The 72089-nt window shown below is 42.8% G+C and overlaps 2 protein-coding genes across 4 annotated transcripts in view; one reads left to right on the top strand and one right to left on the bottom strand.

Annotated features, from left to right (window-relative positions):
* The first annotated feature begins 27865 nt into the window (after positions 1-27865).
* On the top strand, positions 27866-67882 carry slc39a10 (solute carrier family 39 member 10). Of its 3 annotated transcripts, none has more exons than XM_036139617.1 (10): positions 27866-28009; positions 51777-52814; positions 52931-53108; positions 58223-58398; positions 59436-59600; positions 60352-60460; positions 60537-60851; positions 62092-62172; positions 65419-65609; positions 65696-67882. In XM_036139617.1, exons 2-10 carry the CDS (start codon positions 51798-51800, stop codon positions 65846-65848), a joined length of 2385 nt encoding a protein of 794 aa, XP_035995510.1. In that variant the 5' UTR covers positions 27866-28009; positions 51777-51797; the 3' UTR covers positions 65849-67882. The 3 variants fall into 3 exon arrangements, with proteins under 3 accessions (XP_035995510.1, XP_035995512.1, XP_035995511.1); XM_036139619.1 differs by lacking the exon at positions 27866-28009 and adding an exon at positions 37860-38065; XM_036139618.1 differs by lacking the exon at positions 27866-28009 and adding an exon at positions 48519-48761.
* Positions 67883-70966: 3084 nt separating this feature from the next.
* Positions 70967-72089, bottom strand: part of LOC105937031 (dynein, axonemal, heavy chain 7) — a 98483-nt gene continuing 97360 nt past the window's right edge. The window contains 1 exon segment of the mRNA XM_036139622.1: positions 70967-71275. Within this exon segment, the coding sequence (XP_035995515.1) occupies positions 71069-71275 (207 nt within the window). The 3' untranslated portion in view covers positions 70967-71068.

The raw sequence follows: 72089 nt of genomic DNA, 5'->3' as shown, positions 1-72089 counted from the left end.
GAGAAAAAAAACATTCAAAATGTGCTGTTGACTGTTAATTAAATGTGAGGGAGAGTTTTATCTTTACAAAAGCAATTTTAAAATACATAAAAAAAAGCAAACTTGAATTAGTTTTAGGAAAGTTTTATTACATTTCAGAAGCGGGAATCTGTTTTTGAAGATACAATCGTTGCGTCATCATGACGCTGGATAGCCATCCAAAGCATAAAATGCATTCCCTGATCAGAAATATGATTAAACAGAATTCAGATTTTGATCAAACTGGATTTTGAGGCCAAACAGGTTGGATTCAGGACGGATTTCTGATTTTATTGCCTCCTTTTCATTCAAGATACGATCAGAGCTTGAAGGCATCTCTTCTGTCGAGGCTGTATTTCGCCTCACACCTCCCAGAGACAGTTATTTACTGAGTGCAGCCTCCGTCTGCTGCTTTATTATCATTTTTATTACCTCCAACTCCATTACGGTGATAGTGACGGTCACAGTCTCACCCGGAACAGAACGAGCCAAACACCCGGAGTCAGCCATGAGTCGCTGTCTGTTTAACCATGTGGTTTTTTTTTCTGCATGACTGAATTAGCCGCGTTTGAAACTGCACCCTGTGACTGTTTTTATAACTCCATGATACGACGCCACGCTCCATTTATCTGCCATCCAACAGCTCTAGAAGAACGAGCAGAGATGTGAAAAGCTGGTTTTACATGAAATCTCCGCACTCCGCAGAGCAGAAAGGAGCCACGTGTGTTTCACCGCTGTGTGTACTTTAAGGCGAGTGTTTTAAAATGCATGAGCAGATTTTTACAGCTTCATAGTAGCGCTTGATGTTTCTATGTCATCAACATTATGAATAGCCAGATTATAACCAAAAGTCATTAAAAAGAAAAGACCCAAAGGGCAACAGAGAGAATGATGCATGCAAACGTGCATACTAACAGGGATGATCAGCGGGATGCAGCTCAGGTGTGAATAATCAGCACACTAACTGTAGAAGCTCAAAATGATAAATATACAGAGAACTGCTTCTCAAAATATAGCCTAAAACACAGAATAAAAGGGAAAAAACAGACAGAAGCTGATATAAAACCCAGAGACAACAAAGAGATCTGCACACGTTTGCATCCTCTAACAGGAAAAAAAAAAAAACGATCAGATCACAGACTTTCTGATTAGCGAACATCCCAATGGAGGCTGATACAGACACCAAAGTTAAAGAAAAAAACTTTAGGGACTTAAATCTATAAATAAAGACTATTTTCCTGGAGCTCGCGCTCGCCGAGGACAGTCTGCTCTGTGCTGAAGGCAACAGGAGACCCAACGATGCCGGCAGGAAGAGAACGTTCAGAACCCAGAGAAACTTTTAGCTTTCATTAAGTGGAAAATAACAACGCAACGATGGACAGGAACGCCCGCACTAATACGATACAGATTACAGTAACACACACCTGTGTGGAGAACTCCTGATCCAGGCATTTTCTCAGAACTTCTGATTCCTGTAGTTTATCCTGGATTTATGTTGGCGCCGCCGTCACAATAAAACTGCAGCCATCTGAATGTGCACAGCTTGCTGAGCTGTATTAAATCTCTTACACGTTGTTATTGTTGAAGTATTGCTTCGCTCGTTGCAATGACGTTCGCAGTGAAAGAAGGACTGCATTCGTTTCCGTAACTTCTTGTCTGTCTGGGTCATGTGAGCCGCTCGGCACCGTAAGCATGTGAGTCCTCATACTTGATGCCGTCTCAGTCTCTGAAGCAGGAGAACTACATTCTTTCTGTGTTTTCTGCATGCTAATAATTACCTGGAACCTCATTAAAACCTGATGGGATGTGAATTATCAATGAATTACATAACAACAGAAAGGAGACATGCTAATGTTAGCCTAGCCTAGGGGTTACAAACCTTTACAACCCACAGAGCCATTTCTGCCCACAGTCCAGCGGTACAAATTTTGTTTAGAGCCACAAAAGTTACAAATCTTTTTGAAACAAGAGCTTGTTTGTATAGTATACTATAGGAAGTTTGTTTAAATTTTTTTTTAATTAAAGATCAACAGTGCTTTTATGTTTAGGTTTAATACATTTTCTTCAATTGAACATTTGATTTTTATAGCAAATGGCATCAAAATGTTGAAAAAGCAAGTCGTTTGCAACCTATTGACAAAAAAGATACTTCATTTATCTATAGTAAAATATTCTTTACACCTTTAGTTTCTTTCTCTCTGGAAATGTTATGCATATATTCCAGAACTAAATGCATCCTAAAGCAAGCAATTTTAAATTATCTTTACATTTAGAAACATTGACCAAAGTTTTTAGGAGCCAAAGCTGAAGGTATAAAGAGCCACAGGTTGCAGACCCCTGGTCTAGCCCCTCATCTCACTGCTCCACATGACAATGACTGACTACACCGTCTCTGTTTTTATCTTTGGAAGACTCGAAAGCCTGAGTGGCCATAAATTTCTTAAAACTAAATGAGGAAAAGACAGAGGTGGTGATTTTTGGTAGTTCCGGTGAAGACTCCCTGACTGATGTTGGCTCCTTGGCCCACTGCGTCTAACCTGACTCCGCCAGATGGATTTGCTCCGCATATCCATCTGGAAACCTTCCGTTGAAGTAATTTTGGGAAGGGGTGAAAATACTGGTTAGCTGATTGGCCTATGTTGGTGATAGACGGGCCAAATAAACCAATCAGATCAACAAAGCATATGACGTACTAACAGCGACGACGAAAACACAACCACAAGCTCTTGTCGAAACCAGTCGGGAGAAGAGCAAAAACATATTTTCCTCTAAGAAAAGCCTCCAGAGCAGTGTTTTGCTCTTCTTTCAGTGAAGAAATACTCTGTAATTCCGATAAAACTTGCTCGATAGCCACGCTAACGCTAGTTTCATCGGCTGAAGCCGCCATGTTCTTTAGACTGAACTGTCGCGCTTCTCGTTGCGTCACACCTCAACCCGCCTCAAAGCCAACGCTGATTGGACGTTCGTTTGGTGAACGGCTCCAAATTTTCTTTAACGTAAGGTAGCCAGACTGATCTGCGAGTGAAACCGTGAAACCTTGAAACCTCGCGAGATCAGGATGGTCTCACGAGGCTACACTGCGTCAGGCCTATTATTACAAATTTAGGTGTAAAGATAGACGCTGAACTTAAGATGGAAACCCACATTAGAGCTTTTTTCACTTGAGGCAGCTTGCGAAAGTAAAGTCTACTCTTTCTAATCCGCATTTTGAAACAGTACTCCATGCCTTTGTAACCACTGGGCTAGATTACCGTAATGCACTCTATAAGGGAGCCAGTGATTTGTGCATTTCCCAGCTTCAGACGGTACAAAATGCTGCTGCACATCTCTTAAATTGTAAGCATGTCTCCCCTGTTTTAGCCTCGCTACAGTGGCTGCCAGAACATTTTAGGGTTCATTTTAAAATCCTTTTATTTGCTTTAATTAATGGCATTGCCCTACCTTCCCTGTCTGAGCTGCCTTCCCTTTCTGATTAAAATCCCTTCTTAAGACCCATCTCTTTTCCTTTTGACACAATCCGAGATGTTGACTTTACTGCGTTATGCTCCATTTTGCTCATTGTTTTATGATTAATCGTTTTTTTATTGTATGATTGTGTATAGCACGTTGGTCCTGTGGGTGTTTAAAGTGCTTTATAAATAACTTTGGTATGGTAATGCTGTCAACAGGAGGAAGACTGGAGTTTATTTTTGGGGCTGCAAACCTTCAGACACAAACGGTGGAGCTGTCAGCCTCTCAGGTGATGTCTTCTCACATAATTAGACCAGATTTCTTAACGCACGCCGAAGCAGCAGATTAAGCCAGACGTCCAGAAACTCCTGTTGAAACAAAACGCCATTCTGTATGTCGCTGCTTTATTACAGTTATTGTTCTGTGAGATTAAGATTCAGTATCCAAACAAAACCTCCCGTATCGCTGCATATCGGTAGACATACGGACACTGATATGGACGGTCGTGTTCTCAGCCTCTTTTAAATAAACGCTATTTGCTTTGTGAATGAGATGCTGGGATGCGGCAGACGGAGCTATTAGCTCCCGTTATTGGGTTAGAAGCTGAATCCACAAAGAAGAAACGAACTGTCCGGGCTTCGCTCTGTTGTCTTTAAATCTACACAGTAAATATCAGAGCCCTCCGGTCATATGGATTTCATCACCTGCTGAAGTTCTTTCTGCTGGACTAGAAAATGGACGTATATTGTTTGAACTGTGTCTCCTCCACAGTCGGACACCTGAGTGAAAGTCTGGGCTACATGCTGCTGCTTAGAGACTGAAATAAGGCTGAAATAAAGGGTCATTCCACCAAACAGGCCTTTCTTGTTACTTTTTAAGAGATATTGGGAGAAACGTCTAAGCGGAAATCTCAGCTTCCTCATCAAATAAACCTTCCAACTCTTTACTGCCTGTTTCTATTTGACTCTGTCTCGGGTCTCAGACAGATCTGTGTTTGGACACCCTGTCTATACATTTCTAAATCACTGATGTTATTGTACGGTAAATCGTCGCGCTGAACCCATTTGGAAATGAAAGCGTCCCACATTGTTGGCCTGGTCTAATCTGCTTCCCTTATAATTTAATACTTTAAGAGATGGCAGGCGGTGATATATAGCAGAGGTGTCAAGGCAAAGTGCGTTCCACAAGCCCTGGGTGGCGATTTGTTGCCTAATGAAGCCATTAACCTCACACTACCAAATCTTATACAAGCAAAGTAATGGCTTCATTAGAGGGAGAAATTGCAGCCGTGTAACAGAATTTCAATGCATATGTGTCGGTGGTGCAAACGATCTCCGCGCCCAGAAGAACAGCTCCGGCACCGACGAACACAAATCTTAGTTGTCGTTAATGACGGGCCGTGCAGGAGCCTGTTCTGCAGCTGCAAACCGCGTTACGGAGCAGCTGCTTGGGAGGATGATCCGAACGCCGCTGATTCGTTTAGGGCCGCCGCTGTTTCTGGATGCCATAATTATTTTTGAAGTGACTTTACCCAGTAATGTGCGTTATCTGCGGAGAAAATTGCATCAGGGTATTGGCTCGCAACGCTCATTACAGATGCAGTTGTATGGGTGTTGTGTGTGTGTGTGTGGCCGCTAAAGAACAACCGATAAGCCCCGGCGGGGATCCATCTTCTCCGCTCTTCCTCTCATACGCACGGCCCATCGGTTTGATCATTACAATTAAGAGGTGTTAATTAGTAAGAGACAGACTTGCCCTTTGCATTCAGATGACAGCCAATCACAAAAAGCGCATTAGCAGCTATTGAGTTGCGGCGGGGTCACGGTTGCCACCCCCTCCTCCCCTCTGCCTCCGTGGCGCAGGTCAAGAGTTCCTGCAGTAAATTACAGACGGTGACTTCTGTTTGTCTCTCCCAGCTCGTTCCTTCGGCTCTCCAAGGTTCCCGGCTCGGTGTAATACATCATTCATTAAATTATGGAAAGCCATTAGGGGAGAGATTGGAAACTCGCAAATTCTTTGTGGCATTTCGCTTAGCATATAAAGCAGAACGCGCAGGCTTTTATGCCCAACTAAATATCGATGACGGTCCTTGTTATGCGTGATGGATGAGCTTCATAATTAGATGGTGGCACCGCTTTCGACTATTAATGAGGGTCGCGAATGGAGCCCTCCTCTTTGTCCTGCACATAGCTCATGTTTGGCAGTCAGGGCTGACCTGTGAACAACAGCCCGTCTGCAGCAGCATCGCCGGAGCCTCAGGTGGTGAAAACAACAGCGTTTCCAGGCACCTTCCAGTTCCAACGACCATCACATCTACGCTTCAGTCAGAGGCTTTTTCTTTCATTAGTGATATTTCTTAAAACAGTATCTTCAGAGATGGTGGTGGACGTTATGAAATAACAAACACTCTCAGGTAGAAACCGAAGGACGAGATGTGGGGAATAACCCCACCCTCCATCTCTGCAACGTGAAACCGGCAGAGAGACAAAGCTACTAAACCAACGGTGCAGCCATGTTGCATCAAACCAAACTGGAACTCATGTGAGACCTTGCTGGAGCTTTGAAAGCCATCAATTAAATTCAATTTTATTTATATAGCATCAATTCATAGCACATCTCATCTCAAGGCTCTTTCCAAAGTCAGATTCCATCAGATCCTCCAGGTTGGTGAGAAAGTTTCCTCTCTAAGGAAACCCAGCAGGTTGCATCAAGTCTCTCCAAGCAGCATTCACTCCTCCTGAAAGAGCGTAGAGCCACAGTGGACAGTCGTCTGCATTGTTGATGGCTTTGCAGCAATCCCTCATACTGAACATGCATGAAGCGACAGTGGAGAGGAAAACTCCCCTTTAACAGGGAGGAGAACCTCCAGCAGAACCAGAACCAGGCTCAGTGTGAACGCTCATCTGCCTCCACCCACTGGGGCTTAGAGAAGACAGAGCAGAGACACAGAAAGCACAGAAGCTCACATTGACCCAGGAGTACTTTCTATGTTAGATGGTAATAGTGGATGATCTGCCTCCCCTGGATGATGTCACAGCTAACAGAACGCCAGACCAGGTGTACCTTCTATGAAGAGAAAGATGACAGAGTAAAAAGTTAAAAGTTGAAATAACAACAAACAATGCAGAATGGAGAGCAGTAGGAGAACTCAGCAGAGTGAGAGAAATAGACCCTGATGTCCTCCAGCAGCCTAAGCCTGTAGCAGCAGATCTCTGATACATGATGGAGCTTGATTATTACGTGCGAAGGAGAATTTTAGATTCTATTCTTGCCAATGAAGGGAAGCTAAAACAGGAGAAATTTTGATCCCTCTTGTTGATTTTCATCAGAACTCCTGCTGCAGCATTTTGGATCAGCTGAAGGCTTCACACTGCATCTTGTGGACTTCCTGATAGTAGTTTGAAATGATGTAAGAGTCCTGTTTCTTTTACCAAAAATTGGATTGTGGTATTATCTGAGGCACCATGAAGGAGAAAGGAGCAAAGCAAATTATTATTTATGAAAAATGGCCCCTGGGTGAAACAGAAGGTGTGAGAGAACAGGCCCAGCAGGAGGAACCAGAGCTGGCTGAGTGCAACAGGTAGGTGACGGTGAGTGATCGGTTCCTTTTCTATTTAACTGGCTCTGATATTCTGCTGCTGTTTCTGTTCAGGACAGAGCTGCACAGCAGGACCAGCTTCGTCCTCACAGGGTCAGAGAGGAGAGATAAAACCCCAAATTCATGAATGGTTTTGGAAATCCCCAACATAATGTTTCATTTCTGTCCCCTGCTTTGAGTCTTTGTTATAAAAATGTAACCAAAGATGACCTTTTCTGAAGGTATTTTAAGGTCCGTATTTCAGCAGTTTGTGGTGATTCTTCCTATAGCTGTGTTGTTCTGCCAAAACATCTATTCTAGTATTGATCTGGGACATGTTTAAATGTGGAATTTATGTGGACTAGTGTGCAGAAATTCACCCTGGTTTCTGTAACATTAACTTCTAAGGAGCCAAATTGTCTTGAGAAGTTTTTTTTTTTTTTGTTGGTGGTGGTTTCCGCTCAGTCTCTTTTCCAGTATCTGAGCATCTTAACAGGAATCGTTTTTTTTACTGCAGTAATGTGCACCAGTTCCTCAGTAGCTACAAACGGTTTATTTAACACCCACAGCAAATTGCAGGCAGGGTTTCGCTGTTCATCACTAAATCCTACATTCAGCGGCTACTGCAGGCTCTAAATTATTCAACCCCCTGAACCGCATCTTCATTAGAGCGTTCATTTACCTCAGGTGTGGTCTGAAGCGCACCTGTGCACGCCTAATGCAATCAGTAGAGGGCATCATCGGCAGTGTCAGGTGTGCTTTATAGAACAGCTACCTGAAATACCCCGGTCTTCTTACAGGTGGTTTATTGAATGTTAGAAACAGGACAGAGTCGACAGAATTGTCCAAGATGTTCAGAAATGCTGCAAGAAGGTGGAGTCTGGCTGGGAATAATGTTTGGAGCGTATTAAAACAGCCTGAAAATGCTCTATTAAGCACTGAGGATTTGCTATTGAATAAATTTGAGACTACAGTTGCCATAAAAAGCATATTTTGCTGAACTTAGAGAAAGTACTTTTAATATTAGTTGTGTTGAGCAACTTAAACTGTTGTTTGTGCATTTTGCAAAAAAAAAAAAAAAGAAGGAGAAGAAAGAAACTCATTCCCAGTGAAGGTTGAATGATTACTAAAGTTGGCCGCATTATGGATTTTCTCTAAGCCATAAATCATTAAAGTGGGAACAAGTATATTAATCGCGTTGTTATTTTCAGAACTACTACTGTTGTTAGACTTGAGATTTTAGGTCACACACAAGGCTGGAGGGATGAAATATTTAAAAAGCTTTGCTCTTGCTGTTACTTGGTGTTCCATTACTTATTCATCGTGGCCTAAAATACTTTGACGATATGCGCGGAGGAGAAATAAATCCCCACTGGCCAAAACTGACAGTTTGGTGGGTTAGAGAAGGTTTCTTCTCCTGTTTTCACTCGACACCTTCTGGAACTAGTCAGTGTCCAAGTTCAGAAGGAGAAGTTTGCTCTGCCATCTGTGTCACGTTCTGCTGCTCGTTAAGGAAATACTGAATCAAAACAGAAAACAGCTTTAACAAAGATTGGTTGGGATTACGTTCAATCACAACTAAATAAGTCAGCAGGAGAAGGTGCTGGTTTTTACTTTTTAAAACTGCTGGATTCCTTGATTTTTCTCAGGTCGGTTGGCTCGTTAGTTTCATCTTAATAAAACATCTATAACTTTCATCTAAGACAAGAAACGCTGCTATTAAAGTACTAAATGCTGTTATTGATGCGATGGAAACAGTTGACCCCCTTGTTTTAATAAAACAATCAAGAAAAGTTCAGGTGGTTCTAATAGTGGTATTTAGATATATATTTAGATATACAACACTTCTAGGTTACTTTCTTGAACTTATATATTACTTTTTAAGACTAAGGAGTCGTTTCCTAAAACTTAGATGTTATATTCTTAAAATTAGAGGTTACTTTGTGAAACTTCAAGGTCATTATTGGAAACCTGGAGTTTACTTTCTGCAACTTACAGGTGAACATCCCAGAACGTATAAGTAAGTTTATCTGAATTTAAAATGTTTATTTCTTGAAATCAAGATTTTACAGGATTTAGAGGTTTCTTTTTTGAAAATTAAAGGTTCATTTCCAAAACCAAGTGGTTACTTGAGGACCTCAGAGGTTACACTCCCAAATTTAGCGATTGGATTTTGGAAACTAGAGGTTACTTTAAAAACTTAGAGGTTATTTCTTATTTCATTTAGTGGCTACTGTGGGAAACTTGGAGTTTACTTTGTGAAACATACAAGTTAGAGTCATTGACCTTAAAGTTTACTTTCTCTAAATTTGCACAGCACTTTACTTGATCGCCTTAAACTGCAGTCCTCTTGCAACTTTTAGTTTATAGGGCGGGGGTTCAACGATAAAACCCAGATGGTCAGGTGTGAATGCTGCAGAATCCCTTCATTAAAAGTGACCAATGAGGGAAATCCACCTGGATTGAGCACATCAGTAAAATTCAGCTATCTCAGCTTATTTACAGAAAGTTAAGAATGCTGTCCAGAAGACTAATATTTGTCAGTACAGAGTTTTAAATATATATATATATATATATATATATATATATATATATATATATATATATATATATATATATATATATATATATATATATATGGGCTGGACAATAATTCAATGATGATATATATCGATGATAGAAAAAAAGGGGCAATAAAAAGTTCAACAGAATAACAGTTTTCTTTTCTGATGCATTCTAACCATATAGATTAATATTACAGTCACTACATCCTTCCAACCAATCACAAACGCAGGCCCAGGAATGCTCCGTCACCAAGCTCCGCCCCCTCCAAAGAGTTCACAGAGTGTGTGTTTTTTTCTGTTTTAAAAACTTGCAGTTTTGGTAAAAAAAAGTTGGTTGAATAAAGAGTTGAGTTTTAATTCAGTGTTTGTGTGTCTGTATCTGAAAATAGGTCATTAAGCAACAGCATAAAAAGGCCAGGGCTGCACTTAAAATAAATATTTTAAATTTGTTGATAATTATCGACATCGAGCACTATTATTTCTGTTTTTTCAATATGCTTTTTTTTTCTATATCGTCCAGCCCTAATATATATATATATATATATATATATATATATATATATATATATATATATATATATATAATTGCAACTGTACATTCCAACAAAATGTGTCTTCTGCTCTGAATCCATGCCTAAGGGACCAGTGAGCAGAAATCTGGGGTAGTGGCATTCTGTGGGGATCAAACCGCTCTAACCACTAAGCCGCCACATCTATTCACCTTTTCAATAGTAATGTTAGTGATGCGCCATGTTTACTTCGCAATCTTTTTTTCCCCAAAGCCTTTCTGCTAAAGAGGATAACCTTTAAATGTCTGAAAGAACATTTGTGACTGCTCACAATAACCCAGGTGAGTTTATTCTGGTAATGACTGAAGGCCAAAAGCTGTGGGGCAAACCACAGTTTATTACATAAATGGTCATAAATGGTCACATGTGCATATTTAAACCCATCTATGACTTCCTTTTGTTTTATTAAATGTTTTTTTAATGAAACATTTAGTTTCCACAAAGAAACTTAAAGAAGACTTGGTTCTGTGTTGGCTTTCTGACTCCAGGCCGATAAAGAGAGCAGAAATAGCGGAAGAAGACAAAGACAGAACGGACTGTTTTAGAGTCAGCCACTTCAAACAATCACACAATTGAGGCATTCAAAAAGTTTCCTGTAAACAGAGACGTTTCGGTCATGTGTCTGCCAGGTCTGAGGAGACGTCCACTGACCCAGAGACAGCGCCGTGATAAATAACAAGCTTCTTATTCCTCCACAGGCCGCATTACCGCCGGCAGCGCAGCAGAACCAGAGCGTCCTGGAAAGGAGAACACTGAGTGGCTGCAAAAGGAAGACAGCGGCAGCTTAGAGAGACTGAAAGAAGAACTTTACCTCAGGGCTGTCCAGAGATGATTAACAGCCCTGATTCTGTGTGGCCCCTGACCCGTTAAGAAACCGATGAGGATGGAAGCGTCTTAAAATTTCACCAGCCAATCCAAATCTACAGATGGAAAATCTTAGGTACAACACAAAGTGTTTGTCTGTTACCAGCCGTGCTTTTTGCTTTTATTTTTTATGTAATAGTAAACAGAGCCACAAACATCCAGCGACCTTCACTTTAAAGCAGACTTCCACTCGCCTGTCCACCGAATTTGGCCTAAATGCAGCAAATATCCTTGAAGACCCGCATCAAGGCGCTGTGATTCAGCTACACAATTTTAAAAGATAGGAACTTATGTGTATTTCTTTCAATAAGGCATTTAAACAAAATCCTTTTTTTATTTTTTAGGACAATACTGAATTCCCTTCTTCTTCTTTCTTTTGATTGGCGGATTCCTAACAGCTTACAGGTGCATACCGCCACCTACTGTACAAGAGTGTGTAGCTTCAAAGTCTCCACCTACTGTATTCTATTTTTTTTATTTTGTGTTATTCAAACTGAGATCCCCTTTCTTCAACAGTCACATTATGCCATGATGATCCTGGTGTGACTGTGGATCTAGGTTGGAGGGCGTGGCACACCTGCAGCAGGTGGCACACCTGTATGCCATTATCGTCGTCTGCTGTGGTGTTTAAAAGCAGCAGCAGGACGGCCGTTCTTCACCTGACGATTCCATACAGTTGACTAATAAGCTACTTACCTGGATTACATTACACAAAACTACCGAGAAGAAGCTCCCGGCGCCCCACTGAGCATTTTTACCATCCAAATAAATACTTGGAACCAGCTCTGCTGAGTCTGTGGTGCTTTCTGCATGTGGGTCAGGAATATTCCACACATCATGTCACACTACTTTGTTCATTTCATTAAAATATTGCATGTTTCGTTTATTTTTTTGAGTAAAACAACACAAAGGATCCCAAACATTTACAAATACCTTTTTAATTAAAAGAAAATGAGATTTTTTTTCGGCTCTCAGGTAATTTTGTCCCACGTGGCAGAAGGTTTGGACCGCTCTGATCTCCTTGGTGTCGTCTGGAAAATGTGAATTATTCCTCCATAAACGGATCAGTGTTGCTCTGAATCCGTCTTAGTCTCAGTCCAGGCAGCCATGAATGGTAACGTGATTTATGAGCATCATTTTGTTGCACTTTATCTATAATTTATTGCCTTTATTTTCATTATCCGAACGAGGAAAGAAACACCTCTGTAAGACTCATTTTGCTGCTTTCCACTGAAGAGGAAAAGCTTTTTTCTTTACTTCTTTTTCACTTAATTCTGGTGCGTTTCAGATTTCGCCATCCACTTGGTAATTGCATGAGCCTCTCTTGACCTTTTCCAGGAGATAACTTCAAGTTATCTGCCTTCACTTTGAGTTTCAGACTTTATTATGTACTCAAACAGAGAGCCCTTTGCCTCTTATCTAAATGTCATCAAGCCTGAGGAAATACTGGGGAAAGTATTCCACTCTGGAGGAGTTTAAAACAAGTTTTGTGTCCTTTTCTTCAGTTTTGCTCTCTTTTCTTTGGGGATATTCGCTGTCTGCCTGAGGCATAAACCAACTGTGCTACAGCTAAAGGCCACCGTGAAAACTGCAGTCCAAACATTTGCTGGTTTGTTCTGCTTTGGGCCATTTTCCAAAGCCCTTTCCTTATTCCCACAACGATGGCCTTTAAAACGCTGCAATAATCTATGGTGCTGAAAAATAAATGGCACAAAACACAGCTGCTAAACTGGCCGTTTAAAGCTGGCTCCAGCATGCTGCCCAGCACAGGGAACTGCCTCACTTTGTCCTGCTAATTTCACTGTTTTAGCAATAAATAAACTGGTTCTGAAGCTCAAATTCAAGTCGAACCAGTGGTGCATCCTCTCAGATGAGGGCCGCAATTGAAATGTCTCTGCATGTCACTGAAATCTAACAAAGGAAACAGGATGATGAAATTATTCCTTAAACAAAGGTCTGGTTATCAGTGCTGTCAGAACGGTGTTTTATCAGCGATGACCATTTCCTCCTGGGCTAAGTTCTGCATCGTTCAGATGTTCTCCTCAACCCAGATACATGCTAAACATGCAGAACTTAAAGGCTTGGATTTCAGTTTGACTAAGGGCTGGATAATAATTCAACAACAATATATCAATGATGAAAAAGGGTCAATAAAAAGTTGAATAGAATAACAGTTTTCCTTCCTTTTGCAGTCAACCCATGTAGATTAATATTACAGTCATTACATCCTCAAAACCAATCACAACGCAGACCCAGGAACTAAGCTCCGCCCCCTTGAAAGAGTTCAGAGAGCATGTGTTCTTTTTTCTTTTTTTAAAAACTTGCAGTTTTGGAAATAAGTTGGTTAAATAAAGAGTTGAGTTTGAATTCAGTGTTTTCAATTCAATTCAATTCAATTTTATTTATATAGCGCCAAATCATGAAACATGTCATCTCAAGGCACTTTACAAAGTCAAGTTCAATCATATTATACAGATTTGGTCAGATTATACAGATTGGTCAAAAATGTCCTATATAAGGAAACCAGTTGATTGCATCAAAGTCACGACAAGCAGCATTCACTCCTGGGGAAGCGTAGAGCTACAGGGAGAGTCGTCTGCATTGTCCATGGCTTTGCTGCAATCCCTCATACTGAGCAAGCATGAAGCGACAGTGGGAAGAAAAACCACCCATTAACGGGAAAAAAAACCTCCGGCAGAACCGGGCTCAGTGTGAACGGTCATCTGCCTCGACCGACTGGGGGTTACAGAAGACAGAACAGAGACACAACAAGAGAAACAAAAAAGCACAGAAGCACACATTGATCTAGTAATCTGTTCTACATTAGATGGAAGTAGCGGGTGAGCCGTCTTCTCTGGATGATGTCACAGTTAACAGAACGCCAGACCAGGTGTACCTACTATGAAGAAAAAGAGAGAGAGCAAAAGTTAAAAGCTGAAATTACGACAGTCATTTCAATGTAATACAATGCAAAACTGGAGAACAGTAGACTGAAGAACAGTAGAACTCAGTAGAGTGAGAAAATTAGACCCTGATGTCCTCCAGCAGCCTAGGCCTATCACAGCACAACTATAGAGATAGCTCAGGGTATGTGCCACTCTAACTATAAGCTTTGTCAAAAAGGAAAGTTTTAACATTAGTCTTAAAAATAGATAGGGTGTCTGCCTCACGGACCAAAACTGGGAGTTGGTTCCACAGGAGAGGAGCCTGATAGCTAAAGGATCTGCCTCCCATTCTACTTTTAGAGACTCTAGGAACCACCAGCAGACCTGCAGTCTGAGAGCGAAGTGCTCTGTTAGGAACATACGGGGTAATCAGAGCTCTGATATATGATGGAGCTTGATTATTAAGGGCTTTATACGTTAGAAGGAGAATTTTAAATTCTATTCTTGGAAGCCAATGAAGGGAAGCTAAAATTGGAGAAATATGATCCCTCTTGTTGATTTTCATCAGAACTCTTGCTGCAGCATTTTGGATCAGCTGAAGGCTTTGAACTGCATTTTGTGGACTTCCTGATAGTAAAGAATTACAATAGTCCAGCCTTGAAGTAACAAATGCATGGACTAGTTTTTCAGCATCACTCCTGGACAGAATGTTTCTAATTTTGGCGATATTCCGGAGGTGAAAAAAGGAAACTCTGGAAACCTGTTTAATATGGGATTTAAATGACATGTCTTGGTCGAAAACAACACCAAGATTTTTAACTTTATTACCAGAGGCCAAGTTAATGCCATCCAGATTAAGGGATTGATTAAGAACTTTATTTTTTGAAGACTCTGGCCCAAAGATTACAACTTCTGTCTTGTCAGAATTTAAATGCAGGAAATTTAAAGTCATCCAGCTTTTGATGTCATCAAGACATGACTGCAGTCGAAGTAATTGATTGGATTCATCAGGATTTATGGATAAATATAGCTGAGTATCATCAGCATAACAGTGGAAATTAATCCCATGCTGTCTGATAATTTTGCCAATCGGAAGCATATATATAGTAAATAGAATTGGTCCAAGGACTGAACCCTGTGGTACTCCACAAGTGACCCTAGAGTTTGAGGAAGATTTATTATTAACATGAACAAACTGGAATCTGTCTGACAGATGAGATTTAAACCAGCCTAATTCTTTCCCCTTAATCCCTATAGTATGTTCACGTATTTCTAGGAGAATATTATGATCAACTGTATCAAATGCAGCACTGAGATCTAACAGGACAAGTATAGACACAAGTCCATTATCTGAGGCCATGAGAATATCATTAGTGACCTTCACCAGAGCTGTTTCAGTGCTATGATGAGCTCTGAAGCCTGACTGAAACTCCTCAAGTAGGTCATTACTTTGTAAATGTTCACATAGTTGATTAGCAACTACTTTCTCAAGAATTTTAGATAAGAAAAGAAGATTAGATATAGGTCTGTAATTTACTAACTCATCTTGATCAAGAGATGGTTTCTTAAGTAAAGGTTTAATAACAGCTACTTTAAAAGCCTGTGGTACATATCCATTTACCAAGGATAGATTAATCATGTCTAAAATAGGACCACTGATCAGAGGGAATACCTCCTTAAACAACTTGGTTGGGATTGGGTCTAACATACAGGTAGAAGGTTTAGATGAAGCTAAAATTTTAGATAGCTCAGAAAGCTCTACTGCTTTTAAACAGTTCAGACACTGCGCAGGTTCTAAGGATTCCTCCAATGCTGCCTCACTTACTGAGGATGAGGTAATCATGTTTGGGAGGATGCCAATTATTTTATTTTTAATGGAATCAATTTTATTTATGAAGAATCCCATAGAATCCCATAAAAATGTTTGTGTGTGTATCTAAAAATTGGTTGATAAGCAACAGCATAAAATGGCCAGGGCACTTAATATATATATATATATATATATATATATATATATATATATATATATATATATATATATATATATATATATATATATATATATATATATATATGTATATATATATTTATTTATTTATTTATTTATTTATTTTTTTTTTTATATCATCCAGCCCTAGTGTGACTCCAGTCATATTAAGGCCCAGCAGCCAGTCTAGCAGCAGGTTCTTGTGTTTGTCAGCCATGACATCCGACCAACCAGCAGCTTTTTAAGTTTTTTACCTCACTCTCTTTGTCTTCGCTTATACCTAAAATAATTTCCCCATGGGGAAATTAAAGTAAAACCTGAATAAAAGCAGAGCTTTAATTACGCTCCAGGTAAAAGGTTCATGATTTTAATAAATAAATCATACTGACTGGTTTCTATCCCTCCTTCCACCAACTCCACTCTCATCCTTCTTGATGTTCTCTATCATTGCTGATTATTCATCAGATCTGTTGAGATCATACATCGTTTATGTTTAGTATGGCTGCTGTTCTTCCTGAACACCAATCAGACATAGATGCCATATACTGACATGTACTGTAGGCTTCATACTTGTTTATGATATAGGTGTTGATTCATTAAGGAGACCCAATGACTGCCTGTGGGACATGGATGTTAAATGTCAGTATTAACAATACTGAAAAATTCAACAAGTATAAAAAAAAAACAGAAACTGAAGGAGGAACCTGTTTAATTTTCCTGTAAATTGCAACAAAACATAAAATCTCTGATGAGGAATAAATCAGTACACTGGCACATTTATTCCCACTTAACATGGCTAATATTACACACAGGCATCCTATATTAGTATCAGGAATTCTATATAATTTTATTTCTATAGCACCAATTGATGATACACGTTATCTCAAGGCTCTTTCTAAAGTCAGACTCCATCAGATCCTCCAGGTTGGTGAGAAAGTTTCCTCTCTAAGGAAACCCAGCAGGTTGCATCAAGTCTCTCCAAGCAGCATTCACTCCTCCTGAAAGAGCGTAGAGCCACAGTGGACAGTCGTCTGCATTGTTGATGGCTTTGCAGCAATCCCTCATACTGAGCATGCATGAAGCGACAGTGGAGAGGAAAACTTCACTTGGTCAAAAATAACACCAAGATTTTTTACTTTATTACCAGAGGCCAAGTTAATGCCATCCAGATTAAGTGATTACCGGTAATTAAAAAGTAATTGATTGGATTCATCAGGATTTATGGATTGTCATCAGCATAACAGTGGAAATTTACCAATTGGAAGAATCAAGTGTTTATTGTCATTATGTAACCTTAATGAAAGGTCCTCATTATTAAAACTTTGTTACTCAGCGTTTTAAACGAGGCTTGTCCCGTTTAAAGCTGTTTAAAGTGAAAAATTAGCCGTTTACGAAGAGACTTTAGCGATTTATGAGTGTGGTAACAGATTAAAAGATGAATATCCTGATTTGTCTTGGGGACATTTGTGTCAGGCCTCTTAACATCTACACACATTCCTTTGACCTCATATTTGCTGCTTCTGAGATCCAGGACTCCTGGAGTTTGGTGGCTGCGTTTGGGTTGAAAGGAAAGATGCATCTGTCTTGCTCTTCCCTGGCTGCCTCTGTGACATCTGAAGAATGAAACATGGTCGTCTTGTTGAATAATTGCGTCGATGCTTGTGGCTAAGTATGCTCGTGATCTCTCAAATTAAACTGATGGATGGTGACAGCGTGAGGAAGAAAAAAACAGATTCGGGTTGTCAGCATGTAGGCGCCGTACGGCCATCAGACGGCCACTTTCCAGAACAGATGTGACAGAAAACTCATAAAATTATGATAATGATTGGGTAGCGTAATAAAATCTGTATATGTGTGAAACTGTAGCTGAGCTGTAGGCCGTGGAATCGGAGAGAAAGGCGTGAGCGCTGTTTCACTTTTCTTTAGCAGAATAAAGGATGCAGATATCTGCGGCGTGTGAAATCAGAATGTCAGCTTTATTTTCTGTCATGGTTTGTAAAACACCATCTGTCCTTTCGCTGACAGGCGTGCAGCAGAGATATGAAAGGAGGGAAAAGTTTTTTCGGGTCTTAGATAAAGATTTTGTACCGTTTCTGCGAAGCACCTGAAGAAAAGAAGTAAGTGATTTGTGAAATGCGTCGAAAGAGCATGCACGGTGTAAAAAAAAAAAAGATCTTCTCATTTACCTTTTGTGTGCAAACACACTGAAACTAATGGAGGAAATCAGAAAGGAATTATAATAAAAGAATCACAGACAAAGACGGGAGTCCAGAAGACTGAATGCTGAATCTGAGGAGATCCTCATTAATTCTTCTCTCTGATCTCTGCTGACGAACAGGATGTCCAAAATCTGCTGCATCTACAGGAGACCTGCAGACACTTTAACCAGTCAGCTGTTAGAAAGGTCTTCAAGCATCAGGGTTGATGGAGGCTTTGTCATTCTTACATTATTTATCAGTAGATGCACTGAAATAAAAACTGATCCAAGGAATTTAAAGAACTCTTTATGCACCTCGTTACCAATCCAATGTCCCTCTGTTGGTCATTATTAAATCAGAGGAAATTGCAGACTTTCAAAAAGCAGAGAAATGTTTGTGATAATTTTTACAAATCTGATGTGATGAAATCTTGTTGGTCAAAGTCTTTCAGAAAGCATTTTTTAAATGATATTAATGTAACTCCTCAACACATATATAAAGATCAGACTAGGCTTAATACATATTAGAGTTGTGTTTTTTTAAGGTTAATTAGTAGCCCAGGTTCTGGTGTTTAAATAAATGTGCAACATTACTATATTTCTAATTACTCGTGCTTCGTTGCCCCTGGAGAAATTATAAAGCTGCAGCAGCTGACAGATCTTTGTTTTGTTAAATGTTTCTTTGATTGAGCTGCGAGTCAAAGATGCAGATAAGCTGGTTAGGTTGCGGTTAGGAAATAGTTTTAATTGAAGTCAGGCACCAAAGTTTAGGTGTAGGAAATGGCCGTATAATGCTCCTGCAGTGTGAGTGCGTTGGGGGTGCTTCTGGAAATGTTTCCTGAGCTGCAGGGCGTGGAGCGTTCACACCCGACAGCAGTGTCTCCTTCAGGCTGCAAAGAGGTCTCTTATCTGTGAAAAAACTCCCTCTGAGACTTTTCGGTGCGTCTCAAAGTCGGGCGTACACTGTACGATATTTTCAGCCGTTGTACTCAGACGCAGCTCAAACTGTACGATGAAACCCCCGGGTTTAAAAGTTTGACTCCATGTCACACGTACCGCCGCCAAGCTTCTCTCCACTCCTGTGTTTTCGTCTGAGAAGCAGAAGAAGAAGAAGAAGAATTCCCTTGTTTGCACATGCTCGGTGCACGAAGTTGGGGGAAATCGGCTCGTAGCTCTGCTTCAACAGCGGGAGGCGCATGTTTGATTTTCATCCAGCCGTACGATTCCTGATGGGGAGGTGGTCGTGAGAAACAAATCGCCCCTCGTTACCCCCTGGATGCTACACGATGCAGAATGCATCATCCAGATGCAGCAGAAACTCCGCCCGATCCAAAACATTCTCATACGACTGAAGAATCGGCCCAAAAGGGGTAGAAAATTATACAGTGTATGCCCGGCTTTAGGTCCAAGCCATATAAAAGGGTTACCTTCCGAAAAAAACAGCTCACTTCCTACGTTTTGAAAAACCTAACTGCTCCTAACTGAGGTATTGCTGCCAATAACTCCATGTTTCCTTTCTAAAGACGTGTCTAACCTCGTTTCTCTCCTGCACAGAGACATTTACTGTAATTAACACTTTCATACTATAGACCTGAAAGCTGACTCAGAGTTTATCTGCTTAGTTGCGTTTCTTTCCTATGAAGCCACTAAAGGAGCTACTACTGCTTTCAGCTCTCTACTGTTCCTTTTACATAGAAAGTACCCCTGGGTCAGTGCTTCTTTAGTGTTTCTGCTCCGTCTTCTGAAACCTCCAGTCAGTGGTGGCAGAGGTCCGTTCACACTGAGCCTGGTTCTGGTTCTGCTGGCTTCCTGTTAAAAAAGGGGAGTTTTCCTTTATGCTGGAGCTAAATGCATTTCCAGTGTGAGAAAATCAGAATAACAGCAACTGAATGCAGCTGAGAGTCCGTTGTGGCCACAGTCTGCTTCAGGAGCGAATGCTGCAAGTCAGTCACTTGATGCAATGTTCATTGTTTCCTGAGGTAGACACTTGTTCAATTTCTTTACCGATTTAAATAATAAACTAAACATCCCTGTATTCTTTGATGACAGAATCTATTGTGAAAGTTTGTGACTAACGTTTAAACTGTCTGTGTCACAATCTACCGTTGTGTTTGGATTGTGATTGTCGTTTATATATTTTGACCATTTCTTTGCTGTTATGTTTCTATGGACGCTTTCTTTAGTTAGTCCATCTTTAGTTGTTGCTGTTTTTGGGATTTCTGTTTATATATTATTGTTGCTGTCATTTGAAGTCATATATTTAAGGATTATGCTCCTTTTTTTATACATTTTCTTGGATTGCTTTCATGTGTTCCCCTGCAGTTTCTGTCTATTTTACTCCTCATTTAGCTCGTTGAATTGACGTTTTGTTTTAACTGTAAATGTGCCTTGAGACCATGTTTATTGTAAACTGTCGCTATAATAAACTGAACTGAGCTGAAACCAAATTAGATCAGGAAAACATCTAAGAGTTGCAGGAGGACCTCTGATTTGGATTAATCTGTGCCGATGAAGGCCGGCTGACTCAAACATGGCCAGATATAAGCTACTGACAAAACCTTAAACGTAATTCCCCTGTTTTTTTTTTAATAGCTCACCAGGAATTCAGAGGATACAGAAGAATAGGGAGCCTGTGAGAAAATGATTTGCAGCATGGTGATTACTGCATTACAGCAGAACATATTCTCTAACCCCTGCAAACTCTGTGCTGCCAGCACGATCTGGGCATTTTATCTTTTTAACAGACCATGTAGAGCATTCCGTACAATCCTATCAATTGCTACTCTTCCTCTGAGCTCTGTCGTTAAAAGCAAATTACGTTTCACTTTTAAAGGTGCTGCCACGTACACACAGGACGCTGAGAACCTTTGTAATAATTCTTCTCTGCAGGAAGCCTTTGAACACTTTAGATTTATTTTATTCTTTTCTCAGACCTCAGAAATAAGGGGGAAAAAATTGCTCTATAGCTGCTATCGATATGTGGAGCTCTTGCTGGATTTAAGAAAATGTCAAGTCTGGCAGGAATCAAAAGGACTCCTGTGTGCATGGCTTGACAGAATTAAGCTCTTTTATTGTGAACTCTGCATCGTGCACAGAGCTCTTTAGTTCTCAGCTTTTGTGGAGAAGTCTCAAAGAACCTCAGACGATGTTCTTTCTCTGTTCCTCTATCATCAGTTTGACATGAAAAAGTATTCAGTAGACAAAGAAGGTGATGATGACCAGCAAAACAAATTAAACCAGTGTTCTTCACTGACACCTTTCTACGTGTTATTAAATATGCAGTGTTATGAAAATGTATTACAGACAGATAAATCTACCAGCAGGGGCTCACCAAAAGTTATTTCCATTCAATCTGGAATCAGAATATTGGTTCTGGCTCAGGTCTTTGATCTCATACCCACATAACAGCTCAACGTGGAAAATTTATATGTTGGTAGTTTGCAAAAAAAAAAAAAAAAGTAAGACTTTTTTTTCTTGTTTACACTGAAATGTTTGAGGTCAAATAATTGTAATAAAAAAGATTCAATTCAAATCAATTCTGTTTTATTTATATAGCTCCAATTCATGAAACATGTCATCTCAAGGCACTTTCCAAAGTCAAATGCAATCAGATTATAAAAGATAGCAAAGATTGCCAGAATAGAATGAAAAAAACAACACTTTTAAACAATGATTCCAACCTTAAACCAACCTGTGCCTATGTAAAACATAAACATTTGCCCCCTGAGCCTATCGTGCCCCACTTGGCAGCTACAACACATAATGGGTGATGATTGTTTGCTGTGGTGGGATTTTGGCCTGATGCTTGACTCCAGTGGTTAAATGATGCACTTTGGACAGGTCACAAGTCTATTGGCTGGCAGCCATGATGCAGATACCAACGCTCAGAGAACACAGAGACGCCACAGAGCCAGGACCCAACCGGGATCTGAACGCAGGATCTTTGTGCTCAGGGGCAACAGCGCCAACAACTGCTCCACCGTGCAGCCTCCAGCACGTCTGCTGTTTGCCGTCGGATAACCACTGATTCCACGGTATGCTAAACAGCGGCAGAAATCTGAAATTCCTGCTCCGACTCTAATGAAATATTCATGCGACATTGAGATTCCTTGATGCTCTGACTTGCAGCTCCTCGGCGGTGACCTCGCATAAGTTTAAATGTAAAAACAGGAGAAATTAGAAGCAGAACCGTTGTGTCGGACACAAACGGGTTTTACGTGTGGGGCGATTAGTTTCTCCTGGAAAAGTATCAAAGTTGTCATCATTTAAGTTTCTGCAGCAGGACCTAGCTGCTTAAGGAAGCACTTAACAGGGCTGCAGGTTCTGGAGGATGCTGGACTCTCTTCCCCCTGCTGACATTGATCCAGAGTGTGTGAGCCGAGGTGGTGGTGTTGGGGGGGTAAATGGGAGATTGCTGGGCTGGTATGTGTGTGCACCACAGCTCTGATGGGTTACAACAGACCTGAGGGGAAAACAAGCACGTGCACTTTCCTTTTTTTTCTAAGCTGCACCCGATTAAAGGAAATGAAAAATCCATGAGTGCTCATTAGAGAGGTCTACAGGTGGCTAATGAGCTGATATTTAAAACTTCTCACAAGTTGGACCTGCCTCTCCCCCCCCCCCTTCCCTCCCCTTCCTCCCCTCTCCTCTGTCTGTCTTTGGCCGCCCTCCAACACACGGACGGCTCCTTGTGTTGTGGCAGAACTGCTGCGCGTCAGCAGAACCGTGCGCCAGGAACATGCACAAGTGCACACAAGTTCCAGATTACAAATCCCCGACGCTCATTTCCTCCGGCAGAAGGGCCCATTCAGGACGGATGAGGAAAGCCCGACTGGTGTAATACGGCCTCGTAATAAGGAAAGGGACGTCAAATAAAATAATTTCCTCTCATGTCTCTCTTGCATTTTCTGCGGACGCTTCCACTTGTCCTCATTAAAAATCAACGCCTCTGCAGCTACTGAGTGATTTTGAAAAAGGCAGTCGCCCAGAATCAACATCCCCTCCTTTATGCTAGTCAGAGCTCCGTTGGCTGAAGCTGCAGCAGGTAGACTGTCTGCAGAACCATATAACCACTTCAGTTGCAGCGTAGGAAATATTACCTCAGTAATCTCTGCAAGAGCCACTCTAGCAGGAAATGGCTCCCTGTATTGGGCCGTGTATATATGGCCGGGGCTGAGTCTGGCTCATAATTCAATGTGGTCATTGGCGCTATTCATCGTCGGTCTGCTGAGGCAGGGTACCGGCTAAATGACAGTAAAAGCCACAGTGGCACTTTCAGCATTGCTTTACGACCGGCAGAGACCCTGGGGCACCATGACTGGAGTGCAGAGCGAGAACATGGCTGCCAATCACTTGATATTAATCTCCCTCCGATCGAGGGAGACGGCCGACACGAGAGAAGAAACGTGGAGCGCAGAGAGGAGGAGCTGGGAAGGAGGCCCAGCTGGAGCAGGGCCCGACAGAAATTAGCTCCGTGTTTTTGTCTCATGGTGTCCACCAGACACGCACACGCACACAGTGAAGGTCACATATAATTCAGTCAGACATGAAGTTTCAGAACACATCATCTCGATGGATTCCTGGGATGAAATTACTGATTGCTCTGACACACTGTGTTAAATGTTCAGTGGCCCATTAAAAACATAATTACTAAAAATGTGAAAAAGAAACATGATGCACATTACATAACCATCGACATAACTATGAATATTCTTCTTTATTTATAAGATTTTTGTTACACATTGGGGCCTGTTTAAAACGTTAAAGCAGGTAAATATAAGCTTAGAGGCACATAAAGCGATTTATATCTACATTATCATACATTTACTTATGCAGTTCATATTGGATTGGTTTCACCATTTTAAATTTTAAACTGGAGGACTGTGAACAAGTCCTTTAGTGTCAGTAGGAAGCTCTATAGCAAGTTTTAACTTCACAGAGCCTGGAATCTGAGTTTATTAATGATCCATTTTCTGGACAAGTCTGAAAAACAGAAAAAAGAGTAAAGAAGGGTTTACATTTCCAGACAATATTACATTTATTTCAAAAATAAAAACCTAAAAGTCTACAGTCCATAAAATGCTTTACAGTAAATTGTACCCAATTCGTTTATCTATGAACAAAAACGTCTCAACTTGAATTTTTGTAAATATGTCTGAACAGTTCAGGCCCATGACAACTTATTTTATTCACGTTGTTTTAGATTTTTCCACCATTTTATTTTATCCCCCCCCCTTAATTCTTCGCTTTAGCATGTAAGTAACCACATCTATTTAAAATGAAGGACCAAAATATATGTTTAAAGGGGAGCCAACATCATTCTGCTCCATGAAAAAAAAAACAGCACCAATACGGTTTAAAATTCTCCTCTAACGGTCTATAATACAAGATAATACAAACTGCAAAACAATATTATCTCTCATTATACATTTCTATCAACTTCTACCTAGACTTTACAGCTAATTATTTATAGCTGAACCCAAAGTTGGGCTTTGCTTAGATTTTGATGCACTGGTTCTGCTGGTGTCTTGGTTCCACTCATTATTGTCTCTAAATTTCCTTCTTCTTTGTTTTCAACATACAAATTTTCCCTGAAATGTTTTGGGTTAGTGAGTTAGAAAGGCATGTGCCTATTTTGACTGACTATAAATACAGGATATCCCCATGCTACCTAAGAGTTACTGATGATATGCTAAGTATTTGTGATCAAATATCTCTGGATTTTGGCTTTTCTAGTAAAAATCCAGGACATTCTCTCAGTTTGTGGGCCGGAGGAAAGAGAGGCTAAAGCGTTGCCTGGTCCTACATAAAGCAGCTGGGCATCCTGTTGGTGCTGACAAATGATCAATAACTTCAGTCTGTCACCATATATAGTACTTTAAAATGCTGCCAGATAAAGGATTTCAATGTAAAGGTTAACAAGGTAGTAAAGATTAAAGCCCTCACAGTCATATCCTGACTGGATAGCACTTTGTGAGAAGAGCTTACCTTGGCCAAGAACATATTTTGAGGTTTTGGTATTGCAAGCTCTTAACGGCATGAGATGTCTTTACACCTCTGCTTGTTCCAGAATGGTGGGTGATGTGAGAGAAAGACAGTCCTGCTTCATCGCTTCTGTCTAACCATGGGAGAGGCTGCAGCATATCTGCAGCAGACGCTGGGGAAAGACGCAGGGTGCACCCTGGTAAGGTTGACTGCCAGTCCATCACAGGGACACACAAGCATGAACAAGGGCAATTTAGAGACACCAGTGAACCTAACAGTCATGTTTTTGGACTGTGGAATAAAGCCAGAAAGATCCCAAAAAGACCCCAGGTCAAACTCAGGTTTTGAACCCAGGACCTTTTTTACTGCAAGGCAACAGTGCTACCAACCGTATCCCCTGTTATCTCACAGCCTGCATGTTTTATTTATTTTTTTATTTTTTTATCCATCCATTTACTGTCTTCCACTTATCCAAGTTTGGCTCACTGGGGCAACAGGTCCAGGAGAGAAACCCAGATATCCATCTCCCCCAGCAACATCCTCCAGCTCACTCTTGGGGATCCCAAGGCGTTCCTAGGCCAAATGAATTGTCCCTCCAGCCAGTTCTGGATCTTTCCAGACGTCTCTTTTGCAAACTTCCAATGGGAGGCATCCAGGGGGCATCCTGAACCGATGCCCAAACCACGTCAACTAACTGCTTTCAATACGGTGAAGCAGCAGCTCTGCTTTGAGCTCCCTCCAGATAACAGAGTTCCTCACCCTATCTCTAAGGCTGAGCCCAGCCACCCTTCAGAGAAAGCACGTTTCTGCCACCTGTATCCGGGACCTCGCTCTCTCGGTCTTGATCCAGACCTCATGACAACAGGTGAGGGTTGGACTGTAGATGGAGCCGTAAATCGAGAGCTTTCTTTACTACCATGCAGGGGCGGTTCTAGACAGGGGCCAACAGGGGCCCATGCCCCTGTAGAAATTTTCCTGGCCCCCGTTATGGCCCCTGTACTAAAGACATAACATTAAATACACTTCTCATAATTATTTGCAATGGCAAAGAAACCATAACTGATTGGTTACTTTGACCAATTTTATTTTTTACCTATACAGTTTTACTCTTAGAAGGATTTAAAAATTAAGATGTTTCACATTTTAGCTTTAGCCGTATTGAGCTGGGGGCAAGTTTTCAACTGCTAGATCAGGGGTCCGAAAACCTGCAGTTCCAAAACCACAAGTGGCTCACTTTATATTATTACACAGTTAAATATTGCCAGAACGAAAAATTTAGTTTATCTCACAGCCTGCATGTTTTTTTTTTCATTTTTCATCATGTTTCGTCTTTATGATTAAAAATAATGACACAAACATACTAGCTTCAGACAAACTAATGAAAATATATGACAGAGAACAATTACTAGAGTACATTACACATCATCTGGCGTGTAAATGTACAGAATACAAAATGCACCCTTTAAGACTGACTGGGGTCAATACCAGCAATGAGAAATGAAACAGAACCCAAAAACAAGATTTTTATTTGTGCACACTTTAACCCCACACTGCCATTTATAGTACTGGATTTGACAGGCAAACAGCAACACAAACTGTGGCCAGTGTGTTTGTGTTGCTCGGTTGTGGTCACACCGGGCACATTTGTGTTGTTTAGAATTATTCTTGTCATATTTATGAAATACCACATCCAATTAGGATAAGACTCATTCATCCTCAGCGCCTAACGTCACCTGCTTGTTTTCAGTGGCAGCTTTGACTCACTGCCCACTAATAGGATCTAACAGCAACCCATATTTAGGTATTCAGTTGCAGGTTCAAGTCTCTGATGCAGCCTTAGTCACTGAAAACTTCCTAACAATAAAACATTCCACACCCTTTACCCAGGAAGTTACTCCTCTACACTGTTACCACAGGCTTACTCAAGATGAGGTATTGCTGCAAGATCAGTGACTTGATGCAACCAAGTTTGTTACACGACTATCACATTGCATTGTAAACTGAATTTGAACGTTATATTGAGAAATTAACAGAATTGATTTGATTACATGCTTTTGGTCCGCTTTACTAGGTACACCCTTCTGATGTTTTAACACAAATAGTGAATCAGTCAATCACATGGCAGCCGGTCAGTGCGTTTTGGCCACATGTGGGGAAGAGAACCTGGTGAACACTTTTCAGAATGGGGGAGAAAGGGGTTTGAAGTGACTTCCACATAGCTGCTGCTGCCGGAGTGGGGTGCTCTGAGTATTACAGCACTGATAATGTTTGGATTTTCACACACAAGCACCTGTCAGAGTCTGAGAAAGAACAATATATAGGCCTGGCTAGTGGACATACACTTTATACAGGATAATGCAACTTGCCACACAGCTCAGATCATGTCAAACTGGTTTTTCTCGCCTTAACAGTCACTAGATCTCATTCCAGTAAAACACCTTTGTGATTGTAGTTTAACAATGGGGGGAAAAAATCTGATTTGTCCTGTAAAGTTCCTTTCAGATTCATTTATGAACAAACAACGTATAAAATAGGTTTAACAGTTGCTTTCTGCATGTACAACTAACTAATCATTCATGTTAAACGTATTTTATTTTCCTTTTCTTTAATGTTAGGGCTGTAAAGAGACAGCTACAGTTGAACTTCGACTCTGTCTGCTGCGGGATGAGCCACCATCGGCCTCCTGCCTGCTACTTCCGCATTCAGATCACGTGACGGCCGCGTTTGGCGCCTCTCCCTTCGCCGCTGCGCCGTGAAAGCTGCGCAGACCAACGGCCCGACCCGTCCGCGAGTCTGGGGAAACTGCGTAAAAGCGGTTGGTGGATACGCCGAGCTGTAGTTCTCACAGCGTAAAAGCTGCGCAGGATTTTCGTGGTACCGAGCGGAGAGGGGATGCACACGGCACTCGAGTGAGGTAAAGCGTTTGTTTTCATTCACTCCCCCAACATGGACTCTGGTAGCCGGGATCGCTGAGCTCTGGTAGACTCCCAAGGAGAGCCAGGGGCCAGCGAACGGCTCTCCGTCCCCCGCGGACACCGGGCTGGGTTGCTGACGGTCCCCTGCTAGCTAGCGTTAGCTGGCTGGGCTCTTGTTGGTGTAGGTTAGCGTTAGCATAAGGCTAGCCATGAGGTTTGCTGCCTTCTCTGGTCCAGAGGCAGCTCAATAGGCGGCTGCTGTTGGAGAGGAGCTCCGGCGTTGCCCTCTGTCTGCGTTTGTGTCACTTTTATTTCATCGTAATGTTTTATTTAAATTAGACATTATGGTTTATCTGCTGTTTTCTGTGGTAATCAGTTGGAAGCGGAAGAGATTTCCTCAGGTATGCGGAGCACGTGTCGTCCCTCTGTTAGCCGTATTGATCTTTGATTGGCTGAGTTGCTTCCCAGGGTTTATTGAAGAATGGCTGAAGTGGGTTTGCTGGGAGTTTTCACCGGCAACGCGTTTTATCGTGCTGCCGGAGCTCACACCCCCCTCCTCTGATAAACAATCCATCACGTTGAGGCGCAGAGGTTTTGTTGCGGATGCGGTTCAGCCTCATGTCACCTGTTGTTGTTAAAGCTCATTTAACGGCTGCACCAACATATAAGTAATGAAAACTATTGATGGTGAGACGAGGCCACTTACTTCAGCAAAGGATTAAGTTCTGTAAACTTCATTTGCACATGAAACCTACGGTGGCCGAGAGGTGCAAACGCACTGCAAATACATGAATGCGCTGTAAAAAAAAACAAAGTACTCCAAACACAAAACATTTGCAATGGGGGGAAAAAATGCTGCAATCTCAAAAATTAGACCGAAGATACAAACATGCTGTAAACACAAGTCATGTTGACCCATAAACACACGCAACACATGTAAAGGCAAAATGCTGCAAGCAGCACAAACCGCCACAAGTAAAAAAAAAAAAAAAAAAAAAAAAAAAGCTGCAATCTAGCGCTGCATAACAGAAGTGCTTGGTAAGTTTATTTTGTTGGTTGAGAAGTTGACACTGCTCCTTTGTTATTTTGGTGATAACCTAACAAGTTTAAGTGTTTATATTTAAAAACAGATCCCAGGGTTTTCCCTCAGGGCCCCAATTCAGAAAGCTGCACCCCCCCCCCCCCCCCCAGTACAAAAATCATATTCTATTGGCAAATTGTCTTATTTACCTGCTCAAATCAAGGAAAAATACACTAATTTTAAGGAAATATTACTTCCATTTTCCATTTTTGCAGTGTGGAGTGATATTACACACTTAGGAAGATATTCAATGCACCTTATGGTCTGAACAATACAGTAAACCAAGACGTCCACCACCAAGTGGCTTAAAACAAAAATATGAAGGTTTTGGAGTGGGCTAATTAAAGCCCAGACTTGAATCTGATTAAGATGCTGTAGCATGACCTGAAACCCACCAATCATACTGGAGCGTCTTTCATGTGGCTGAATTAAAACAATTCTGCAAAGAGGAAGTACATTTTCATTCCACTGTTTGCTAAAAAAAAAAAAGTTAGTATATTAAATGTATGCCTTTGATGGTGAGGTCAAACAGGCCTGAAGCTAATATCACATTTGTACATTTCCTGGATATCTTATAAATGGATGTTTGAAAAGGTATTTGATGTTATCTGGAAATTTCAGATTTCTGCACTGAATTCACACTTTTTAATTTAGTGAAGAATGTTTGGAGAATTTAGCACATATTGGCCATTTGTACGAAAACGCTAATCTAAAACGGTTGGTTCAGACAACAAAAGTGAAACATTTGCTTTAGGTAAATATAACTTTGATTACAATTCAGCATATTAACATTATTTTGCCAAGAAGTTGTTTTCCTTAAATGAGCAATAAGTAAAAGTTAATTGTTTTAGATTGAAAGAACTGAAATGTTTTGTGAAGAACTACGGTATCTTATGAAATCACATCACAATCCATCTCTGTTGTTCTCCTGTCTCTTGTTTATGAAGAGGCAATAAGTAATGATGACACCTAGTGTTTCAAATCAGAACACCCCCCACCCCCTCGCCTTTGGAGAGTGTTGCACAAGTCAAGATGGACGGGAACTTTGTACAGCGTAATTCAAGACGACAAGTCTAAGACTATTCAGCCAAAGTGGATAAACGGCCTTCTCACAGAGACGTGGGGGTCCAAAAATGCCACTACTACTGCTACAAGACGTCCGGTCTCTACGGGGCCTTCTGAGCCGGGCCTAAACCAACCGATCCACTTATCTGTGTGAAGACTTATCGTCGACTCAGACCAATGGCAGCGGTGTTGTCCACGAACATCAGGAGTTTCACAGATGGGTCTCCTGATGTCCCCAACACAGCTTCCCTCATCTCTGAGTGGGACGGGATCATTTCTGAAGCCACAGGCTGCGTCCGTTAACGTTTTCCAGCTGTTGTATCTGTGTTTAACGGATGAAAAGAGGTGGTTTGAGATCTGCTTTTGTTCAGGATCCACGCGGCTGACGGGCGTATTTGCTGTCGTGTGTTTGTCAGTCAGAACATTTTCCCCATCTGTAAGCTTGACTGTCCGCATGAAGCCGTTTTTGCTTGGAGGTATGAATTTCAAAGGAGTGCGTGGAGCTGGAAAATCAGTGAGCGTGCAGAGCAGCAGCTGCTGGAGGTACATCCTGAGGTCTGGCTCTACATACAGGGACGTGTGGATATAAAGAAGAAATGACAATGAATTACAACACCAGGCGTAATCGATGTTTTCTGTGTAGCTTTTGCTTTTGTTCTCGGTAAACGGAACAGACCCGGCGTTACAGGCCTCGCCACCAGAATCTCCGTTACGTATTGAGACCGGGGAGAAGTTTAAATTCAAGTCCAATCATTTGAGCTGATTATTGCTGTAGCCGGTGTCAGGGTCATGCATAATTCAGATCTCTCCTAACATCAGGCTTTGTGTAGCTGAATTTTCCAGGAGATGGGGCTCTTTTTAGCAGCTTTTCACTGATGTAAAATGAATGAGCCGACGGTTGCTTCAGTTCTCACTCACTTCCTGCTAAGGCCTTTGACAAGGCTGCGGATTTCAAACCGAACCAGGATTCTTACACATTTACAATCCTCAAACGCCAAACCGGCATCAATGCACGCTTTCTGACAGCTCTTCCTACATGAATAACGTCTGTTCTTTGCTCTGAAATATCACCGAGCTTTGAATAATAGATCAGTGTTGTTTCAGAGGCGGCGGATTCATAGTTAAAAATGAAACCCGCCGGCTGTAAGACTTTGGTGCCATGGTAAAACGGCTTCATATCATTACATCATAGATTTGTCTGCCTGAGCCTCTGGGTCGGGGGTCAGTCTCTGCCTCCAGCAGAGAAGTTTAAGTGTGTTGGTGTTTTTGTCCAACAATGATTGTTGGAGGAACCGAGAGACGAACAGACGGATCAGAGCTGCGTCTGCCGTAATTCTGCCACTGCTCTGGTCTGTTGTGTTGAAGAAAAAGCTGAGCCACAAAAGCAAAGCCCCCGATTTACCGGGCCGTCTACTTTCCGATCCTCACCAATGGTCGTGACAAATGGATCATGGCCGAAAATAACTAGATACTGAATAGAAGTGGCCGAAATGAGCTGCTCTGGGCTCAGCCTTAGCAATAGGGTGAGGAGCTCAAAGCAGAGCTGCTGCTCCTCCACATCGCAAGGACTAGGTTAATGTAGTTTGAACACCAGATCAAGATGCCCCTTGGGCGGCTTCCTTCTGGTGATGTCATAAGTATTAGGGCTGAACAATTAATCGCATTTTCAATGTAATCGCAATTAAAAAAAAACGCTATTTCCAAATCGCAGAGGTCTGCAATTTTTGGCTATGTAACAATTAGTGAATTAGACACGTCCATTAGGTGTTGGTAAAATGTTTAAAGTGGGTTTGCCTCCATGTGAAGACAGTTGCAGCAGTGAGATAATCTAATTTTATTACTTGTTTTAGAGTTTATATAATCATACATAGCATTAAGTTCTGGTCAATCAGTTTAATACATTGACTTGTTACACTCTATGTCCAACAATCAATTAAAAGCTGTTCTCTTGAATAATATTCTGATTAATAGAAACGTTAAAAGTTCTTGTTTAAAATAGTCCTTCTTTACAAACATCTTTTTTTAGAGAACATTTTTGTTGCTTGTGGTTAATGCAGAGAAAAGTCAAAATTGCAATTTTGGTTGAAATATATCATAGGCAGAACGCAATCATTTCTGCTTCGAGTTTAGATGCTGTGGGTCTTTTAGCAACTAATCCACATGGCGAGGAAACAAAATGATTTGTTGTTTGTATATATTTTAAAACGCATGATAAATTAAACTGGAAAATAAATCGCAATATTAAGAAAAAAAATCGCAATTAGATTATTTTGCAAAATCGTTCAGCCCTAATAAGTATGCGCAGCGTTACCTCTAGGATTTTTTTTTTTTTTTTTTTTTTTTTTGTAACAGGGCATGCGTATCTGAAACAAATCCAAGGATTAACTACGTCTCTGTTGTTAAAATATCATTGAAAAGCAACATATGTTAATATATACACTTTATGAAATAATGTATGAATATTTAGACATTGCCTAATTCTAACAGGATGCGTCTAATTTTACCAAAAAGATGGTAATCAGAGGCGCACGTATTGAACGAGGTGAATGCGTGATTCAAGCTGTGTGGTAATTATGTTAATGCAACAATTTCAGAGAGAAACAAGAGACTAGATTAAAAACTATATGTATTTTTGTAATTCACGGTGGGATTATCAGCAGCTTTGCAGATGCGTTAAGCATTTGCAATGTGAAAACGGAGCAGGTCTCCTCTCTGCTCTGACTGCATGCAGGGCTTTTCAAGACAAGCCATCCATCTGCCTGTGAGACAGCGCTGAGGGAAGATGGGAGGGTGTCACGGCAGCTCTAGCAGCTGTTGTGAGACAGTAACGATAGAAAGATTGCTGCGTTCATGTGAAGTCGCTAAATCACCACAACCACAGAGAAAAGTCACTAGATTTGTTTCTAGTTGCTGTTTTTTGAAAAATAAAGTTGTTACAGGGGTCAGAAAAGTCCTGAGCACATCAGTAGCGGTTTTTCCATCCAATTCTCGTGCTAATTTTGAGCGAACTTTTAAGAAATGGCAAAAAACGAAAATGCCGATCTGACGTGTTTCCAATTTACTGGTTTGTAGCAAATTAACCAAGAGACGCACAGCGTAACTTCATATGTTGACGGTGGCTTTAATTAACAGGAAGTAGATGTTGCTAACTAGCAAAGACCAGAGAACAGTAATGGAGCGACGCTTTAATGAATGTGCTGAGGTTTTCTTCTTCTGTTCTTTTAACGGGTGAGACCTAGAAATACTCGTATGTCTTTGTCGGTCCACACGTACCTGTTGTTGCTTCCAGACCAGTTTTTGTGTGTTATGTGAATATCCAAGAAGCTGATCAGTCATGTGAGGTAAATGTTTGCTGCATCAGAACTGATTCCACAAACGCGTTTCTATCTCCTCTTTAGCGCATTTACTGTTTTTCTTAGAAAAAGTTTTTTTGAAGATTATTGAGTTAATTCGAATTTTGCCGTTTCCATGAACCCCCTCTAATGCGACACTTGAAAATGTGCATTAAAAAACATTAATGGAAACACGACTAGTGAGATTTGGTTGAGAAACTGATTCTGCTCTGCCAGGCAGTCCAGTAGAATATCGATGTAGCTGACAACTTAAATTGTTGAGTGTTCAAGGGAACATTATAAATCGCTGCATTTTAACTCGCCCTCCCGCCAGACTAAGCTTACTTTTTTTAATTTTTTTATTTGAAAAGCCTCGTTGTTTGACAGCAACATCAAAAACTCGGTAAAGCTCCCGGTCATTGTTAGCTAATGCTAGCAGTTTTTAGCTTGAAGGACACTACAGTACCCATCCCCACATCCCTATACAGTACAGTTCTTTTTTTCTCTCTTATGGACAATTAGTATTATAATAACAGAAGAAGTGAGCACCAGGACTACATGGATGCTGAGTAAAATCAATATAGGAAACGCAGTCATCAGTTAAATGTTACCAGTTTAAACATTAATGTGTTATAATGCGGTTTTCATTTAGCTACTTTCATTGATGCACTTCAGGTAGAGTTTTTTTAATCTTTCACAATGCAAAACATAAGATTTTGGTGTTAAATTAGGCATTACGATACTAAGCGAAGGAATAGTTGGGATTATTTCTTGTAATTTGACAACAGAACAGGAACCCTTGGTTAGTTTAAGCTTCGTTCCAGAATAAAACGACTTTAAGCGCTCCTGCGCAGCATGAAGGTGAGCTGACCTTGACGCGTTAATCCTCATCATCAGACCCTCGGCACACAAGAAGCGCTTATTGCTGGTGAGCATTTCTGCGCTCTTATAAACCGACTGAATGAAGAAGTGGTGCCTTTGTAATGCAGGAGGCTACCTCAGTTATTAAGATTTAAATCTCAACAAGTGCGATGGTGTCTGGCGGCGCAGGAAACCAACAGCTGGGGTCTTCAAACACATCGTCTTAGCTCATCTGTCGCACTCCAGCTTCTGTTTGCTGTAGCTCTACGTTGGTTAAAAATAGAGCTGTGTGTTTATAACAGTTTCACAGATGGCTTTGTGGTGTTTTTGTTTGACATAATCAGTATTAAATACTAAAAAAAAACAAGCAGATTGGAGTTTTTATCAGAGCTAAGCCAGAACTGATGAGAGATGATCACCTTCAGTAAAAATACCACGATTATTTAGGCAAACAAATATTACATTCCTGCTGCTGCCTGAACAACATAACATATACTTCATTATGTTGTTTTATCTGTAGCATTTATTCTTTCTTCATTTTCATAGACGTCACGAAAACAGAACATCCAGCAGCTCAGAATCAACAGCTTAATGTGCCGAATTTGATCCTTTTACAGAGTAACTGGTTTCATTTAGGATTTTTTTTTTAAAACCCGTGGTGCTGTTTATTTTATTTATTTGGGAGGGGGGCTGCAACGTCATCATGTTATTTGCACATTTGTTCATACATTTGGGACCCAGGCTGTAGGGGAGCTTTTGCCAAGACAAAAGAGCTATCAAAAATAGTGATTAAGTGTGTTTGGACACTTTAGAAAAATGATTTTTGAATTTTATTACACTCCCTGAATCCACACTACATAAAGCAAACGGTGCCAAAGAGACAGTTATCAGAGGCACACAAAGTAAACGAGGTAAATAAGGGATTGAAGCTGTGTGGGAATTAAACTCAGGGAATTGTTTTAGTGCAACAGTTTCAGAGACAAAACAAGATTGCTTCAAAAACTGGATTTACGTGACGAGGCAGCAGCAGCAGCCAGGGTTCTCCCCACCCACCCATTTAAAGTACAAATGAAGGCCGATACATGCAACTTAAGCTTTTAAATACACAATTTATGTTAGATAAGAAAATATCCAACACCACCTTCTTTTTAGGTCAATTGAAATGTTCTTGATTGCTAACAATATGTACAAGTGTTAGTAGAAAGGTAACATTTGCAAGTAAATGCATAATATTTACCTTTTTATATAGTCTAGCCTAACAAACTACTGCTCTGTTTATTCTTACTCAAACATTCATACAGGGTGACCAGTCCCCCCAGCTCTGTCCTAAACCACCGTCTACATCATGTAATCTAACACTATAGGGTGTCTGTAGCTGCTAGCAGCTTTGCAGCCAGACAGGAAGAAGAAGATTGGTTTTTCAAAGTAAAGTACATTTTAACTTTTCATGATATCTATATTAATTTCAAACTTGGATTATGGTTATTATAGGCACACACATATAGGCTATAATATAGGGTATATAAATCTCATTTGGTTTACATTGTATTAACATGTTTAAAAAATAACTTAATTCTGAATGTGTGGCAGCTTTTAGTTTTCATCACGATCAATTACATGTATGCTCCATACCGCCGTGGAAAATCAGATTGTTCTCTATCTTTATCTGGATTTTCTTTTTTAAAGGACTTAAAAGTCTAGGAAGGTCACAGTGGGGCTTTTTTTATGCATTTTATACCATCAAAACAATCATGTTGTTAATGAAAATACTAAAATCTCACAATGCTGGAAAAGGAATAAAAGATCTTTAATGATAAATTAAAGAGATTTTTTTAGATCTACGTAAAAACCTTTTATTTTAATGAGTAAATGACGGCAGCAGCTGGTTTCTAACGGACTCTGGTTTTTCACAGAGCTGTTTGGTTTATTTGTTGTTCTGCTCCTAATGGTCCCAATCTGCTCTACATGTAACACCATCCCACACTAATGCCGCTTATGAGACAGTCATTTATGCAGCTGCACAGTGAGGCAGCGAGGTATTTATATCTGTGGGGCTTTGTGGGATGATTGTCCAAATAAGCTCCCGTCTAAAACAGGATCTAAAACCCACCCACTCGGTTTTTAGATGTGACGAATTGGAGTCTGTGATTACTGCGGCTGTCTGCAGCAGAGGCGGCTCAGGTGAGTCAACACCTGGCCCAGGAGCAACGTTTGAGCATTTCATTGTGGTGAGGCCGGTGATCTAAAGCTGTGATGCTTTATGAGAAACAGCTTTATGTTTTAACCAATGCCTGGAAAACAGTCTAGGGATCTCACAGTATTAAGGTTTTAAACTCCATTCCCTTTTTGATACAGCCGCAATATTTCTGGAAGGCAGGATTATCTTTGGTTAAGAGCAAAACGTGATTATTTACAATATGCCAAACCCAACACTTGCCCAGATTAAGGAAGGTAGAGGACAATTTAGTGAAATATGAAAGTTTCAAAATATGACAATAATAGTATAAGTTGTAATTTCTTTTTTTGGTACATTTGATTCTGTTGTAATCATTTTTATTATGACTGCTTATCTTTAATGTCCCACAACCATCCATCCATTTTCCAACTCGCTTAATCCCTCGTCTGAAAATTAACTTTCACCGGCTAAGTTAGCTGGTAGCATTTTTTTTTTTTACCAAAATATTAATTCTGACTGACTCCTGCTAAATATCTCCACATAATCCCGCTACGTAATTAGCCTGAGCTAAACGCTAGCTCTTAGCAAACGAACATGACGTAGTGGCTGTAGTTCTTGCATCACACGTCATTCTGATTGAGTTTTTGTGTTTGTGCGCGTTTGTTGTCATACAAACTGAAAGCAGAGGAACATAAAGAAGCATCCTTCCAAAACGACTGAAAAACACAATTTATTTGGGTGCAAACATTTACTCGCCATGTGGCAGCTAGCCCTCTGACATTTACTCGCCAAGCGGGAAAATTTACCTGCATTTGGTGTCTGGCGATTGTTAATTTCACACCCACAACATTCTCCTATTTGCCTGTAAATTTCCTGTTGCTCCATTAAAACTCCTTCTCTATATAAAAAGTGTTGAAACAAACACGGATCTGGCGCATACACTACGTGTTTTACGGTGTAAACACGGATCTGGTCCATCAGGGTTCTTGCCAGTGTTTTCAAAGTTGGCTGAAATCAGTACAACATAAAAACGGTACAAATGTTTGAGAGCAACTTAGAAAAGGTCAGTAAAGCTCTTGAACGTCCATCAGCGCCACTAAAACCTTTCCGGACAACATAAGCTAACGCTAGTTGCTATTAGCTTGGCGATTAGCCACCTTCGAGCTACGCTACGCTTCAGGAATGCATCCAGAGACGCTGCAAAACAACCCGCCAGCTTATTTTAAAGCACCAACATATTAAAACGTGGAATTAGAAGGCAGAGCATGATGACAATCTGGAGAGCAGTTCATCTAAACCCCTTTTTTAAGGGCAAACTCTGGTGAAACACCATAAAGTGCAATAAGCATCATAAATGTGAGCCCGGCGGGAGGCTGGTCAGGTGGTTCCTCCGTGTCACGGCGTGCCCAGCTGCTCCGACGTAAAGCCCTCCCTGGAGCTCCCGCCTCCCTCTGCACATCAAGTTCAGGCTCCAAACGTTCAACCTGTTCCTGATGGCCACGCTGCCCTGAGCGCTCAGCGCCAGCTTCACTTCTCACAGGTAAGCCTTCGCCGACCGTTCGCTCCGTTTCAGAGCGTCACAACTGTACCGTCACACAGGATCTGCTGAAGGTAACAATCCTGGTCGTCCTGTGCAGTAATGAACCCGTTTCCAGGCCACGGAGCATCAGCCTTACTCCTGGGACCACGCTCAGCCATCTAACGGCTCGTTGGCCATCTAACGAGACCCTGAAAGCCACGGAGATAAGTCGGAGCTTCCAGCAGAAACCCCGGACCTGATGTGGCGTTGGTCACAGAGAAGTTGAGGGAAAGGTGTGTCTGGGTCAGCTCCAGACGAGGGTTTTCACTCTTCAGATTGATGTTTTCCAGCATTAAGCCTTTGTTGCCAGTTGGAGCTCTGGATCACATGAAGAGGTTTAACCTTCAGCAGTCTGCTACAGAATGTGTGAAGTGGAGCCGCACAATACGTTGAATCACACTGAGCTGCACGTCTGTGATGTGCTGAGCTTGAAAATAACTGCTTGGATGGCATATTTGTGCTTTTATTTCACCTGCCATGTCTTCAGATGCATGTTGTCCATCTCTGGCCTGGATGTACTGATGCAGACAACTCTAGATCAACAACTCTTGTTGCTAACATCTGTGCTTTAGGTATAATCTGCAACATCAGACCTGATACAGGTCAGCGTTCTGAAGGCTTATTGGAATAGTAGTAGTAGTAGTAGTAGTAGTAGTAGTAATAATAATAAACATTCACACTTCACACATAAAAACAAAAGAAACACATAAAATATAATTAATATGAACATTTATTATTATTTTCCAGCCAAATACATTTTTTTGGAGACTTAGACATGCAAAAAAAACTCACCAGATTTTGCACGTGCGTCAGTTCTGCATGACATTTAGGTATTTCAAGGATGTTACAAAAATCTGGATGTTACAATTTTTTGACCAATCTGGTTCAATTTGACTTTGGAAAGTGCCTTGAGATGACATGTTTCATGAATTGGTGCTATATAAATTTAATTAAACCCACGTCCTGAGAAGCTAAATGCTCGTTAGCAGCCGATAAGATTCAAACGTTCGGGTCAAAAAAACACAGACAGCGGTCACTTTACAGAACGATGTGAATTACTGAATGTTTCAGACATTCCCAGAGAAGATAATTTGTTAAAGAGACAAAGAACGGTATAATTTTCCTGGATGTTTAAACTAACAGCTCTTTCTTGCGTCGGTTTGTGTGGCAGAAGAACGCAGCGTTGTGTGATCAGAACCTCGTCTTTGTTTAACAGTTTGGGCCAAAGTGTTTCTGTTCATATTGGTTTTGGTGCAAATGAGCATCTTTTGATTTAATTAATTATTTAGTGTTGAGTGAATCAAAACGTACATTGTCTTGCTGACCTCACTGTGAAATGTGTCACCAGTGGCTGCAGGAATCATTTTATTGTATTTGCTGCTCTGACCAAACTGTGACTTTTGATGCTGACGCTGTTTCCTAATACAGGGTGCCTGCGCAAGTCTTGAAAGTCTTAATAAGTATGGAATTTTGAAACACTGTTTTCCAGACCTTGAAAAGTCTTGAATTTTGTGTGAAAGTCTTAATAAAGTATGGGGAAAAAAATGTATGGTAGAATTTTACAGTATGCTCAAAGGTATTGTGAAATAAGAAATAGGAAGGTAGGCTATAAAACTATAATTTTACTAACTCGTCGCGTACTGTATTAGCCTAATGGAATCAAACACTTGTTTGATGTGAAATTCATGTACTTGTGATTTTCATGTTTTGAAACTTTTCATCAGTAAAAGCATAATTTACTGTGAATAATGCATTTGTTCATTGAATACTAGCCTAACATTTCTAATAAACAGTTTATACAATCTCAACCAATGAATAGGCAGTAGGCACACAAGTATACAAGTACATAAAGTTAAGGGCTTGGGAAAAAAAATATCAGTTTTAAAAAAGTCTGGAATTTTAATTTGGAAAAAGAGCAAGCACCCTGTAATAGTTTGGGGCGGTTCTCCACATGACGTGAACCCAGAGCTCTCAACATGGTGAATAGCTTGTGTGAGCAGCTACTCTGCTAAACCAACCTTCAATCATCCGTGGCTGATCACACGCTTCACACAGCTGCGATTTTTCAAACTCGCTGGTTGTCATTTAAGCCGAGTCCCTTGTAGGCCGTGGGCCAGAATCTGTAGGACGCTTCCTTAAGAAGTTTCGTATGAACTGTCAGGGGGCAACTTTCTTCCACCAGGATAAGTTGCTACACATAGCAGTGATCTCAAAACACCAATGTTCCCACGTTTTCGCTTGCACATTAATAAGTTATAGCCGATAAAAAATCTAAACTGTGGCGCTCCGGTCCAAGAGGTCACGTGATTCGATTTTTGCTGCTCAGCCAATCAGATCGCTGTATTGTCAGCTGTGCGCGTTCATCAGTTCATCATGGCTGCGCTCGTAAGATGTTTGTATGCATTTGTTTCCAGATGAAGAAAGCCCAATAATAGCATTTTCTGGCGCCAGCTGGCAGAGATCTTGATGGCAAGAAAAAAATAAATAGCCCAGACCATCTGTCCATCCATCCATCCATCCATCCATTTTCTAACAGGCTTATCCCCGCTGGGTTTGCGAGGTGCTGGTGCCGAGCTCCAGCTGTCAATGGGTGAGACGCGTTGTATAAACTCGTTGTGCCAAACGAGTTATCCCCTTCGGAATTTGTAGAATTTTGTATTGTATTTTTGAAATCAATAAAAGTTTTAACCTCCAGCTTTGTGAAGTCTAAATATTTTAAACATCACATTCTAGTAAAATGAAATTTATTTTTTTTAAACTCCTAATACGTTGTTCTATTTTTAAAAGAGACATATCTCGTTTTCTTAATACGGTTAATATCTCGATAAGGTTCTTGGTTGAATTAAAATCTTATTAAATCTGATAATTTTGGCTGTGCCTTTATTCAGTGTTCATTTGATCACACGTGAAATCCGCTTTATATAATCTATTCATGCGGGTTTAGCTACCAAAAAAGAAAAAAAGAGAACCAGCAGACAGCTGTGATGGACTTAGGAAGGTGGATTTTGGTTTCAGCAGACAGACATTCGACAATCTAATAACATAAAGCTAATATTTTCGTGACACATCTGGAAATGACCGTTTTCTTTCTCATAACGTATTATACTGGATGGATGGATGAACGATAATGTAACGACACCATTGCTATATTTCGTTAAGAAAAGTAAAACATCCTCATTTCCACGCCTAATAGGTTGGAAATGAGGCGGAGTTGACTAGATTCATTCTTCCAGCTGAATGCGCTCTTGGCGCAGGGAATACAAATTCTGGCGGGGATAAGTCGTTTGGCACAACGACACCTGTGCTATCCTAGCGCAGCAGGTCTTGGTGATATCACAGTAAATTGGGCAAAAGTCTGGACTATTTCTGCCCTGCGATGGACTGGTGACCTGTCCAGTTTATACAACGCCTCTCGCCCATTGACAGCTGGAGATAGGGACCGGCACCTCGCGAACGCAGGGATAAGCGTGTTAGAAAATGAATGGATGGATGGATGGATGAATGGATGGATGGATGGATGAATGGATGGATGGTCTGGGCTATTTATTTTTTTCTTGCCATCAAGATCTCTGCCAGGTGGCGCCACAAAATGCTATTATTGGGCTTTCTTCGTCTGGAAACAGACACAACAGAAACAACCATCTTACGGGCGCAGCCATGATGACGTGGTAAACTCGCTCAGCTGACAATACAGCGATCGGATTGGCTGAGCAGCAAAAATCGAATCACGTGACTTATTGGACTGGAGCGCCACAGTTTAGATTTTTTATCGGCTATAACTTCTTAATGTGCAAGTGAAAACGTGGGAACATTGGTGTTTTGAGATCACTGCTATGTGTAGCAACTTATCCCGGTGCAAGAAAGTTGCCCCCTGACAGTTCATACGAAAAGTCACCGTACAGATTCTGGCCCACGGCCTATTGAGCTCAGACGTCTCCTCCTCGTTGCTCTCCTGAACCTCGTCTTCGTCAGCAGATTGGAGTCTTTGCGAGTTCCCCAGACCATCTGCTAGGAGTTTGGTCCATGAGGCGGCCTCCGTCGGCCCTCTGTGACGCGCCGTCGACCTTGCTAAGAAAAACCCTCCTCTGACACTTGTTCTCATGAGCAGGCTGTGTTTTCAGGCCCTTCCACATGCAGACGGTGGGTTCTGATTCCTCTGTTCACCAACCTGGATCACAAACTGAACCCTGACAGACCTCAGAAACTTTCTGCTGTTTGTCACAATAAGTTGAATAATGATCGACTTAGTTATAACATAAAACGCGTCTCTTCGCTCTTTTTTTTTTTTTGCAGAAATATGAAGGCTTTGATGGTTTCCTCTAGGATTTTTTTTTTTTTTAACCGTGGTGTTCATTTTATTAATTTTGTTTGTTTTTGTGTTTGGGTGACGTCATCATCAAATTTGCATATTTATTAATAAATTTGGGACCCAGGGTGTAGGAGAGCTTTTAAGGCCAAAGAGTTATTAAAATGGTGATTAAATGCGTTTGCAACCAAAAATATCCCTTATAAATTGATTTATGAATGTTTAATACACTCCCTGAATTCACACAAAAACAAACTGTGCCAAAAAACAGTTATCAGAGGCACAAAGTGAATGAGGTAGATACGTGAGTGAAACTGTGTGTGAATCAAATTCAGGGAATTGTTTTAGTGCGACAGTTTCAGAGACATTCAAAACGACATTTACGTGACGAGGCAGCAGCAGCTGTGTTGTGCCTGTGAGGCAGCGCTGAGGGAAGCAGTAACCCTCATGGCAGCTCTCACTGCTCACAGTGATTCCAGAACGACTTGCGCTTTCGGTAAAGTCGGTATTAAAAAAAATGTTGCTAAAAGTTGCTGCTAGTCCTTTCTGAAAGAAAATTGCTAGTGGGGTTGTAGCAACAAAGAAGCTAAATGGGCAACAGTGGACAGTTCTCTAGTTTTCCTTCCTGTAGCTGCAGCAGCTTTGCAGCCAGACAGGAAGGAGCCGGCGATGCTGGTTTTCAAAATAAAGGACATTTTAACTTAGACTTAGACAACTTTGTCATTTTGTATGCACATAGTGCGTACAGAATGAAATTTCGTTTGCATACAGCTTGAAAAATTGCAGTAAATTACAGGATAAGGTGCAGCAGTGATTTATGTAAACAATTTAAATGTAAACAATGCAGGGGAAATAGACAGTAGACATGATATTTAAATTAATTTCAGACTTGGATTATGGTTAGTGTAAGTGTGCAACTATAGGCTATACATAATATAGGGTATCTAGATCTCATATACTTTACATAATTTAAAATATTTATTAAATAAATCTTAATTTTGAAGGTGTGGCGGCTTTTATTTTGCACCACGATCAATGAGATGAAGTGTAAACCCCTTCTGTCTTAGTCTGTCTGTAGAAAAGCAAACTGAGCTCAGAAGAAAAGTCACCAAACTCAGAAACTCACATTTCCTGCATCTTCAGTTCAGATTCAGCACCCGGTAATAATTGAATCAGTCCCAGCATGTTGAACTGGTCCGTTTGATTAAAACCCAGCACAGCAGACACACACACAGTAATCTAATAACCAGCTGAAGGTTAATGCTCCAGTTTCACTCCATGTTACAATATTTCATCCCGTTTTCACAATAACAATGATTTGATATTTAGAAATCACCAAAAAGGCCCACTGAGCTTTACTTTTTATGTTGCTCTCCAACACCCATGCCATACAGTTAGCTTAGCATGTAGCACCATTCAGCATTTCATTCTTCTCGTCTATAAAGTTTTCTTCTGTTCGCCACATCTTAGCAGACATTAGGACTTCTGCAGAGGCTCATTATTCTGGTCTTATAGACCAGTTCATTGTTATTGTTTTGATGCGGGTTTTTCGCGCATGCGCGCCGGACTGGTTGGCAAAAGACGAACACAATGGCGGACGCAAACAGCGAAACTGACGAGTTCTCCACGTATTTTTCTTCTTTAGATAACGTATCACAAGATCGTTTTAAGAGTAAATTGATGGTTGATGGTATCAGATTGCCAGATCCACACAGCAAAAGCCTGAAGAGACGGAGCGAGTCTGTGAAATGCTAACCAAGTGCTCCGTACCACGACATATACAGCTGCCTTATAAACACGGCAGGCCAGTACAGACGAGAGAGCACGAAAGCCCCTGAAACCACTGGACGGCTGCAATTATTTTATATCAGGAAAAAGGCTCCAGCAATGCCCGCGACGCCATGAGGGATTAAGCGGTCAGAAAATGGATGGATGGATGGATGGATGTTGTTCACACATGTTTGTGTAACAGCACAAAGCGCCGTCGGACACAGGCCGCGTCTCAGCAGAGGAAGACCCGCCCGGTAGGATAAAAAAACATTGTTTACTATGGATTATTTTGGTGTTTTTGTCTTGTTAAAATGGGTGGGGGTGTCGGCGACATTGCAGCGTAAACACAGAAGTACTAGCGCCCGTGAACCGGGGCGTAATGGAGCAGCAGCAGCTGCTGTCTGAAGCTGCTGCGGCGGCTGCTGTAACGACCGCTACACGGGCCGCTTCTCCGGCCCGTGTAGCGGTCGCCACCTCCCCTCCGCCGCTATTTAAGTAGAACAATGACTAGAGCAGAATTAAGTTGTATTTACCGGAGATGAAGTGTAGACTACAAATTCTGTCGTAGTATGATCGCTCCCCCAGTCCATTGGGAGTGTCTGCCTGCGCTCTTTTCATTGAAAATATCCATTTTTTTTCTTCGTCCTTCCTCCTTCGGTAAACGACAGAAACGTACATCCAACGATTTGGAATGCCTCTGTGTGCAACCGGGAGCACAACAAGTCGTAGGCATTGCTTAGATTCCAAAAATAAACGAAGTAAAAGTACGCTCTAATTCACCCGTTTTGTCATGTTGTAGACGAGAGCAGCTCTGTTTTTTGCCAACCACAGTGCCCGGATGTAGTGCTGACGTCACGCGTGAACTACCCTATATGCAGCGGCAGGAAGGAGACGGGCTTAGCGTCTCTATGTGCTGGTGAGGGATGAAGTACGACTGTTCGTGAAGATGTGAATGGCTCATGTTATATAGAATTTGACACAAATCCGTATCAATAATGAATTTATAGATTATTTTGACAACCCTACTACATACCGTCTTTGGTATCACCGTTACTGGTGTATTTAAAGGACATATAAAAAAAACAATACTTCGCCAGGCCTATAATACAGTGGGGGAAACCCTGATGTTATATTAATAAATGCATTTTTCCCAACATAGAAAGTACTCCTGGGTCAATGTGAGCTTCTGAGCTTTCTGTGTCTCTGCTCTGTCTTCTCTAAGCCCCAGTGGGTGGAGGCAGATGAGCGTTCACACTGAGCCTGGTTCTGGTTCTGCTGGAGGTTCTCCTCCCTGTTAAAGGGGAGTTTTCCTCTCCACTGTCGCTTCATGCATGCTCAGTATGAGGGATTGCTGCAAAGCCATCAACAATGCAGACGACTGTCCACTGTGGCTCTACGCTCTTTCAGGAGGAGTGAATGCTGCTTGGAGAGACTTGATGCAACCTGCTGGGTTTCCTTAGAGAGGAAACTTTCTGACCAACCTGGAGGTTCTGATGGAGTCTGTCTTTGGAAAGAGCCTTGATGATGATTTGATTGGAATTGGTGCTATATAAATAAAAATTTTATTGAATTTTTAAGGACACATGTAGTCAAAGTAATACAGCAAAAAACTTTAAAAAGTCCTTTTATAATCACTTTTATCATCATCACAATATATGGTGATATACTTTAACTTCCATATCGCTCGCTCCTGGTCATAAAGTATTCATGGATAAACACAATTAAAATTCCCCCTTTTTTTTTCCTTTTTTTTTTTTTAAACGGTAGCATCTGAAATCCGCTCTTTTTGCCGTAGCCTTGATATAAATCCTCTGATGGAAACTTTGTGTTGCTGTGAGGAGAAAGCGAGTTTTAGCTGCTCTCCTGTGAGCGTGGTTCGTTGCAGGGATGAGGAGGATGAAGTTAGGATGAGGAGGATGAAGCTTCACGCCCCGCCGAGGAGGCGACCCAGCTGTGTTGAAACAAGGACACGCCTGAAGCCCGCGGGGCCCCCAGGCCCCTCACAACAGACGGTGCACACCTCTGCTTTCGTGGAAACACAAACTGCCCGTCTTTGGTTTAAAAGAAAAACCTCATTGTGTGTTGATTTGTTAATCGATGAAATCGTCTTTTTTTTTTTTAAAGCACACTAGCTGTGTGTTTGTCTTCATTCCTAAGCAGCTCCCTGCAGACAGCAGCCCGGCGCTGAGATGGGAGGGAAGCTTCTGGCCGTGTGAGGATCATATGAAGCAGCTTAGAGGTCAAAGCCGCCCCTCAGAGGTCGGCTATCAGGGAACGGTGCCACAGAACCGCTCTTTAAAACAAGAAAACAAGAATTATAGTTGTCTTTATTTACCACAGCTGGTAAATAAACATATTTATGCTGCGCTGATGTTTAAGTGTGTTAGGAATGGCTGACGGCTGCTTTTTCTTAGTAACTTTGTGCTTTAAACGTATCGTTTTATGTAAATGAAGTGGCTGAGCAGAGAGTCCCCGGTTTGAATCCCACAGGTCGCCTCTCTGGGTCCCTGAGAAAGACCCTCAGCCACAGAGCGCTCCCCGGGGGCCACAGAGGCAGACCACCGCTCCCTGGGGACGGATTAGACTCACTTCAGTGAATGTTGCAGTGGTTAATCTGGTTCCCTTTTAGGGCATAGCTGTGCTTTATTTTTAAAAAAGCGACGTCATCAATGAGAGTTCGGGGTCCAGACTTCATGAGCCGATCAAGATGTATTTCACTTCATCCACACTCTAAAGGACGCATGCTTACCTAAAGATGTCCCTCAGTTCTCTGTGATTGATTGATTTAACAAGACAATCACTTTATTACTGCAGCCATGATTAGCTTTTATTGGCACAGCGGCCATTTTGGCATCCATGTTGGTTTTTGTGGTATAAATTCTCTCACTGATGGAGGGACAGCTGATATTTTTTTTTAGGATTTTTATCTCCACATGTTTCTCTTTACACAAAGTAATTATAAAATGTCGTCTCTGAATCAAAGCTTCATCCCAATTGTCTCTCAGAGACATTTATTAACAAACAGCCATAGATAAACATGAGAAACGGCTGAATAATAACCTACTGGAATACATAAAAGTATAATCATAATGGATATAACCTCAATATAAGTGGCATAGACTCATCTATTTTTAAGAAACTGGATACTTTTAAAAATGTGATATACTGCCTAGCTCTAGGATTGTGATAGATGTGTAGAAATTGCATAACATTTATTACAATTATATTAGAAATATGGAACGGTGGGTAGGCTGAAAAGGCATAAATACACAAGTTGGTGGTTGTAAAAGCTAAAAGTGTGAAGTGGGATTGCACACGGTGGGGTTGTTTATTAGAGGTGTGTCTTTGGCTGAAATGTGGAGGAGTGGGAGAGCTGGTGGAGATGTGAAGTCTGCTTAACGCTGCTTCCAGCCTAATTGGCCCTCCTGGCTCATTTAACTGCTCTCCTTTATAACGGCAACACCTCAGACCTCAGCAGAAAACCGTTTAGATTATTTTCTGTAGTCCAGGCTCTTAAAAATTTTCTGATCTGATTTGGTTTCCTTGCATTGCAATAAAGGAAGTAAAATTTTCTAGAAGTTAGTGTATTTTTACTTGATTTGAGCAGCTTAGTAAGATTATTTGCCAATTAAATCAGTATTTTTAACCCTAAAACAAGATAATTAGACCTCCTGCACTTAAAATAAGATGATGGAGATGAATTGTTCTTATTTTAAGTGCAAGAATAATATTCCACTGACAAATAGTCTTATAACTGCTCAAATCAATGAAAAATACACTAATGTCAAGACAATTTAACTCACTTTTAGTTCCCCTTTTGCAGCGTGAGCCTCAGGAAAGTTGGGCTCTGCACTGCAAAAAGAGAACTAAAAGTGAGTAAAATTCTCTTGAAATGAATGTATTTTTCCTTGATTTGAGCAAATAAATAACACTACCTGCCAATGGAATAAGATTTTTCCACTTAAAATAGGAACAATTCAACTCCATCTTATTTCAGGCGCAGGATATCTAATTATCTTATTTTAAGGGTAAAAATGCTCATTCTATTGGCAAGTAGTCTTGTTTATTTTCTCAAATCAAGGAAAAATACACTAATTTCAAGAAGATTTTATGTACTTTTAGTTCCCTTTTTGCAGTGTGAGCCTCAGGAAAGGTGGGCTCTTCATCCTGATGATGGGATTATGCTCATCTTGCTGGTTTGGTGGTGACTGCGTCTGGCGCCGGTTTCACCTGAGGTTCAGCGTGAAGCGAGTATAAAAAAGATGAACTGCTGCAGAGGAACATTGTGGAGCTTACTGTGTGAAGCAGCCGGTGGACCTCAGACTGAAGAAAGCGTTTCTTGTTAAATACCAAAGCCAACAAAGAGCCGTGTGAGGAAGTGGCTGCAGGCTGCACTGCTGCTGGGAGGGTGTGTCCTCAAAAAAAAAAAAAACGGGTTCAAAGGTCCCTGCTTTCTGGTCTATAAACACGGGATTGTCTGCAGTGGGGAAGAAGCTCCTCTAACGCAGATTTGCTCTGTTGTTCTGGTTCTGGTGTCGGTCGGCGTAGGTTTGACTTATTCCTGGATGTCCCGAGGCTCAGGTAGGTCCGTTTCCACCTGAATCAAGTCACTGTTGATGGCTACAGGGTTTAATTTGTTGTTTTTGTTGTTGTTTTAGTATTTGCACCAGATAAAGTCTGAAAGTGTTAAAGTTTTTGAGGATAAATCAGTACAATCTAAGCAGAAACGTCAGTGGTGACAAACGGGAGCGTTGGGAAGCGTTTCGGCTCAGTCAGCAGGACGTCGGTGATGAGCTGAGATTCATCAGCTGATCGGCTTTGATGTCATCAGCAGAGCCGCCGCTCGGCCTTTAACGCACCTTTCCTTACCGTCCGCTCCTCAGGCTCTTTGTCCTTTTTTATGTTTAAACTTGACCCGCTGTTCGTAAGTATTCACACTCACGGCTTCATATTACGCTGAAGCTCGTTTATCGGCTGGTCAGCCACGTTCTCCCTTTCTGCTCTGCAGGATCCTCTACCGCTCAGCCAATGTTGGGCGGTTGTTGGGTTCTAAGAACGGCGGTTCTGTCCTCGTACCTGCGGTCGTCTCCAGGGAGAACGCTGAACCTGTAGAGATGCTGGGGGACGTTCCTGGTTGACGTTTGAAGACTGGCTCTGTACCAAGGCTCATCAGAGTCTCCTGGATTTCTATGCCAGTCTTTATTGACTTAAATCTGCTGTTTTTGTTCTGTTAACTTGCAGAAACAGGGACAAGGTGTTGGGTATTGCTGCTGCCATCCAGACTAACTGACTAAAACCTTCATTTATCCCTGCAGTGGTCAGAGGTTTAATCTGGTGGGATTTTTGGGGTGTAGTTGTCTGTCTGGGGGTTTTGTTCTGCTGGCTCGGTTGACCCTAGTGGACAATAAAGGTTCTTGAACTTCAACTGGAGACGCCGTCAGTGGGGGGGGGTGACGCTTTTTGTTTCAGACATTAAGGCTGAAGGGTCCAAGTCTGGTTTAACCAGACCTAAGGAGCCTTTCAGCAAGAAATTGCTTCTATTGGTTGTCATACCATAAAGACCTGATTGTTGGGGGGGCAATGGGATGGTCAACCTTCTGGATGGTTCTCCTGTCTCCTCAGAGGAACTTTGGACCTCCGCCTTACTATGCATTGAGTTGTTGGTCACGGGATTCATCAAGCACCCAGGTGTGGGGGAGGGTCCTGGTGGCTGCAGCCTTCCTCTGTCTGCAAACGATGGACACGAAGATGGCTGCAGGATGGTCGGTGCACCCTTCTTGAGATTTACGCTCTGACTCAACCCGCCGTCAGCGGTCTACAGGCGATCTTCCTTTCACTTCGTCGCTTGGTTTCTGCCAAGCTGCAGAAGCCTGCAGGATCTCTCAGCAGAGAGGTATTAAAATGATCCCTTTATCATCGTTTTTTAAGAATAAAACGTGTTCTCCTGGTCGTTGTGGGCTCAGACTGCTGTCAGAATGTAAGGTGAGGTAGAACACGTGTGAATACTGTAAACTGGTGACGATGGAGCTGCTCTTCAGACGGTGAGATGCCAGACATGACCTGTCAGTTTCTGTTTTTGCGGCGTTGGTGTGGAGCCAGAAATCAATGCTGATAAATATCGATGCTTCTGGCTGGTGTCGCCTCTTTTGGTTTTAACGGGATCTGAGCTCCACACAAAGTAGCTCCTGAAAGCTTCAGGACTCGGCTAGCTTAGCGGCTAAACGTGGTCTGAATGCCCCCCCTCACCCCTTCAGCTGACCTCTCTGTATCCCCCCCCCCCCCCTCCACGCTGTTGCCACCCATGGGCCACGGCTGAGACCTTATGAGGATCATTTGACTGGGATCATGTCGCTGCTTCGGGCTTTTTGAAGTGGGAGAAAACACTCAGTCCTCAGTGGAGAGTTTGTTGGGCTGCTGAACGTTCCCGCTTCACTCGTTAGCTCTGATGTTCTGACATGAAGGTGTTGCAGCGTTGGAAGTTTTTCTGCAGGCTTGTTATCTAAATTCTCCTGCCGGCTCCACATTTGATGCGGAGACTCTTTATTCTGCCGTGTGTCAGTGAGTCGGTTCACCACTTTGTCCGGCTGTAGGTTCATCACTGAGTCCTTGCATTAGTGCATCATTTCAATAATTGAATCAGTGAGTCACTGCTTCAATGGGTCGGCATTTTTGTGAGTCAGTGCATCAGTTTGTCATTGGTTCAGTGAGCCAGTTCGTCAGTGGCGGTTCAGTGAGTCAGTTCATCAGTGGTGGTTCAGTTAGCCGGTTCATCAGTGGTGGTTCAGTGAGCCGGTTCATCAGTGGTGGTTCAGTGAGCCGGTTCATCAGTGGTGGTTCAGTGAGCCGGTTCATCAGTGGTGGTTCAGTGAGCCGGTTCATCAGTGGTGGTTCAGTGAGCCAGTTCATCAGTGGTGGTTCAGTGAGCCAGTTCATCAGTGGTGGTTCAGTGAGCCAGTTCATCAATGGTGGTTCAGTGAGCCAGTTCATCAGTGATTGCTTCAGTGAGCCAGTTCATCAGTGATTGCTTCAGTGAGCCAGTTCATCAGTGATTGCTTCAGTGAGCCAGTTCATCAGTGATTGCTTCAGTGAGCCAGTTCATCAGTGATTGCTTCAGTGAGCCAGTTCATCAGTGATTGCTTCAGTGAGCCAGTTCATCAGTGATTGCTTCAGTGAGCCAGTTCATCAGTGATTGCTTCAGTGAGCCAGTTCATCAGTGATTGCTTCAGTGAGCCAGTTCATCAGTAAGTCAGTTCATCGGTGGTTCGTCGGTTCCTCGGTGGTTCATCGGTGAGTCGGTTCCTCGGTGGTTCGTCGGTGAGTCGGTTCCTCAGCGGTTCATCAGTGAGCCGGTTCCTCAGTGGTTCAGTGTGTTGGAGCGTCAGTGAAGCAGTCCCTACCAACTTCAGTGGGTCAATGCATGTCTGCATCAGCATTTCAGCGTTTATGAGTGAAGTATTGCATCAGTAGGTCAGCATTTAAGCGCTTTACTGTTTTTGTGTCACTGAATTGTTTGCCTGAGTATTACTCTGAACTGGTATTGTTGCCTCCTCTGAGCACCACTGTGCCGGTGAAGTGACGTGCTCTCTGCCTCCACAGGTGACCACTAAAGAGGACGAAATGCGAGTGCACGCACACACCAAATTCTGCTTCCTGTGTGTGCTCACCTTCATCTTCCATCACTGCAACCACTGCCACGTGGAAGGCCATGACCACACGAGTGACGGACACCAGCACAGCGACCTGCAGATTTCCGAGGCTCCGTACGTACGATCCCCCACGGCGTCCCCCGAGTCCAACGGTGCTGACGTGGGGCCCCTAGAGGAAGAGCAGCGTTTCTACATCCAGCAGCTGTTCAGGCGCTACGGGCAAAAGGATCGCTTGGACTTCCATGGATTCCAGAGTCTGCTCTTCAGTCTGGGTCTGGGGGAAGTTAAGTTGGTAGGTGTGGACCACGAGGATCTGGGCCACGACCACGTAGCCCACCTGGACCTGCTGGACGTGCAGGAAGGGCTTCACTCACACTCGTCCTCCGGCGAGGTCCACAGTCACGACCATCACGACCACAAGTCCCATCCCCACCTTCCACACGCAGAACAGGTCCCCACACGCTGCAGCCACACCACCGCTTCCAGTCCAGAGCCCGGCGGGCCCACAAAGCAGGACCACGATCACAGAGACACACGGGGTGGGCACCAGAAACATTCTGACGATCACGGCACCCACGACCACAACCACGACGAAGACCATCAACACCAGCAAACAGAGGTCCAGTCTAACCACAAAGACCTTACCTCCAGAGCCCATCAGGGCCTCAGGAACCACAGCGGCGACCACCACCACCACGGTCACCACCAGACGGCGCACCCCGAGCCGCCGGTGACCCCGACAAGTCCACCAAAGAGGACCAGGAAGTCGGGAAAGGCCAGGAACCAGCCAAGACCCAACAAGTTCCCTTCCTCCGAACCGCCGCAGTCTGGAGACCATGAACACCAACACGGTCATGACCATCACCACCAACATGACCCGAGTCACTCCCATAAAGACAAGAGAGAGGCCCCGGGGCCGGCGGCTGCGGCTGGAGCTTCACCGGAGCTTACAGAACACGCGGGCGGACTGACGCACCAACACGAGGAGGTAGGACCTCCCCCTGATTTACTCTGAGGGGTCAGAAAGGGTTTTTATAATGTTCGATCCAACACGTTTCTGGTTTGTTCCCAGTGTTCATTCACTTTTTACCGATTTCCACCCAGTGTCTGAACCTGACTCAGCTCCTCACCTACTACGGCTTGCACCTGGACTCCGTCATCTCCCCCACTGAGTTCACCTTCCTGTGCCCCGCCCTGCTCTACCAGATCGACAGACGCGTCTGCATCCGCCATTACCATAAGATGGATGTGGAGCAGGAGGCCCTGGAGCCCGTCAGCTCTGGTGAGACGCCAAACGCCTGTCCGGTCGGTCGGCGATGGAGTGAAAGCTTAAAATCTTCAGACCTCGCCAACATTCTGCATTAAGGCAGTTCACTATAACCTCTGAAAGAAACGACACAGAGCCGCAGGGTTGGCTCCTTAGTTAATATGTTCTTTAGTTTCGTTTTAAGAACATCGTTCTCGGAATGAGAGTTGACTATTTGATGAAGGTGCAAATAGGCTGCCGATGTTGAGAATATACGATTCTTGATGACCAAAGGATGATTTAACGCTGAAATTTAAACAGTTTAGATACGAATTTTGAGGCGATTGTAACAGCAGAAGCAGTTTGACAATAAAGAAGCGCCGATGTTGATTTGGACGGTCCACAGTATAGAACATATTTTGATCAGCGATATAAAATTAATCCAGAAAACTCCAGAGGGAATTTTGATGGTGCACGCTTGGTGTGTACTTACTGCCCAGCATCATTAGGGGGGTTTGGTGGGTGAGTTGGGGCCCAAAATCCATCACCCTGGGTCTTTAGAGACAAAGGAAAAAGCAAGATTTTGGGAAAAGCTAACCTTAGCAAACATTTTACCATTAGCATATTGCTATTTATGCCAAACCATATCTTTTGTGCCCTAATGTTCACATTTAGTATTGGCTAGTGAGCTAATGGTAGCATGTTAGCTAATGTTAGCCAAAACGATTGTGACAAATACGCACATGCCATCCTTTTCACTGCTGCTAGCAACCAACATTCACATGTTAGCATTTTAGAAGCGTATCAGCTATACTAAAGTTGGGTAGTGTGTTAGCATTAGCCCAAAGCACTGCTAATAGCATGTCATACTATAGCTAACAATGTTTGCTATGCTAACATCAGCTTACCATCCTTAGCTACAATGCTAAAATTTTTAGCTACAATGCCAACATTTTTAGCTACAATGCCAACATTTTTAGTAATATTTTGGTAACATTGTCTAACTTGCTGATGCGTAGGGCATTTAACTCACACAATGACCGTGTGACACACGCATTTCGCTGCCTGCACACGTCACACATGGCATTGCCGTTTACTTGTTGAGAAGGTGCCATATTGAGCGTAAATGTTGTGAATGGCTTTTAAAAAGAAGTGATTCTCCTCATATCAGGCAATCTTGGTATGTTGAAACAATCACGAGAGGAACGTTGCGTGTTTTTCTTCTGTTTTTAACCCATTAACTGAACAATAAGGTGTCGACACTCCTCCTTTTTTAACCAAAGCAAAACGTCTCTACTTCCATGTCTGGTCGGTTAAAAACGCAGAGAGAGGTCTGCATATGTCTGATTAGCTGATGTGTAATATTAGCTGTATTTTATCTGGAGCACTGCTCTCCATTCAATGTAACGAGTAATAAAACCCACCCAGCTTGTTAAAGGTTCACCGCTCACTCCTTTTATCAAAAGTCTTAGTTGTAACAACAAATAAACTTTCAGTAACATAAGATTCAGACGAGCGGCTTGGTGTGATGACCTTTGTTTATTAGCCTTTAGCACGGGACAGCACAGCGATTCCACGGTTAATGAGTGACAAGTTCAAGAAATAAAACTCATAAAACCATAAGCGTTTTATACAGATAAGACCAGAACCAGTAATCAGTCAGCCTGGCTAAGCAAACAGCAGAATTTGGGCCTTTTTTTTTTTTAAATGTTGCATATTTCACGTCTGATTTTTAGTTGAATGTGAAGTTTTCTGGAAGTTGTGAAGCCATCAAGGTGCTCATCAACATTGAGCACCTTGGAACATGAGGGGGGTCATAAAATGATCCGCTCAACCTAATTTAATGAGAATTAGTGGTGAAAAGTCTGCCGTCTCTGACAGATAATCATTGCAGCTGCAACGATTTGAACTTTAACGCTTTTTTTTTGTTCTGTTTTACTTCGGCGGGCGTGGAATAAAGCAGCAGACACTTAAGTTCAGTTGTGAGGATGTTAAATTATTAAACACGTTCGCCTCTGGAGGGCCCCGGCGTAACGCGAGCCTCAGGCGGGCCCCCGCTATAGTCGTAAAAATGGTAATGATGACAAGAGAGACGGCACAAACAAGTCAAAAGGCCATCCGCGGCTCCTCATTAGCGGGGAACCAGAGGAGTTGGATGGCGAGGAGCGGCGGCGCCTCGATCGCAGCGCAGACATGAGGAAACGCTGCGGAGCCGGCCGATCATCTACCCCCTGCCGGCCTTCGCGGGGGAGCTCAGGAAAATGTGCCGCTCCTTCTCCCCGGCTCTCCCTCCTCCTCTCTTTGCCGAGCCAATTAGGGGGGAGCCTAAGCGACACCGCGGGCCATTTCTCTGAGCCACGGCTCACAGGAGACGTGTAATTGGAGAGAAGCCGCGAACCGGTCGGCCTCCGTTTCTGCTCGTCTGTTCCTTTTTATCGCCGGCTTGCGTCGCTCTGCTGCAGCCCCTCCGCACACCTCCGAGCCACACCTGCACCGAGGTAATGAGCTGCGTGAGTGTGAGGAGGGGGGGGGGGTGATGGACTGTCTGCCTGATGTACAGTTGCCTCTCAGGGCTGCTCGCTCTGATGGCGACAAATAGGAAGGCAGCGAGCTGTTAAACCCGTTCTCTGTGCGGCAGAGACGGGCCGGTGTGAAGGTTACCTGTGACGCTCGTCCCCCTTAACGACGATGTTTGCATGCAGCAAACCGCCAAGTGATCACATCAGCAACTTTTACAGAGTTTCACGTCCACCTTTGAACAAAAAGCTGCTCGTTGTTGCAGCTTTGGCCTTCAAACTCATTAATATAAAGACTAATGAGCTGTTAGTAGAAATTAACATGCAAGTCTTTTCTATGCTAGTGTGGAGGGATTCTCTTCACACGCAGCACTCTTTATCGTAGACCTTAAACAGGGGTGTCAAACATACGGCCCGCGGGCCGGATCCGGCCCACCGAACAATTTTGTCCGGCCCTGTGGCTAAATGCATTATCATTATTAAAAAAAAAAAAAAATACATATATATATTTTTTTTTTTTTTTTTTTTTTTTTTTTTTTTTTTTTTTTCCCCAGTGTCCTGTCTGGCAATGTGGCAATAATAATTCTTGTCTTAATGCCAAAAAGAGTTCATCAGATTTGACTTTCACCAGTGGAGCAGCACTGCTTTTGCCATAGCGCTCCGCTTGATTTATGAATGTGAATAGTTTTATTATGATTCATGCGGGGAATATCTCAAATGATATGGACACTACAATGGGAAAGTAGGAGAGGAAAGGAAGAACAAGAAGAAGAAAAAACAAAAGGTGAAAGAAAGGAGATAAAAGGAACAGAATGATAAAACAATTATTGAAAAAAACATGTACTTCGTTTAATTGAAAATCTGCAGTTCCTATATTGTCCACGAGCGCTGTGTTTTAATTAGCAGATTAAGCTTCAGGTGTGGAAAAATTTAAATCATTTCTTAATTTTTATCTGTTTGATGTATTTTTTCATGTAGGACAGGGTTTTTAAGTTCCAAAAAATGTGAATAAATGTTTTTCAACATTGTACAATCACTGTGATCAGTTCTTATGCATAATGTGTAAGTAAATGTTTAACTGAGTAAAAGTATTGTTGAAATTGCACATACTTTTCTTAAAAACACTGAGGTTATTCATAATATATGTAAAAGTGTAAATATGTGTAAAAGTGAATTAATTTAATATAAAAATCAACAAGTCCACATTTATTAGTTCTATTTAATCTTGCAATTAGTTAACGCGTGTGGCCCTCTTGAGATCAGATTAAGCTGAATGCGGCCCCTCAACCAAAACGAGTTTGACACCCCTGATCTAAAAGAAGATAATTCTGTATTTTTCTCCTATTAAGATCTATTTACCCTCCTAGAAATCCAAGTAAACATAGTCAAGGCTTCTAAACATTGTTGATCACAATAAGATATTTTCTTTAGTGGTTTAAATAAGCAAACAGAAAGAAAGATCGGCCACCAAATCGATGGAGAAAGGAGGTTAAACAAACGGATCTTCAGCTTCCAGATTAAATATATTGATGTAAAATATCGCCTGAGCTGATTAAACGTTAAAGAATCCAGTTTGGGGGAGAAATCGGGGCAGATTTAAAAGTTTCCAGAACCACTTCTGGGTTTGTCGGCTTGACTTCCTGCTACTTCTGATTGATTTCTGCCGGGGGACTCTGGAGCAAACGGTCGCCCAGACTGAAAGGATGCAGTTTCTGGTTCCATTCCGGGTGGATTATTTTCTTTTTTTTGAGTCGGAGACGATAAAAAAGAAGCTGGTATTGAATCGGCACTGCTTCTGAAACGATAAGAGGAGGAAGACGAGAAGGAAACGGATCAGGACGGGCTCGGTCCAGGTCGGCGGAGCTGCTGGTTCTGCTGCTCCTCGGCTGAACGTCGCTGTGACGTTGAGTTTCATCCTACATTAAACCTGCGGTCGTCTCTGACAGGAGTATCACAAACTCCTCTCCCCGGCGAGGCGACGGCCGACACTTTAACCGACCGCTAACCGTTTCCTCTTCCTCACGTTTCCTCTTCCTCACGTCTGCAGCCCTGGATGAAAAATGACGGGGGGGGGGGGCAGCAGAAATGTCACATTGTGCTTTTTGCTCCAGGCGTCACGTCATCACAAGGACGCGCTGACTGATGCCCTCTGGGAGGAAGGTTCAGAGCCGCAAACGTTGCCTGGCCTTTTGAAAAAAGACAAATTATAATTTGTGATGAAGATCTACTGTAGGAAACATGTTATCATCGTTAAAGAAACGCACTTTTTATGTCTGTTCTGAGGTTTAAAATGAAATATTACCGGCACTTTTAGCATCATTCTGTTGTGAAAATTAAAAGCAATTATTCCAAGAAAAGAAAAACTGGCTAAAACCTGCATTTATTATCGTTATTACATTTAAATACCATGATAAAAAACATAATTTGTAGTAATTAAGAGCCACAGGTTGCAGACTTTACTCCGCCGGGCGGCTGACGTAAATGTTGGGATTTTAAAACCCAGACGTGACTCTGCAGGAGCAGGAATCTGTTTGTCTCTTTATTCTGTCACCGTTTAATTATTTTCTGATTCCTGTCGTTTCCTCTGTTCTGCTTCTCTCCACACCTTCGTCACCGGACTCTTCCTCTGTGCAGTGTGGGTGTGGATCTGGGGCTTCGTGTCCATCACCATCATCAGCCTGCTCTCGCTCCTCGGCGTGGTTCTCGTTCCCATCCTCAAGCAGTCCTGCTTCAAGTTCCTGCTCACCTTCCTGGTGGCGCTGGCGGTGGGCACGCTCAGCGGAGACGCTCTGCTTCACCTGCTGCCTCACGTGAGTCTTCCTCGCCGGGGCCGGAACCGCAGAACATCGATCTAATCGGCTGTTTGTTACCTGGAGCTTTGTGGGGGGGGGGGGGGGGAAATGTTTGTGCTGCTCATCATATCAGCGATCAGCGGTCCGTCTGCAAAAATAACTTAAACAGCAGAACCGGCTAGAAAGAGAAGCATATCGATTAAAATATGAATCGTATTGACCGATAATTATCAACAAATGCAAAAACAAAAAGAGCAGCCCTGGCCATTTTATGCTGTTGCTTAGCAACCTATTTTTAGAGACAGACACAAACACTGAATTCAAAATCATCCCATTATTTAATCAACTTTTTACCAACAATGCAAGTTTTTAAAAAAAGAAAAAAGAACGTGTGCTCTCTGAACTCTTTGAAGGGGGCGGAGCTTAGTTCCTGGGTCTGCGTTGTGATTGGTTGGGCGGATTTAAACAAGTAATATTAACCTATAGGGCTAGAATGTAAAAGGAAGGAAAACTGTTATTCTGTTGAACTTTTTATTGACCCTTTCTTTCTGTCATTGATGTTATTGAATTATCGTCCAGCCCAAAGAAAAGTAGAAAATATGGAATATTTTGTGTTCCTGGATTTTCTTGGGTGCCACCGACTTGGACATCGGACGTTCTAAGAATTGCTTTTATGTTGTGAATTTAATTAAAAGATGCGTCCACTCGACCATCGATCTAGAGCTTGGTGCAGTTTTAGGGCTTGAAGCAGGAAAAATTGGAAACTTTTTAAAATATTTAAATGATAACATTCAGGAATTTTGTTAAAAAAAACATGTTTTTTTTTTTTTTGAAAAAAAAAAACATGTTTTAGTTTCCAGTTAAACGCATGAAGGCAAACCTTAACTCTTAAACACACGTTTGAAGAAGATAAAACTTAGATGAAGCTATAAAAAGCTATAAAAACACCTTTTTAAAGGTTTAGAGCTGTGAGCCTGCTGAGCAGAGCGATGCTGGGTGAGGTTGTGCAGTTTTAATGACCAGCAGGTGGCGCTGACCTTGGTTCCTCTCTGCAGTCCCAGGGGCAACACGACCACGGCGAGCACGACGCCGGCAACAGCACCGATCTGGCCACGGACTTCGACGGCGTGTGGAAGGGTCTGACCGCGCTGGCCGGCATCTACCTCCTCTTCATCATCGAGCATTGCATCGGCATGTTCAAGCACTACAAGGACCAGCGGGTGAGCCGAGCGCGCCGCGCCGCTGCTGGCCGGCCACGCCCTGAAAGTAGGGCTGAACGATTTTGGAAAATCTAATTGCAATTTTAATTTTTTTTATTTATTTTTCTTAATATTGCGATTTAATGCATTTTTTTCCCAGTTTAATTTATCATGTGTTTTAAATATATACAAACAACAAATCAATTTGTTTCCTCGCCATGTGGATTAGTTGCTAAAAGACCCGCAGCATCCAAACTCGGAGCAGAAATGATTGCATTCTGCCTACGATATATTTCAATTGCAATTTTGACTTTTCTCCGCAAAAAACAAAAATAGCCTCTAAATAAAGATGTTTGTCAACAAGGACTATTTTAAACATGAACTTTTAATGTTTCTATTGATCAGAATATTATTTAAAAGAAGAGCTTTTAATTTAATTGGACATCAATCCTTGTTGAACATAAAGTGCAAAGTCCAACCAACAAGTAAGTCTATGTATTAAACTGATTGACCAGTACTTAATGCTTTGTATGATTATACAAACTCTAAAACAAGTAATAAAATTAGATTATCTCACTGCTGCAACTGTCTTCCCTACCATGTTAAACATTTTACTGACACCTAAAGGACGTGTCTAATTCCCTAATTGTTACATAGCCAAAAATTGCAGACATCTGCGTTTTTTTTAAATCACGATTATATTGAAAATGCGATTAATTGTTCAGCCCTACCTGAAAGCTGACGCGTGTCTGTGGCTCCTCTCTGCTCGCAGGAATCGAGGCGTGAGAACGAGGAGCGGAAGATCGGCAGGAAGCTGTCGGATCACACGCTGAACCGGCGCTCGGACGCAGAGTGGCTGAACCTGAAGCCCCTCAACGAAGGTGAGAGGTGCTCAGACACTCAGGTGTGTTCTCCATCAGCTCGGCCCGCCGCTGACGTTTCGCTTCCTTCGTTCAGACCCGGACAACTCGACTGTGTCCTGCGACAACACCCACAACGACACGCAGCTCACAGATCTCCAGACGCCCGACTCGCCCACCAACACCACCCCGCTGACGCCCACGGACCCCCAGCGGGTCCCCGGCTCCCCCACCAAGGTCCCCGTCCTGAAACCCAGGAAGCACCGGCACTCCCACTCCCACGGCCACGGACACTCCCACGGAGGGAACTGCCACTCGGACCAGGAGATGAAGGACGCCGGGATCGCCAGCATCGCCTGGATGGTCATAATGGGAGACGGCATGCACAACTTCAGCGACGGCCTGGCTATCGGTGAGGAGTCAGACGGACCTGAAGTCCTTCCTCTTTAAATCAGCGTACCGTATTTTACAGACCGGAATATAGGTTGCATCAGTCAAAAAATGTGTCATAAAGAGGAAAAAATGTATTTAGACATTTATTTCACACAATCCAAGACTAAAAACCGACATTTAATCTGGTTAATTTACTAAATTGCACAGCTGAGTCGACAACTGGCTAAATAACATGGAATATACCTGGGAGGATGAATGGGGTAAATTAGCAGCTCTGACCAGCAAGGTTTTATCCATCGCACATCAGCCTAACGTTACACTGAAAGTTGTCAAAACTACGCCTAAATTAGACGGTGAGCATACCGGGGTTGGATGGATGGATGGATGGATAGATAGATAGATTTATTGTCATTTTGTATGCACAAAGTGCGTACAGAATGACATTTCGTTTGCATACAGCTTGAAAAGAATCACTCTAGAAATTACTCTAAAAATCACAGTATTTTTCAGGGTAAAGGATAAAGATGCAGCAGCGATTTATGTAAACAATTGAGATGAAAAACAATGTAATCAATAGTCTACATTCTAAGCTAACAGTAGATATGGATGTTTGAGAGCAAAATAAAGTTCAGTGCATCAGCTAAGTTGTAACTTGCCCAGACAACAGAGCTGTAAGCTAGCGCTAGCTGCTGTTAGCTTCACATACAGCCCAATAGCAGGGCTCTGTCTCAGTCTCAGATACTGAAACAGTGAAACAACCCACGTGTTCAGACTTTGTTCCATATAACTTAATGTTTCAATAACTTAATGTTTCACTAACTTAATGTTTCAATACATTTTAAGTGGTAAAGGAGCAGAATAGTTGTCATGAGGCTAGAAGCGCCCTCTTGTGGCTATAGATGGTAATGTTTACTCCTTGGTTCATGCTGGTCCATTTAAAATTGATATAGAAGTTGCAGGATTGGCAAAAACTATGAAAAAACGTGCGACTTGTAGTCCAAAAAAAATAAGATGGTGTTTATAAATACGTTATTTGTCCTCAATTTGAGCAGGTAAACAAGATTTTCTGCCAATTGAATGAGTATTTTGACCCTAAAATACGATCATTAGCAACAACTGGTCTCCATCAGCTTATTTCAAGTGCATGATATCTATTTTCAGTGCAAAAATCTTATTTACCTGCTCAAATAACGGACAAATGCACCAATTTCAGAAACATTTTACAGGACAATGTTGACCATGCCACCGTTTCTCCACAGGCGCAGCGTTCAGCGCCAACATAACGGGAGGCATCAGCACATCCGTGGCCGTTTTCTGCCACGAACTACCTCATGAACTCGGTAAGTGGTCCCAGACTTGTTAACCTGCAGACGTGGTGTAAACAGCAGGAGAGGGGGGGGGGGTAAATGGGCTGATGCTGGAGCTGCTCCTCCTGTCCATCTCTAACTTAGGAAGCAGCATCTTCTATGATCTCAGATGTCCTCAGAACCGTTAAAAAAAAACCGTTTCCCCAGATTATTGACCGTCGTCTGTCAGCATCCAGACGACTCGTCATGATGGATGGAGTCTGGAGTAAAGTGATGCAGCTGCCAGAGCTCTCATCTGCATCCAGCAGCTCCTCCATCCTCCTCTGCTTCACGTCGGCAGGAAGAAGTTCTGGAAGCCACGAGTTCTGGTCCGGCGCTGATCGTTCTTTATTTATTATTAATCAGGGAAAATGTGAGCTGAAAGCGGAGGAAACGTGTTGCACTAAAACATTTTGATAAACCTGTGAAGTGCTGCTCTCCGCAGCTTTCGCCTCTCGGCTTCCAGATGTCTCGACTGCAGCTTCGCACCAGAAGACGCTGGCGCTTTGTCTCCGTCTAATTTTGTCTTTGATTCTGCCGTGGCGCTCATCAGGCTCGTCTGGAGCGCAGAAAGCTGTCCCCCGACCCGCATCTGGGCGGAAAAAGGATGATTATGACGATGAGGGTTCTTCAGCCACCCAGAGAGAGACTAATTGGCAGTGATGGGTGTGTTAATTGCGGCAGATGAGGCGGCGGCAGGCGTGTCTGAAGCAGGAAGCGCGGCGAGGAGGAGTGTGCAGACTGGTCCTCTTCCTCCTGCCACTGATTGATGGATGAGAGCGGAGTGCTAATATATTCATTTTGGTAATTAGCGAGGAAAAGAGGCCGCTTGGTACATGGCGCGGGAAATGTAGGCCACCCCTCCTTCTCGGCATTCAGCTCTTCAAATCCAGGGCGTTTCCGCTGAGACTCGGCCGCTCCTCGCGTTTGGCCCGCCGGTGATTGAAGAGGGTGGAAGGCTGCGGCGCGTAATCAGAACATCAGAGCCGTTGAAGCTGCAGCTCGGCTTCAGCTGCCTGAAGACGGGATGGATCCACACCCACGTAAATACGTTACATCTGCCACAGCTGGTGAGCTTCGCTGCGTTTTGTTGTGCCGGACGCTCTGATGCTCGGTCAGCTCATAGGAGACCCAGCAAACTGGAACCCGACCCAGGGACGTCAGAGCTCAGCCTCTAAGGCTACGTTCACACCGCAGCCTGATATGCGACCTGGATCTGATCTTTTCATGACACTCTGAACAACACAGATCGGATTTTTTTTAAATCATCCGATCTGTACGTCACTGAGACTCGACAAACGTCACTGATCTGCGTCCTGCTATGCAAAAGCGGTAAAAAAAAAACAACAGTGAGGAGAGTAGGGCTGAACGATTTTGGAAAATAATCTATTTGCATTTTTTTGTATCTTTAATATTGCGATTTAATATGATTATTTTTTTTTCAGTTTAATTTATCATGTCTTTTTAAACGTATACAAACAACAAATCAATCTGTTTCATCGCTGTGCAGATCAGGTGCTAAAAGAGCTGCTGCGTCTGAACTCGGAGCAGAAACGATTGAGGTTTGCCTACGATATATTTCAACCAAAATTGTGATTTAAATTTTTAGACTTTTCTCTGCATTAACCACAAGCAACAAAAATGGCCTCTAGATAAAGATGTTTATAAACAAGGACTGTTTAAAACAAGAATTCTTAGTGTTTTTAGAATATTTTTCAAGAGAACAGCTTTTAATTGATTTGGACATCAATCCTTGTTGAACATAAAGTGCAACCAAGAAGCAAGTCTATGTATTAAACTGATTGACCAGAACTTAATTCTATGGCGAGATTCCTGAACGTTTCTGGTATAAAAAAAAAAAGTATGTTTATATAAACTCTAAAACGAGTAATAAAATTAGATTATCTCACTGCTGCAGCTCTTTCCTTCCACATGGAGGCGAACCCACTTTAAACATTTTACAAACACCTAAAGGATACGTCTAATTCACTAATTGTTACATAGCCACAAATTGTGATTATATTGCAAATGCGATTAATTGTTCAGCCCTAGAGGAGAGCAGTCAATGGAGCGAAAGCTCCTGTTAGAAAATAAATTAAAGATCACAAAATGCCCACCAGCATTATAATCCATGTTTACTTCTGCAAGCACTGAGCACGCTTTGCTACGTGTGACGTCATCGCGTCCTCAGCTGCGCATGCGGGACACTTAAGTTTTATGAATTCAGTTCACACAGGAGATCACATACAAGTTGCATATATTTGAAAATGTGAACGACCACGCAAAAAAAAATGAGCATTAAGGCCTGCAGTGTGAACGAAGCCTAAATCAACGACACGCCGCGGCGGTCTGGCTGCCGACTCCCTGCTCAAGCTCTCTGTGGGGGCCGAGGCCGTAGGGGCTCTGTCCTAAAGCCAACCTTCAAGTTGTTACATAGTTCTGGGTCTGAAATGGGATGAAAAATCTCACGTACACTGCACAAAGGAACTAAAAGTAGTTAAAATTTTCTTGAAATTTGTGTATTTTTCTCTGATTTGAGCAGCTAAGTAAGACTATTTGCCAATGGGATGAGTATTTTTACCCCTAAAATAAGATGATTAGATATACTGCTCTTGAAATGGATGATGGAGATGAATTGGTTCTTATTTAAGTGCGAAAATCCTATTCCATTGGCAAATAGTCTTATTTACCTGCTCAAATCAAGGAAAAATACACAAATTTCAAGAAAATTGTACTTTTAGTTCCTTTTTGCGATGTAAAGTCTGGCGTACGGGATCTTTGGGGGAATTAGGAGTGCTCACTCTGTTTTTTTTTTTTTTTGTTTTTTTTCCTGCGTCGATCAATAATCTGCCTTACAACCCATTCAGCATATTTCTGTTCGTTTTTATCAATTAAACTCGGTTCTGTGATCCCTGAGAGCTTTTCTAGCAGTAAAGACGGACGCGGCTCTGGACGGGTTGGAGGTACCGTTCGGGTCGGGCGTGTTGCAGCGGCGGCAGATCTAAAGCGTTCTCAGACAGTTTGGCTGCTTAGACTCTTTTTGTCAGACAGTTTGTCTGAAAATGTGGAGAAACAGGATCAGGAACCGCTCCGTTTTCTGAAATCCGGTCCGGTTGGCATTCCTGTCACTCTTAGAACTACAGTTTTCCTGGCTGTGAAAAATGTTCCGCTCCGCCTCGGCGCCACGGTTCCGCCGCTTCCTGTGTGCAGCTGACTCTGTAACTGCGCTTCTGCTTCCAGGCGACTTTGCGGTCCTGCTGAAGGCCGGCATGTCGGTGAAGCAGGCCATCGTCTACAACCTGCTGTCGGCGCTCATGGCCTACGTGGGCATGGTGATCGGCACCGCCGTGGGCCAGTACACGCACAACGTCACCAACTGGATCTTCGCCATCACGGCAGGGATGTTCCTCTACGTGGCGCTGGTGGACATGGTGGGTTTTTTTGGGGCCTCTCCGGGCTTCCGTCCTCCCCCCCCCCGCCGGCCGCTTTCTCACTTGCTCTCCTGTGTCGTCCGCAGCTGCCGGAGATGCTCCACGGTGACAGCGAGGAGCACAAGCGCTGCCAAGTGGGCCACTTCGTCCTGCAGAACATCGGCATGCTGACCGGCTTCAGCATCATGCTGCTCATCGCCATCTTTGAGGAGCGCATCGTCTTTGACTTCGGCTTCTAGGCGGAGGAGGAGGAGGAGGAGGAGGAGGCGTCCTCCCTCTGCGGCGTCCTGCATGCGCTTCAGAACCGCAGCTGTGGGTGTCTCACATCCGCTCCTCCTCCTCCTCTTCCTCGGCTTCACGCCTCCATCCGGACTCTGAGGGGCAGCAGGATGGAGCCTCGCCGCCCGCCTGTCCTCGCGTCTCCTTCCTTCCTGCCTCCGTCTCGTCTCCCGTCGTCTGTGGCTTGTACCGCCATCCATCAGCTGATGATGTCATCACGCTGCGTCTTCGCTGACCCAGCTGGCGGCGCGGCGCCACGCCCCCCTCATGCAGATCCACAGTTCTACGTTTGTTTGGGTCCGTAGGGAACCTGGACTCGGTGAGAGCCGCTGCCAAAGCCTCAAACCTCAGCACATCCTGACCGTCGGCCAGGTTCTGACAGGTTCTGCCAGGTTCTGACGGGTTCTGACGGGCCGATCCGGAGCCAAACCGAGACATTTTTTCACGTCCGACTTTTTCATTTTCTTTTTTTAAATGAGAAACGACTTGAAGCTGTGAATTCAGACCAACAGTCGCCTGGGTTTGTTTGGGTTTCTCCTCAGCTGCAGGTTCTGTAGAAAGTGCCGACCCGCGTCCTCCGAAAGGTTCTGGTCGGATCAAAGACTCCTCCTGAACATCTGAGGAACACCGACCAGGCGGAACGGCTGCCGGCACCTTTTGAATCATTCCAAGTTTCTGTTTGTGGCCGTCGCTCTTCCTCACAGAACCTTCACCGGGCCGAGCCTCGTAAGCCCCGCCCCCTCCGTCTTCGCCACATTCCATTGGCTGATGCCCGCTGGAGCGCGCAAACGTGACCGTGGGTCCATCCTGTCACTGTGTGACATCGCCGCCTGGATCGTCGTTCTCGTGCTGTTCTTGAATCATGTTCGCGTTGAGCAGAACGGTACCGAGGTTCTACGGAACCCAGACGGTTCTGCTGCTCATCATGTGAAGGCATTTTTAGTTTTTAGTCTGCTCGTGTTCCCCGTGTGGTTCCAGTGGGTGTCGGTCGCTTCACCCCTTCATCACTCGGTACCTTTGCAGTTTGGGTCAGAACAGACAGAATTAACGTTTGTCGCTCCCAGAGACTCCGGTAAGAGAACGATAAAGAGATGCAGCGTTAAAATCCCACGACGGACGTTTAATCTGAACAGTGCAGCTAAAACTTTGATTAAAATACAACTGGACTCAAATTTCAGGCCCACTTTATGGTTGATCTTTGATCTAAAGCCGGATCGGTCCAGAGAAATTAACCAAACTCTTTAGACGCTGCGTTAGACCCAGTCTAGCGGCGTTTCCAGAACCCAGAAGAAGTTAGAAATAAATAAGACAAATCTGCTCCAATGGGGGAAAGAATCTGGGACAATTTGTGGTTTGATGAAGCTAAATTGGAGACGAGCCGCGATGAAAGGTGGAGGTGTGATTACTTTTGTTGAGACGGACCTTAAGATTTGAATCCAATTAGGAAACTGAAGAGTTATCGGGTCATTTTCAGTTCTCTAGCTTTAAGGTTTTGGCTCAAGAGGCGTTTGATTTCCTGCTTCCCTTTAAGTTTAAAAGACGCAGGTTTATATTTCGGGTCCAATTTGTCTCCATTTTTCACTTCAGTGTTAAAAATTTAAAATCCGTCTGTAAGCATCCGGCAGCTGATTTTTAAAAGATGCGGCGGATTTAAACACGTTTATCTCCACTCATTAGAAAAACATTAAGCTGAGCCGTGGATGAAGGGGTGAAGTGACCCGGACCCGTTGCAGCAGAACCTGAATCATTTTACTGTAACATGCAATCAGTGGTTCTCTGCAGCTTGGGTCCAGCTTGCTGGACGAGGACAGACGCCGGTTCCTCGCTGCTGATTCACCACGAGGACAAAAAAAAAAACGCCTCTGTCATTTTTTTATGTGTATATTTGTTTTGTAAAGTGCGTATAAAATGTAAAATGTGACATTCTTGCTGTTAGCCTGTCGGTGCGATCTCCAGATGCTGAAGAAGAATAAAGTGATATGAAGATGCTGCAACCCTGACTGTGAGGTTTCTTTGTGTCGCCGGTGATTTTTATCCTGTGTTCAGACGTAAAACGGGCAGAAAACGAAGCAAAGGTCTCCAGTTTGGGAATCAAACCCCCGACCGCTGCGTTGTGAGACCGTAAACGGGCCGTCCGCTCTGCCTGAACACAATGCAGCACCAGGAGAAGGCTACACCAACTTAGTGTCCTCAAGCCTGGTTAAAAAATGGCGAAACGCTCCAGTGAGCTGCATTTAAAATACTATTTTATTGAATTTCTCTTCCTTTTTAATCATAGTTCTATTTACATAGATTTAAAAATCATTAACAACATATTACGTAAAGTTAACGGTAGCCCTTCGTATGACACCGTACGGATGAAGTAGCTCAGTTTCAGAAAGGTTGGTGACTCACTACTGGTCTACTGGGACTTTATGATCGACCAACACTTGAAAGGAAGATGATGAATAGTTTAACGTTATCACAAATATCCAGAAAAGTGCATTTGTATTTGGGACCCTTTTATTTTGATATTGCTAAATCTAATCTAAGGTCACATAGATTCAGTAAATAAAGTCCAGATGTGTGTTTGATTTGACCTCAGTACAACTCCAGATATTCTGTGGTTTCAGGGGTTTGTGGGAGAATAAGCAGCACCATGGAGACCAAAGGACCAGCAGGCAGGTTTGGGTTATAAATGACTTGAACGTGTCTGAGTTCCGTTCATTCTGCCATCTCAGCATGAGGAGGATGGAGAACCTGTGAAAGGAGGGTTCTCCTCAGCTCTGACCCATGATGGAGATAAAAGCCACGTTTGGTGACTGAGGACCTGCAACAACGTTCATCCCCCTTCATAGTTTGATTTTTCTTTCTTGCCTCACAACCTGGAAGTAAAATTGGCAGTTTGCAACATTTCATTTGTCTACAACTTTACAAATGTATTTCGATTTATTTATATAACACAAATTCACATCACGTCATCTCAAGTCTCTTTCTAAAGTCAGACTCCATCAGATCCTCCATGTTGATCAGAAAGTTTCCTCTCTAAGGAAACCCAGCAGGTTGCATCAAGTCTCTCCAAGCAGCATTCACTCCTCCTGAAAGAGCGTAGAGCCACAGTGGACAGTCGTCTGCATTGTTGATGGCTTTGCAGCAATCCCTCATACTGAGCATGCATGAAGCAACAGTGGAGAGGAAAACTCCCCTTTAACAGGGAGGAGAACCTCCAGCAGAACCAGAACCAGGCTCAGTGTGAACGCTCATCTGCCTCCACCCACTGGGGCTTAGAGAAGACAGAGCAGAGACACAGAATCATGCTGTGGGATGTGTTCCTTAACAGGAATAGGGAGCCTTCACAAAGAGTCACACCATCACAATGAAATACAGTGAAGTTTGTGATTTGAGCCAAACTATTGAGTTCAAGAAGGTGTGAATACTTTTAGTTTGCCCTGTAGTCTGAGAGATACAAACTTGAAATGTGCTTGTTTGTCATTTTGGCTGATTTTTTTCCAAAAGTCTCCCCAAGTTCCTTTTTGAATAACTATGCAAGCCCATCTTAGCTGCTCTTCTGCTCCTCAGGGGGATCATGTCTTAAAAATCTCCCAAATCCTCTCTGGTTTCATTTATTTCTACTGAGGCCTTCCTCTTCTACTCATAAACATGAACGCAGTTTACTTCTTGTGACTCTCAGCCATGTTCAAAGTCTACAGAGCAGCAGAGCTACAATGAACGGCTAACCGCTAAGCTAACCTAGCCACTAAGCTAGCTGCTAAGCTAACCGGATACATAAACACTAGAAGTGCGCAGCCAGCAAGTGGGAACTCAAAACTAATGAGCACACTGGCGTTACATAAACGCATCAGAATGAACCAATAGATGAGGGACAACCAACAGATGAGGTAATACCTCCAGAACCTGAGGGACAGGGGGGGGTGGGGGGGAGAAAGCAGAAGCAGAACTCTGACCAATCTCTGCCATTCGGACCAAACAGCAACGATTGGTCAGAGTTTCTACAGGCCTGCAGCTCCCACAGAGATAGATTTTTTTTAACCTCCTTTTTCTGAATACATAATGTATTGACTACTGTTAGGATGGAAAGATGATTTCACGCAGTATAATAAAAGGTTTTTCTGAACAGCATTGCCAACTACAGCTTTAATTAAAGTCTGGAATCCCTAGTGCCTACTTTGGACTTCACCGAGAGGTAAAAGATGAAACCAGCTCGCTTCTGACATCCTTAGAGTCTGTGGACGTCCTAAAAGGAGAACAGATGAAGAATCAGAGTAGCCTTTACAGGAAGAGTCAATGAAGATTCCTCTAAACAGAATCTCAGCTGCGTACGTAAAACGCTTACAAGCTGTGATATTTGGCAGACTGGATGCTGCCGATCATCAGCTTCATGGTCGGATGATGAACTTTTGCTTTTGTTCTGAACGTGCGGATTAAAGCTAAAAGCCTTTAGATCAAACCAAACCTTTTCATTTTGCTGTAAAAATCAGATCTTCAGAAACAAACAGACTGTCTGCTCTGCTCTGCTACTGTCACACCGCTGCTGCTCACTAGCTGGTTCTGATGTTCTCTGCAACTTCTCTGAGAGGACCTGAACAACATGGCTGACTGGGGCGGTGGTCCCAGCACGAAGAAAGGGGACCAGAGAGTTTCTTCAAACTATAAATCACGCTGACGTAGGGCGATGAAGAGGAGGTTCTGACTGATGAATGTGAAGCATCAATGGGTCGGTCTCCGCCTGGCAGATCGGAGGTCTGGTCTGTTGAGGTGAATTAAAAGCTGAGCTTTAAGGCAAAGCTCTTAATTTACCGGTCCATCTACCTTCTGAAGTCTGGATCATGACCAAATGATCCCAGATGAGGATAAATCCAGGGGGCCTGGAGCATCTCCAACTAGAAGGATGCTCTAGGGAAGACCCAGAACCTGCTGGAGGGACTATACTAGATTTCCCTCATGGCCGTGGCCCGCTAGGGAACCCCAGGATCTGCTGGGATGTGAGGATGTAATATCTGGGTTTCCTTCCTCTGTTACAGCTGTAACCCCACCTTGGATCAGGACAGTGAATGAATGGATGGATCTGCATCATGTGATTATCTGATCGTATTGGATTTATTGTGTTTCTGACCCTATGCAGACAAACTGCAGACTGTCGGTCTTTTTATTTCCATTTTGCCACTGAATCAAAGCTGCAGCTACGAGCTGAGCTGGCAGAGCAGAGCGACTCCTCTTCTGATCCAGTGCTCGGCGGGGACGTCCGAGTTCAGCGTCATTGCGATGACGTAGTTGGTGGAGTGTCCGGTGGTGGACAGGGTGCCTCGCCGCTCGCTCGTCTTGTAGACGGGGGCCAGGTAGCACATCCTCTGAGGAACATCCTGTCGCTTCAGGGGCTTCAGCCACATCTGCGGGACAGAAGAAGAAGACGTGAGGCTTTCCTCTCTGATTGGCTGCCTGCTTGCAGCCTGAGGAACCGAACGGCAGGACCGGTGACTCTGGGTCCGGATGCCGCAGCAGGAACTAACCTGAATCTCTTTGTTATCCAAACACAAACAAATTGGAACGTTGGGGACGTGAACTTGTAAAAGCACGAAGCCCCTGGAGTTATTATCAACTTCTGCTTATGCAAAAGGGATAAACTGGGCCAATAAAAAAAAAAGATCTTAGAATAAAACAAAAGCAGTTTGTTGAGCTGCAGCCTGAGCAGAACCAAGCATGGCTGCAGAGCGGGGGCCTCGGTGCACATTTGCATTTCAAAGACGCTTTTTGTTGTGCTCTTCCTCTCCCACACAAATAATAAACACATTTTAATGAAGTTCTGTTCTTGTTAAAACCCATTCTGTTAATAAGCTGCCATGAAGTGCCTGAATATTTAACAAGTGAGCCTGGTGCATTATTCATGTGCAGCGAAAGGAGAGACGAAAGAAGTTCTCAGCTTCTTTCCATCTTTGTCGCTGGGCTCTCATGATCAGGCTGGGAGCAAAGCTGAGCTTCAGCTGCAAAGACTCCAGAGAACCAGGAGCAGAGAGCGCTGCACATCCAGCCTCAGCACCGGGTGGTGGGGGTCCTCATTCCAGCACCCAGAGACATTTCCAGGAGCAGCTTTATGCTACAGTATCCAGGATAATACAACAAGGAGGATTTAACTGGTTTCTGCTGTAAGCTGCAGATTCAATACAATAAAACTGCAACATAAACACCGCACTGACGCGTCCAGTC

This window comes from Fundulus heteroclitus, chromosome 7 (assembly GCF_011125445.2).
Source record: "Fundulus heteroclitus isolate FHET01 chromosome 7, MU-UCD_Fhet_4.1, whole genome shotgun sequence".
Taxonomy (NCBI): Eukaryota; Metazoa; Chordata; class Actinopteri; order Cyprinodontiformes; family Fundulidae; genus Fundulus; species Fundulus heteroclitus.
The sequence above is the reverse complement of the archived record's forward strand: the minus strand, read 5'-3'. Positions and strand labels throughout refer to the sequence as shown.

Coding starts and splice junctions, on each gene's coding strand:
- slc39a10 (XM_036139617.1), top strand. CDS start 51,798: ATGCGAGTGCACGCACACACCAAATTCTGCTTCCTGTGTGTGCTCACC. Junction 52,815..52,930: donor TGACGCACCAACACGAGGAG/GTAGGACCTCCC, acceptor ATTTCCACCCAG/TGTCTGAACCTGACTCAGCT. Junction 53,109..58,222: donor CCTGGAGCCCGTCAGCTCTG/GTGAGACGCCAA, acceptor TCCTCTGTGCAG/TGTGGGTGTGGATCTGGGGC.